At 39.1% G+C, this 72,089-nt stretch overlaps 2 protein-coding genes across 2 annotated transcripts in view; both read left to right on the top strand.

Moving 5' to 3' along the window:
• The window catches only part of LOC115902900 (interleukin-1 receptor-like 1), a 17,088-nt gene extending 72 nt beyond the window's left edge, over positions 1-17,016 (top strand). The window contains exons 1-11 of the mRNA XM_030946824.1: positions 1-3; positions 860-930; positions 3,130-3,331; positions 3,600-3,768; positions 3,849-4,011; positions 6,218-6,286; positions 8,153-8,285; positions 8,384-8,541; positions 12,573-12,716; positions 14,676-14,834; positions 16,670-17,016. The exon at positions 1-3 is cut by the window's left edge and continues 72 nt beyond it. Of these exons, the coding sequence (XP_030802684.1) occupies positions 864-930; positions 3,130-3,331; positions 3,600-3,768; positions 3,849-4,011; positions 6,218-6,286; positions 8,153-8,285; positions 8,384-8,541; positions 12,573-12,716; positions 14,676-14,834; positions 16,670-17,016 (1,611 nt within the window). The 5' untranslated portion in view covers positions 1-3; positions 860-863. The remainder of the gene's footprint in view (positions 4-859; positions 931-3,129; positions 3,332-3,599; positions 3,769-3,848; positions 4,012-6,217; positions 6,287-8,152; positions 8,286-8,383; positions 8,542-12,572; positions 12,717-14,675; positions 14,835-16,669) is intronic.
• A 21,911-nt stretch (positions 17,017-38,927) lies between these two features.
• Positions 38,928-69,457, top strand: LOC115904344 (interleukin-18 receptor accessory protein-like). Its single transcript, XM_030949680.1, has 13 exons — positions 38,928-39,034; positions 39,853-40,014; positions 41,512-41,670; positions 56,586-56,717; positions 57,733-58,000; positions 58,134-58,308; positions 59,551-59,725; positions 61,488-61,556; positions 61,715-61,835; positions 63,567-63,721; positions 64,593-64,730; positions 68,300-68,470; positions 69,090-69,457. Exons 1-13 carry the CDS (start codon positions 38,962-38,964, stop codon positions 69,455-69,457), a joined length of 2,166 nt encoding a protein of 721 aa, XP_030805540.1. The 5' UTR covers positions 38,928-38,961.
• Positions 69,458-72,089: the final 2,632 nt, after the last annotated feature.

The following is a 72,089-nucleotide window of genomic DNA, read 5'->3' as shown; positions in this document are numbered from 1 at the left end:
ATGGTAAGTAGAATGCTTATAATTACCTAGTATAGCTGGGTTGCATGCCTTCTGTCTCCTGAGATATTACTGAATTAGGTCAGGAATTAGGATTAGCTTAAAGCCCATGATCAAATGGTCAGTTTTTTTTAAATAAAGGGGTTTGCTGGAGAGTTCTTGAGACACACCATGAATTACAGCTGGTGTGTATCAGTTAGACAAATGCAAACATTAGTGAGATACAGGATCTGCCCTGCTGCTGTTAGCTAAGTACAATATTATGCTCCTTTACCTTCCTTTCCTGTCCATTTCCTCAGCTCCCCTTCAGGTTAGCATTGTTCATGACACTCACCTAGTTTTGATCTTACTGCTCAACACTTACCTAGAGAAGCTGTCACTGAAGATTACTCCCCTTTCATAACAAGACAAAAAAGTATTGTGCACCTAAGCAATTGGTTGGATGTAACCTTAATTCAAAACCAGGATATACATTTTCAAACCCAGGATCTGTCCTTTTCTAAGTTGGGGTACCTTTTTTTTCTCTGCACTTGACTGTGAAGAGAATGCAATGTACATTTATCTTCCTTTTAAAAAAAGCACGTAAGTTAAAAGAGGCTTCTGTCTGAGGAGCACCATGACAAAGCAATTCCCTGACTCCCGCTAAACTAAGTCATAACTGTAGTTTCAATGGTGATAGAACAAATAACATCACCTCAAAGCTGCAAAACTGCTGCACACACTGTACAGAGCAGCTCACATGATGCAGTTTATCACTGCATGATATCATTCTCTGTTCAGTTTTCTGATGTACATCGATACAGCATTACTGATACAGTCAGAGTATATTCTAATATATCAATGTTTTGTCTTCCTGGTTTAGAAATATGATGGGGCTTACAGATTTGGTCCTTGTATCTACCTTCCTCTCGGTTTCCATGACATCTGAAACATGTAAGTCACATTTTAAAAATACTTGCTGATAAGGTTTGTTCTGTACAAATGCGTAGGCTGTTTCCAAATTGGTGGTTTTATTTTTAAGCCTAGTGAGTTCACCTCAAGCCAGAAATCACAACTTAAAATCTAGCTTTTAATGTATAATAAAATGCAGCAAACACTGTCCATTTCTATGACAGCAAGTCTATTTTCAACTTCTGCCACTTAGCACCTCTGCAAGCAGAAAGAAAAGGGTCTGCTTGAAAGAATTTGGGAGTAGCTGGTGCTCCAGTTCCCAGCTGGGCACAAACTCCAAGAACATGCTTTAATTGCACTGAGCAGCATGTATGCATATTCATCCTGCTGAATCAGGGGTGGTGTAAATGGGCGCTGTTCTCCACAGAAATGCTCTTTAATGTCCTAAATTTGGGGGTGTTAATTGAAAAATGCAGTGTAAACATAATGTTTCCCTGCCCAGGGGGAATGTCCAGAGCAGTAAACTATTTATGATGGGCCAGCTCTACTGACTCAGCTATATAATGCTGACCAGGGACACAGTGTTGTACAGTGCTCATGTACTTCTATTCTTGAGCTGAGATGCTCATTTATCTGAAAAATTCTGTAAGATATGACCTCTAAATATTTCTCCATATTGTCAATTTTACGATAGGAATGCTAAGATTCAGGCAAAGTATATTTATTAAGGTGCCAAATTCTGCTGAAGAATTTGGCAAAATTATTTTCATGGATGTCATTGAGTTAAAATGAGGCCTTTCTTTTTCAATGTCTTCCCTCTCCACACTATTTTTCCTCAAAGAAATCTGTATTTCCAACGTGTTCTACCTTTGGTGGGGCAATGTTGCATTTTCTGACCCCCCCAATATGTCCCAGTGTCTTTGCAAGGCTTGCAGGTGGGAAAACTGTTAAAATTATGGAGTTGGGGTTCCTCATACTCATAGCTGGCTAATTTAGGAGCCCCAAATTAGTAAGTGAGATGACAATATCAGTGGAGATGGACCCCTTCTTTAGAAAGAACAAGAGCGGAAGTGTCCATCATGTTCAGACTCTCACCTCCTGATTTGTGCACCTACATGTCTAAAGCCACCATTGCAAAGTGTCATTTTTGATAGACACTGTCTGTTTTGGTTAGCTGTTTGGTTATCTACTCTCATTTTCATGCTCCTTTATCTACTGCAGCTCCTCTGCCAATCCCAATCTTTGTTCTGTCACCATCCTTGCTCATACTCCCATCTTTTCCTTCTTAGAATGCAATTTGACTTCCAGATTGTTTGTTTTCAGTGGCCAGTACACTATTCAGGTACCTGAGCCCTTAAGTATTTGTCAAAATTGCTTGATTCTAGTTTCTCTGGGCCAATTTCAGTATTCAAAAGTAGAAGTATACCCAGCTAAAAAAAACCAAATTAAAAATTTAGTGTCTTAATCCCAGATTTTCTTATGTATGAGCACATGTGGTTTATTTTTCTAAGCTTCTTTCTTCTTCTTATTTGTCTCAGTTACTTCTGTATCTTTTCATCTTCCTGCCTTTTCATTGGATTCTTCCTTTCAGGCTATCACATTGCTTTCATTTTTTTCCCCACCCCATTTTCATGAACTTCAGAGAGAAGCTGTTTTTTGTGGTTTTATTTTATTTCATTTTTCTGAAGTATCTAATATACAGACTTCCTTCTTCTATGATTTTTTTCTTCCAGGAAAAAAATCAACTTAATTTCTCTGTATTAAAAAGGAAGGAAAAAAGCACTCATCTATTGCATAAATAAATATTCATTATACTGAAGTAAGGAAAAGATAAATATAATAAAGCCAGTATTTTTCTTTCTTTTAATTATTTTTTAAAATAAAAACAGTATTTTAGGCAAAGATTTACATAATAAACTCATTGTAAGAAATCACTATTTTTTCAATTAAATCCTCTTGATTTTTACTGTGTCTCCACTTAGAACCTAGGGGATCTGTTTGTTTTTTTGTGCGTCCCACATTAGTTTCTGTTTTTGGAAACAAATGGCTCCATAACCCAAAGTAAACAGAATTTTTGATGAAAAACCATCTGGTGAAAATAAGCTTGCTGTGTATCATCTCCGGAAGCTCTAGGAGGGTAGAGGGACATGACTGGGCCGCTGATCCAAGAATGCCAAGTTCTCTGTCTCAGCAGACAAAGGTTTAATTTATCTGAGATTTTAATCTTTTGCTCAATTGCAGTTGATCCTATGGAAGGTGAGGCCTTAGTTATAAAAGGTCCCAAATGGAATTCATCAGTGAACGTCACCTGGTATCGCACGGATACTCACAAAAGAATTCCTGCGGAAGAGGAGGGATCACGAGTGTTTTCCGTAGAACGATTTCTTTGGTTTCTGCCAACTTCTAGAGAGGATTCTGGAAACTACACTTGTGTAACACATTTGTAAGTGCTACATGGAAAGTGGAAGGTGTAAGACTGGCAAGAATATATGTTTCGATAATATATTCTAATTAAATTTTTGGACATGATGACTTTTTTTTATAAGTTTTCACCCTGCAACTGCTATTTTAATGGCAGATCATTATAACCAAGCTGTGACTGAAGTACAATAATCATCCACATGTTTATAGCATGACACACATTTGTTATAAACATTGATATATTCCATGTAAAAATGCAGTCACTGACATACCTTATTCCATTTTTGAAGTTCAAGTAATCGCACAAAGTCATACAACGTGAGTGTGCAAGTGCATTCATACAAGCCAGGAGAATGTTTCCCAAGTCGGATTCGTTACCCAAATGACACTCGAAGAGGAAAAATTGTTTGTCCTACCATTGATAACTATAAGAATGCTACTATTGTCCAGTGGTATAAGGTAAATAAAACCCTGATAGTGCCGATGTAGGTCAAAATACTGAAAAACTCTTTGCAACCAAACACATTTTTCTTTTCCAGGACTGCAAACCTCTTCAGGGACAGAGATACTTCAAGAAAGAGAAATATATTTATATTGAGAATCCAAGAAGGGAGGATGATGGTTATTATACTTGTCAATTTATTTATACCCATAAAGGAAATGTGTTTAATGTATCAGCAACAAGAATTTTCATAAGTGGGGGTAAGACAATAATTCTGTAGCTTGCTAGAATTAAAAGACTAATGTCAACTTAGAGCAAAGGAAACTACTTTTGTACATTAAAAAGAGAAAGCATTTTGGTTGGTTTGTTTTATCATCTTATTTAAGATTTACATCAGCTTTGTTAGATGAATTTTGTGGATGGTCACCCACATAGAGAAAGATGGGATAAAGTCAGACCTGGTCTCATTCAAATTTTTGTTTAAAAGATTCTGATGACTCTGGTTAGATGCTGTGCTTGATAGCGTTCTCTGGTAGCACATTTCTGAAATGAAGGATCTCCTCAGTGGAATGCCACTATGCTCTGCTTTCTACTTATTGAGGGCAGCAGAATCTGTGGCTAGTGAGGACTGTCTGGTGATCACTAGATCAGTCGTGTTGATGGCCTACAGCTTAATGCCTCTTCGTCCGTCTCAACCATTTAACATTTATTAGATTGTAGGACTGAAAAAACTTTTAAATTTGTCTTTAATGAGACAAAATGAACAAGATATATATAGAAATAGAAAATGGATGATCTCAGTGATTAGTTTGTCTCTGTGATTTTGAACATAGCCAATATGACTGAGATGTGTGGACTTTGAGTTGCCTCTGGGATGCAGTCTCCTCAGGAAGGCTTTGTATTTGGATGGTGTTCAGCAAATGGCACACAGGAATTTATAGTTTCAGATTGAATCAACTTGCAAAAGTTCAAAATGCATCTTCAGTTCTGTAATCAGATCAGAAAAATAGTCAGAAAAACCTCTCCTTGGGGGGTGGTGGAGGGCTTGAGTTTGGCTCATGTAGTTGTTTTGTTGCTGTTTAGTTACTTTGTTTTTGTTTTTTGTTTTTTTTTTTTTTTAAGGTAAGGTTCATTTGCAGACTGAGCATCAGGCCTTTTTGCTCTGGGGAGGCACACAGCTTGTGGGCAGAGTGCAGAACTGGAGTGTGGGAGCCTTGGATGCAGTTTTTGCTGCTGTGCCCAGATCTCAGTAGCAGAGTTCATTCTGACTATTCTGAGCTGGACAGAAGACAGCTTGAGCACAGACCTAGTTCAGGAGCTGGGAAATGTTGTGCTATTCCTCCTTTTCTACCTGCTGCTCTACATGATCACAATCATGCTTTCCATGACACTTCTCTGCCTAACAATTTTTGTTAGAATGTACTTCCATCAAAACTTCTCTAACTGTTCTGGAATACTGTTCTTCTTGGGTTACAACAAAAATTTCTGGGTTTTATTTGGCTCAAAGGCATTCAAATTTATAAAAGCCTTTGTAACATCCAGACAGATCTTGAAGTTCATCTAACTTTCTTTTGAAATCATTGCAGAAAGAAGAGATCACAACATAACATGTGAAATCTATCTGGGTCTGGCATGTCTGCTCCAGGTTTTTCTAAACTCAAAGTACTTAATGACAACTTTGAGTTTTTATCAGACCTTAAAATAAGTATGCTGATGAGTGGAACTGTTCTGTTTTATTAATATTAGAGAGTTATGATGTACATTCCTGTTGCGTTGCAGATCCATGCTGATCCAGAGGTGTTTCTGCCTCTGAATGCTGGCAGCTAAGAACTTAGCATAGTCAGGCAGCTGGGAAGTTACTGGCTCTCTCCTGACTTCTATTTTATCATATCCAGTCAGTCTGGGAAGCAGGGACTGAAATGTGTTCCTACAGAATTTTTTGGGGAATACGTGTTTCACAGAGGAGCCTTGAGATGGAAAAGCTTAATGAGGAAAGGGTTAGAAAGCATTATATTTGGAGTTCAGATACTGCATAAAAGTATGTATTAGCTATTTCATATAATGGATATGAGTAATTTCTCAAATGTCTCTTAATAAGACTCCAAAACAGTTGAGAAACCCCAAAACAGCTGAGAAACATACAAGTCTGTAACAGCATTTGCTTTTTTCCCCCACTTAGCAGCTAATATAGTACTTCAAAACCTGATTTTTTTTCTTACTTTCTATGTACAAAGGTACATAGATGGGGAATAAATACTGAAAATATTAACATGTACATACTCCCCAGAGATATTTGGTTGTGGGAATAAAACCAGATGATCCCAACAGGTATGTGAAACACTGTTAGTTTGCAATTTTGTTTTGTGATCATAAAATATTAATTCTACAGATTACAAATCTTATCTTACAAAATGCATTTCCACAACTTGTTAATGCATACTTTCTTTTCCTCTTTAATTTCTAAAGTAAAATACTCACCTCTACCACCTCAAATCATATTTCCAAAGAATGAAGATGTAGTAGAAGCAGAGCTTGGTGAGTACAAATTTTAATTTGTTTTTAAATTAACATCTTGTAATGGTCTAGAAGATGTGTATCTTCAAGAAGATGTAATGATGGAACTTCTCATCGCAGTTTTGTACCATAATATTTACCATATTTAATTCCCTCCAGGCACAGAGGTGTGAAGTTAGATATAACTGATGTGTTATTTAGGCATTAAGTGAAGTTTAGGAAGATTTAATTAACTTGTTCTACTCTCACTGGGATACAGTTGGATTATTCACAGAGTGAATCATTACATCTCAGCTGAAAGGTGACAGCTTCCATCCACTTCAAAGAGGGCTGTGGTTAAATCCCTCAAAACTGCTTGATGGTACCCCTAAGAGGGAAGGATGGACTATTCTTGTGGCTAGAGTTGCTCCTTGCTACCTTCAGTCCCCACGTGGAGACAGTGCCTGTGTCTCTGTTGAGGGATGAAGGAGAGCAAGGAGCTGGTTGCTGGCTCTGAGGCTGAGGAGCACTGCCTGTCTCATACCCAAGTTGGCTAGCAGCGATCAGACCAGCCTGCTTGGAAGATCTGGGAGGGCTGAAGGACAGGACCCAGCAGTGGATTTAGGCAGAGCAGTTGGACAGCCCATAATGTAGGGCTTGCTCCTGGCTCCCTGCTGTCCTATTGATGTTCTCAGCGATTCACATTCATCCTGGTTAGCTTGCACCATCAGGACAAGGTGTTCCTGGTAGGAGTGAGACTTGTCCAGGGTTTGTCTGCAGTCAGTGAGAAAGGTGGAGCTCTCCAGCAGAGACTAAACCCATCAGAAATCTAAACAGGTAATCCAGGATCTGTATGCCAGGGCAAGTGGGGTGAAGCTGTGGGCCAGTGGGAGAAGGGATTGTACCTACCACTCCTCTGCTTCTGTCCTACAGCAAGATTGCTTAGGCAGCAGACACTGCAGGGGTCCTCAGCCCCCTCTGTGCCATGTGCTGGGCTCAGAGACTTGTCAGTTGATTCTCATTCCCATTATTTAATTCCTCTTTCCCCCATTTGTTTTGTTGCTCAGAAATTAGACGGTCTCTGCTCGACGATGAGCTTTCTCTAGTGAGATGGTCAGTGCCCAGTGCTCTGTGGGCTCTGCCTGTCACTCTGATAGTGCTTACACAGAGAAAATTCACTTTGCATTTGAAACACAATTGCTGTACTTTTGTTCTATTGTTCTTTTGTCTCCTGTTTGCAAAAATGAAGGGATTTCCCCGTGCTCCCTAATACCAATTCACGATCTAACCATAAGATTTAATATTCTTATCTAAGACCTGCTTAGATGCAGACTTAGATGGAAACAATTTAACATGCTTAAATTATACTTTGTTTTGGTGCAATGGTGACCCTTACTTTGGAATAAATATTTCCTAATGGGGAATATTTAATAAGTAATTTCCTGTTTTAGTTTTGCTTGGACTGGCTTACTTTACTTTTGTCCAGCTTGAATAAAATCCAAGATAAGGCTGCACACAAGTTGCAAAATAATATATACTGAAATTTAATTAGATTATTTATGTGTACATTTTTGTGTTAACATTCATATCTATTCTATGTTCCTCACTAGCTGATGATATGTGTCAAGCATCACAAGTTAAGGGTATATTGTCTTCATCATAGTAAATATAAATAATCCCTTTTGTAATCCTTGGTGTGCTATTAGATCATTTGCTGAAAAATTCCTGTTATTTCTTTTTGTCTCTTGTATGTATCATTTTGTCAGCAGTAGTTCAGAAAAATATGTCAAAAATGTTATGATAAAACTCACAAGTTGTATGGAGATTTGTAGGGAAAGATGTTGTGAGGAAAATATAATTTTCCTTGTTTCTCATCAAGGAATGTTTACATCTCTGTATCTTGATTAGGTGCTGCTTTGTCTCTGAAATGTCAGGCCCGCCTGGGGATTAAGAAACAGCCACTGGCTGCTGTCAGATGGGATGTGGATAACATCCCAGTGGAACGCCTTGTTTTTTCAAGATTTCATGAAGAAACTAATTTGTAAGTCCACATAACACAGAATAATCTTTCTTCTACACAAACTGTGCCTAGCCATTGAAACCAATGGTACCATCTCTTTCCCTTTCTCTTTCTATTAGTTTTGATGATCATGAGCAAGTATACTATGAAGAGACAACTTTGAATATTACTGAAGTACAAAAGGAGGATCTGCAGTCAAATTTCACATGTATAGCATTGAACACAATGTACAACACAAGAGTCACAGTGACATTACAACTCAAAGTGGAATCTAAGGGTAAGATTTTATTCATTTTGATTCTTTACAATTTGAACTTAGTTTGAAATATGCTGGTGAGTTTATTTTATTATTTGTTTCAGACAGTAAAAAATTTTCAGTTAATAAGAAACAAAACCAGCCTGCTTCTTCCCTACATGTTCCAGCCAGCTGCAAAATTCTCATGGCTGAGTCCTTGTCCTTGGGGTTGGGGAGAGAGGGGGACATTATTCAAACAGGGTCAGCAAGAGATGAAATACACAGACTGTGATTGTATCAGCTCTGTGATAAGAATATCCTGTTTCTAGGGTATTTCTCCACTGTGACAAATAAAACTATTGTCTCTAGTGTAAAAGTGGCAGAAAATAGGCAAACTTTAAATATAAGGGTTTCAGCTGCTGGTTTGCCAGTTTGTGTGCCTTCCTTACTATACTGCATCCACTGTAGTGCCCTTTTTGGACTGCATGTTGTGAGAATCACCTCTTCAAAATCACTCTTTATCTTCTCTGAGTGCCACTGTGTTCCCTCTGTGCCGCACAGAGGTGTGAGTAGCACTTCAAAGGCTATCCGTTGGTTTTGTTTTTAAATTCCTGGTTCTAGTAGAACCTGAAAGAGAAGGAAAATCCAGGGCAGTAAATGGTGGGGACAGAGATAATCCTTAGCTCATATGGGAATTTTCTTTTTTAATAGGGATAGCCAGATCCCTAAGCACTGTTGCCAACACCTCTGAATCTGATTCCTATGGCAGAAAATGCTATTTTCTCTGTGAAGGCTCAAGAAGCAGCCCTGATCAATTGTTTCCTTTCTCACCCCTTCAAATATGCTTAACCACCAAAAATCATGGAATCATAGAATGGTTTGGGTTGGAAGGAACCTTAAGGATCATTTAGTTCCAAACCCCCTGCCAAGGGCAGGGACACCTTTCACTAGACCAGGTTTCTCAGAGCTCCATGCAACCTGGCCTTGAACGCAGGGATGGAGCATCCACAGCTTCTCTGGGCAACCTGTTCCAGTGCCTCACCACCCTCACAGGAAAGAATTTCTTCCTAATAGGTAACCTAAAACTACTGTCTTTTCTCGAGGACTTTGAAAGTAAATGTCAAGAGCTTTAACAGTTTTCTATAAGAGAGTGTTGGAAAGAGTAAAATCCAGTGTGCTGTGATCACAGGGTGTGAATGAACCCATGTCCTGCTGTATCCTCAACTGCTCATGGCTTTCTACAGGATCATGGCTTCAAAGCCTGGACAAGTTTCCTTGCTAGCCTAGACTAGAAGAGATGTAGGTGGATTGTAACTGCAGAATAGCACCCAGCAGGAAGGTGGCAGGAGATGTTTTGGTTGGATAGGCGAGTTTGAGTGCAGCATTACTCAGGAAGCTGGAAGTACACCAGCTTTGCACTGAAGTACCCGAGTGTGGGAGTGGACTTGCAATGAGAGGGAAGGAAACTGAGTAACAGTTTTTGTTTATTAATACAAATCTCTTGTTGGCCCCATATTACAGACTAGGTGAAGGAGAACATATAGCATATCCTGTATTCATCCCATGAAATATTGAGTCTAATTTCTATCATAGACAAATCTTATTTTGTTTTTTATTCAGAGGTCTTCAGCAAATATTCATGAAAGCTCTTGGCTGTGACCGTGCTTTCACTGCTACTCTTTTTGTATGGATATCTGTGCCCTTGTCCTTACTGCTGCTGTTGACAAGGTGTCTGCCTGTGCTCCTCAGCACTGTTGGTGTCAGCAATGCTATGTCCAGAAGTGGCTGTGCTCTGCTTTAGTTTTCTTCACTCGGTTCTCTCACAGCTCAGCAATATTTATGCTAAAGCAATGTCTCTTGTTTCTGAGAATAATGAAAATGCTATAGGATTCACTTGTGCCTCCCGTCTTGTAAATGTGTAATAAGGATGTGCACACTCTTTTTATTTTTGTTTGTTTTGTTTGTATGTTTGTATTGATTAGGGAAAAAATTCCAAATATATGATTGTTCCTTAGTGCTTCTCCCAGCGCAACTTGTGTCTGCTAGCTACTACCCTGTTAATGCTTTTTTTTGCACAGTCATTCAAAGCAGAGATAAAGTTCAGCCCAAAGCATCATCTCCGTTCTTCCTCAAAGATGTTTAATGTCAAAGCTAACCTTTTGGCTCATGTTTTGTAGACTGATGGGGACAGGAACTCTAGACACAGATCTCTGCCTTCACTGTCTGGAAGCGTATCCACATTAGATGCCAGAGAGGATAGAAAAAACTGCTGCTCTTCTGGAGTTTGTCAGGAACTCCTTCAAAAGTTGCTTTCTGACATGTTTTTTCTGGCATTTCCAGTATTAGTCCTTCTGAGCTGATAGTTCTGTGTTCCCATTGCTCTTGAATATAAATAGAACATGGCTTACTCATGAGCTCAGCTGCTAAATGATGCAGTAAAGTCAAATGGAACAACAGGATCTATTCAGCCTTGTTCAGGGGCTAGTGGCACCTGCCCCCACTGTGCTGAATGTTCACTAGTGAATTAAATTAGTGAATGTTCATTAGTTAATTCCAGAGAAAGAAGAGTATAAGCCAGCATTACTGGGAATTGAATTTGCTCTTCCAGGAAGACACCTCTGTGGGGGTCTCTGACGCATTCCAAACTGCATGGGCACATCGCTTCTTTTCCAGCCTTGGTCTAATCAGTGCAAATATAAATAGCAATTTTTAGGTTCATAATTGCAAAAGTTGATGTTGGAACCTGTTTCTTCTCCAGATTATAGAGACTTAACGCAATGCACCAGTAATTGTAATGTGATGATGAGCATGCTGTCAACAATTGTATCAGTAAGAAACAACATCACACTCTGGTGCTTGGGTCAGACCCTCTGGGTAGTGAAAGGGGTTTCCTTACTTTGTCTGTGTGTGTATTGACCAGGAAAATGGATCCAATACTAAAATTTGAAGGGGTCAACAAGGATGAAGTTCCTTCATAGGCATCATGTGATACTGTTAAAAAAATGGTCAAATTTCACTGTAGAAGAAACTGATTGTTTTCTTACCCAATCTTATTGGAAGGTGTTTCCTCCTGATCTAGTTCTGGTGAGGTAAGCTTCCTCACAAGCCTAACATTTCTTTTTCCCTTTAAACTCCAAAGAAATAAATGTAAAGAGTGTGAAAATCTTGTTAAATTTGCCTCACAACCTACCAGAGGAAAGGGAAAATGTGTTTATAAACTCTTCATTTATATACCTTTTCAGCAGAATTTCTCAGGCACACTCTCCACTAGACCAAATCTCTCAACACCCCATCCAAGCTAGTCTGGAACACTTCCAGGGATGGGGCACCCACAGTTCTTCTGGGCAATCTGTTCCACTGTTTTACCACCTTCAATGTAAAGAATGTTTTCCATATATCTAGACTTAATCTGTCTTTGATAAGTCTTCATCTCTGAGGTAAATATGGACAGATTCTAGAGCTCTTCCATAAGGGAAATTGGAACTAAAGCGGGTGGCTCCTTTCTATCTCAATTTCTCTTACTCATCATTGCTATTACATGCTCCTTGACCCTCTTGAAAGGAAAAGGCAGGAGAGAGCATCATCTGACTTCAGCATTGTTTATTTTATTTCTGTGACCAGGACGTGGTCTGTTTTCCTGCTTGTCTAGTGCTATCTTAGTTCTTATCTTGCAGATTTCATTACTTGCACATGCTCTTTATATCCTATTTGTGCAATCATGCCACAAGCCTCCATTTGTCCTTTTGTGGATTTTCATGCGTAGGCTTAGATGTCTCACAAAATGGTTGTGTTATTACCAGTTTTTAAAAGTCACAAAGGACTTAAACATCATTGTCAGCTGTGGTTTTTAGCATAAGTAGGTCTGGATTCAACAAAGTGAATATTAATTATATACTGCATTATATGCTTCTAGTTCAGGGGTCTGTGTGTTGGCTATGCCAGCTGGGGAAGGAAGAAGATTTCTCATCTGTTTTGAGCTCCTGAAAGCTGTAACAGAAGTAAGGATAGAGGCTAAAGCTTCAGCACACTGGTTAACTTCTCTGTGGCTAACAATATATTCCTCTGCTTTGCAGAGATACTTCCTAATGTCCTCCTGATCACAGGATCTCTAGTTTTGCTAGGTGCAATAGCACTCTCAGTGATCCTTTACCAGTCCTTCCGAGTGGATATTGTCCTGCTGTATCGGGAGATATTCCAGCCCTACTCAGTCAAGGATGGTAAGTAAGATTTGAGAAAGAAAGTTTAAAAAGAGGAAATTAGCAAATCATAGAGAAAGTAATTTATTTGATAGTTGCTAACTCATGACATCTGAGCCTGATTCTTCTCTTTCTTTCTCTTTCACCTTTAGTAAAGAGAAGTCATACATAGTTCTGCAAGTGCTTTACATTCCCTTGTTTTCTGGGTTTTGTAGCACTGAATTACATAAAAGAGAGATTCAGTCTTGGTTTTGTAGTTTTATTAATGAAAGTATTTTCCATAAAATACTGAATGACATTGAAAATCTGATTTACAGTGCTATTAACTGCACTTGTTATGTGCTCTCTAATGCAAAGGAACAAACTTGATAACTAATGTGTTAAAAGCATATGTTAGAGCAACACAGTTTTTGTAGGCCAAAAAGTAAGATACCAATAGTCTGGAAGACATTTTTGGAAAAATACATCCCATCTAGCTTTATTGGTTGCTTTCAGCTCAGGATTCAGACATCTAAATTTAGTTGTATGAATGAAAGTGCACACATGCAAGTTTCCATCTTAGACATGAAACCTGTGGCTGGGTCCAGCTGTCTAATCGTGAGCAGTTGGTGCTGCTCGGGCTGCCTTAGGGCTTCAGTGAGACTGAACCCCTCTGCAGGGGGCAGCTGAAGGGCAGGCAGTGCCTAATGACATGATGAAGTACATGTTTTTAAGAGACCAAATCCAGCTAAATGGACAAATTTTAAATCTGAAGCTGACTCTTACCACAAATATCTGCATGGTAGATATCTTCAGCTGATCTAGTTACTTGTCATTAAAGAGGAAAGAAGTATGCTTTTTAGGACAGTTTGCATGTAAGTATATTTTATGATTAAATTAATCAGACTCTGGAAATAGACATTTCATTATTATTACAGAATCACAGATTCACAGAATCAATGGGGACCTCTGCGATCATCGAGTCCAATCTATGACCAAATACCATGTCAGCTAGACCGTGGCACTCAGTGCCATTCCCAGCTGTTCCTTAAACATCTCCAGGGATGGTGACTCAAACACCAGCCTGAACAGCCCATTCCAATGCCTAATCATCCTCTCTATGAAGAAATTCTTCCTAATGTCCAACCTAATCCTCCCCTGCTCCAGATTAGCACTGTGTCCTCTTGTCCTGTCACTGCTTGCCAGGGAGAAGAGGCTGACCCCCACACCTGGCTATAATCTCCTTTTGGGTCATTATGGAGAGCAATAGGGTCAAACCTGAAACCTTCTGTTCTCCAGACTAGATAACCCCAGCTCCCTCAGCTGCTTCTCCTAGGATCTGTTGTTAGAATGGTTTGAGCAAGAACCTCAGCAAAAAAAGAAAGGACACAGCCATTTCCACCAGAAAGAAAGAAACATTTGGGATTAGAATAAAAATGCTGTAATGGAAAACTTAATTTAGAGAAATGAATCAAGGAATGAAATAAATACTTGACTTTGTATTTGGTTCTCATTGTAAGACTGTTTCCTAAGAAATGTGATTTTCACTCAGGAGTATGATATGTTGTGGGAATGATGAATAAAGTCTTCAAGATGGAAGAATTTAAATGGAATATCTTGTGCTGAGAGACAAAGCCTGTTAATAGCAAATTGTATCACTGAAAAAACAAACGCTGAGCTTCATGGCTATATCATGCTAATATGCATTGATCAGTTGAAATCTTACTGCGTATACTTTGGAATGCAACCTTCACAATACAAAGGCCAGGTTCTCCAAAGCTACAAACACACAAGACAAAACAATTGAGCATGGAAAACACCAAATATGCACAGCCTTTAATTTCTGAACATGCACCAGATGATATACATTATTCAGATTGGCCAGAACTGCTTCTTAGATCTGTTTCAGTGACTGATATTTTTATTTCTCTCCTACTTTTTGCAATAGACAGCTCTAATTCATGTTAACACAATACTCCTTTCTCTTGTTTTGCCTTATAGATGGGAAGATATATGATGCATATGTTATCTACCCCAAAAACCACACCAGTGAAGCTAATTTTGTGGAATATTTTGTTTACCAAATCATGCCAGATATTCTGGAAAATAAATGTGGATATACATTGTGTATTTATGGGAGAGATATATATCCTGGAGAAGGTAAGTTTCAGATCTTGTAATGCACTGAAATACTTGTCAAGCTTGAGCAAATTGTAATTCTCGTCCCCTTTAGGTGTATAGGAGGTCACTGCATTCCAGACCTTGAAGCTCATCTCCTCAGCAGCCATCTGCCTGCTCTTTCAGGCCGGGTGTCACAGGGGCACTCTGTGCTTTCCAGTTCTTATCATCTTGGAATGCACAGGAAACATGACCCTGAGTGTGACTCTTTTAAAAATACACTTGCTCTTTGGAAAATCTAACTCTGTGCAGGCGTTATCTGGGCAAAGCCACAACCAAACTGTGCATGAGCTGGCTTGGCTGACTACAAGACTGGGAAGAGGAGAAACCCATAAACTCAGCCAAACCCACAAACTCACCTGAGGAAACACCTTTGCTATTATCACTCAGGGGTTTTCAACCTTTTATGAGGGTGTTAGAATCACAAGAAGTTCAGCTTCTTTTCACTGACGTGTTCTATTTTCCCTTCACACAATTCCCAGTATTAGTTCAGGAGAGAATTGGTATGCTTTATTTCTGCTTTCTTCTCTTTCAGGATGAAATCGTGTTAATTAATTGGCGCTAATTTCCATATAGACACCCTCCACACTATCACATATGATTGCTGCCACCTAGGTGCTATCTGCTCTCCTCCAGAGCTGACTTCCCTGTTTCTCTTGGGCCCTGGTTCTTCTGTAGACTGGATCTTCTCTCTCTGTCAGTGAGCAGGCATGAAGCCTAAGCTGGTGCATTTTCTGTTTCACATTTCTGAAATCATCTGCACTGGCCAGGTGTTATCCATCTGCCCTGAACTGAGGCTGAAATCTTTTATGTCCTTCTCTTCTGGAAAGTTGTGAAAGGGCTGCCTCGCCTTGGGAAAATGAAGGTAAAGAAAAGCTGCAAAAGTTGTTGAGCCAGACCATAACCAAATCCAGCACAAGGAGCTACAGTAGCTCACAAAACTGTCAATGCCAAAAACTTACACCTCTTGCAGTGGTGTGACAGCCCCCAGCAAAGGAGAAGAGGGTACACATGGGGCTGGCTGATGCATCTGCAAATCAGATGGTTTGTTAAATAATTGGTGTGTTGGATTTCCTCAGCTGCGCTCCCACTTCTTCTCTTTTGGCCCAGCATCACAGTGACCGTAGCACTGATCAGCTCTCCCTAACATGGCAGTGGGAAATTCAAATACCTTCAGTTGTGCTGACACACAGATGCCCTGAAAGTCTGAATCTACCCCTGCAGGGTGAAGCCAACACAATGCACAGATTAGTGTATTGCTTAGGACACAATGACTCAGGACAATTCACTATAATTAACTCCAACCCCACCTGGAAATAAGCCTCTTAGACACAAGTCACCCAAAAGTCTCCTAATAACTAGTTTTCATGGGTAAGTATTGCAGGATCACCTCTCAGGCATTAAACTTAGTACAACACAATTCCTTACATGAAGACTGTTGATCAAACACAATTTTGTTACAGTCAGATCTACTGAATTTGACCTTAGGTCACTGGAATAGAAATTCCTAACAATACTTAAAAGCAGTGAATATATTAATGTTTCAACTAAAAAAAAATTTGAAATGAGAGCTTTTTGTTTTGGGCTTCTTGCTTTTCTCTCCCCCTGCCTCACTGCCTTTGGTTGGTTGTTGTTTTTATGTCTTTTCAAGGGGTTTAGGGAATAAAGTCTTTCTCTAATAAATAAACAAACTGTATCAGACTGAAGTGAGATACAGAATTTTTTTCTGGTTACAAAGCAATGAAAATGGAGTTTCCAATCTCAAAAGAATTTTAAAAGTAATATCAGTGTCTCATCATTTTCTTGTACATTGCTAGATGCAGCCAGTGCGATTGAGACGAGGATGCAGAAGAGCAGGAGGCTGATCATGCTGCTGACACACCAGCTGGTTAATTCTAAAGAAGATGCTTATGATCAACACATTGCTTTATACAATGCCCTCATTCAAAATGACACAAAGGTGATCCTTCTGGAAATGGACACAATTGGGACTTATGGGAAGCTTCAGGAATCTCTTAGGTTTATTATTAAGCAGCAAGGCACCATCAAATGGAAAGAGGAGCACACGGTGCACCCACAGTCACCCAATTCTAAGTTCTGGAAACAGGTGAGGTACCATATGCCACTGGCACACAGGCCCTCACACTTGGCTGGCACCAGGTGAAGAACAGTGCTGCACCATCAGGATGGAGTGCAAGCCCACAGCTGTTTTTCCTTTCAGAAAGGAAAGGAAATGACTGTACAGTCTGGAAGTCTGGCTGTGCTTTCTGAACTTTTTTTCAGCCGTTCAACTGAGTAACGATGGGGTAAATTGATGGAAGATGTCTAGGAAACTGAGGGGATATTTTGCAGGTATGAGAGGTCTAAATAAATAATTCTAGATTTTGTGGAGAATTTTGCATGTCACAGAACACCAAATATACCTATATTCTTTCTATATATAGTTGTATGTATAACAGAAAGTTATGATTGTGAATAACTGAATGCCTTGCACGTTGAATTAATCTTTCTAATGCAGTTGATAAAATATAAATGCCTTCTATATTATTTGATTACAAAGTATAATGTGTATTTTGCAATTATAAAGTATAATGTTATGCTTTTGTTAACTTTTATTTTCTGACACTTACTCATTTTTGATTGAATAGTGATACTCACAAGATGAAATTTTATTTTTCCTTAGTATGGATGCCTCACTAAAGGGCCTTTTGAGACTGATGTCAATACAGCATTAAGGGAAAGAAATGCACTGATATATCTATATATAAAAATATAATATGCAGTGTTACAGGAAATAAATGCACTGATATATACATATATATGTATTACATGCCTTGTTAAGGGAAATGAATACACTGAGACATATAAAGGTATTTTATATACACTTTAAAATATTTTATATACCTATTAAAATGAATCTCACACAAATGGGAAGTTTAAGTCTTTCTGGTACAATAATCATGCTGTTACTATAATTATCTTCACACAGAAATAACATATTAAAATTTAGGATGTTCTTTTGATACACTGACAGCATTCCTTTAAGCTACCAAAAAAAATAGACTGCTTGTTTACAACAAGAATTATACACTTTTTCCCCGTGCTTTGGCCTCATGTGTAGTTACAGTTTTTTATATTTCTGATAGGAAATCAGATGTAGTGTAGTTATACTCATGTGTATATACTTTCTTATTTCTGATAGGAAATAACCTTAAATGCAAAGGTCAGAGCCAAATCTCCTTCTAGTTCAGGGGAACAGGAACAAGATGTATTCTAGTACAGGTATCCCTGAAAATTTTTATCTTTTTATATTTTCAACCCCAGGATGTTCTTACTGTCAGAGAAGGCTTAGTTTTCAGCTTTAGACTTGCTACAGAATAGACTTAAAAAGTGAAAATTAGATGCAGAAAACTAACTCAATGGTAACTCATTGTTACCAAATCCAGGATTAAAAGCAGGCAAATTCTTTCCTTTTACTCTAAGTTTTTATTGAATAGGGATCTTCAGACTTATAGATAGCTATTTGGAGTAGAAAAAATGTGCATAAAATATATGTATAGATATTTTTCAGCATTCAGTTAAAAGATCTATGGCACACTAGACAGTTTTTCACTAATGAGTTGTATTTTCAAGCGTTCATTCACTCATTGCTCACTTCACCAAACTATAAAGCATCAAATGTTGCATTTTGTAACTACCTCATTAGATTGTGTGCAGTGTTGAGTCCTGTTCCTAAAGATACCTCTAGATGAACCTTACTGCCTCTGTGCAGGCCCCACAAGATGGATTCATGCCAGTGTGAGACTTGGTTTATTCCTACAGTACCATTTCTTCCCACAGGGACCATGCCAACACTAAGGCATATGTAAAAGCAGGAAAGCCTGTTCCTATAAACTGTGAAGATTTTTACACATAAGTGACTGAGCAAGACAGAATATTCACTTCCAAGATTATCACAGGATAAGTTTTTAATACAGTTTGAGTCCTGGACTTGTAATGAACAAGAAAGGATGATAAGCAGGTATCTTTGAAGTGAAAAGTCTAGGATGACTTTTGAAGCTGGAAAGAGATGAGGAGAAGGTACAATGAGGAATTGCACAGGATGAGAAATGAACCAAATTACTCTGAAATATACTGATGTGTCATTGACTCCTGTTAGCCAGGCATGTAGTTATGGTGATGAAAAACAGACTCACTACGTGGCTCTTGTGGTGATGCTGCATTTTTTTCAAGTTTCATGGTCAGCACAGAAAAAAAAAAAGAGGAAAATAATTCTTGTAGTGGTTTGCCAGCAGTGAATAAAAGGAGCAAATTCAGAGTGTGGCAAAGAACATTTACAGTACCAGGGCATGAGTATGTGACCGTAATTATGACTAAATAATACTGCAGTTGTCACAGTTTTTTTGTTATTCCTTAGTGTTTAGTAAAGAAATATGAGATATGCATTAAAATGGGTATATTCTACAGATGTTATCATATTTGTAATGTTAGAAAGAAAGCACAAAAAGAACTGTGGAATACTTTTACAGCATCATTAAAATATCAGCACCACTGAGGGCGCATCAGGAGTCCTGTGTTCACTTCTGGCCTCCTCAGTAGGAGAGAGATAGGGACATTCTGGATTGAGTACAGCAAAGGGCCATGGGGTTGGTGAAAGGATTGGAGCATCTTTCCTATGAGGAGAAGCAGAGAGAGTTGGGACTCTTTAGCCTGGTGAGGTCCCTCACCTGAAGGGAGGGTACAAAGAAGAGGGGGTCAGGCTCATCTCCGTGATGCCCAGTGACAGGACCAGAGACAATGGGTGAAAACCCGAAAACAGGAGGTTCCCTCTGAACACCAGAAAGGGTTGTTTTTTTTTGTTCTTATGGTGAGAGTGACCCAGCACTGGCACAGTTTGACCAGGAAAGTTTTGAGTCTCCAGCCTTGGAGATACTAAAAACCTCCAGGGCCTGATTCTGGCCAATCTTAAGCGTGGGGGTTGACTAGATAACTTCCAGAGGTGTCTTCCATCCTCAATCATTCTATGATATGCAACTTACAAACAACCTAGATGTTCAAAAACTTTTTTTTTTTTTTAATTAAAAGTGGCTTTTTGCACACTAAGGAATCTGCCTTCATGGAATAACAGAATGACAGTCTGCCTTGTTCCACTCTCCCCACTCCCCCCCAAAAAAGTATTCTTTCAACATAGGAATAAATAAACATAGAAATAATAACATAGGAATAAACATAGAAAGCTTATAGAAGATTCAGTTTGGATGGTTTAAGCTTAAACTAAACAGTACCAAGGCAATTTTGTTGCTGAATTATATTGTCCACAAAGAGTTTTAATGTTCTTTAGTTTCTCCCCTGTGCTTCTGTGGTTTTGGCATCTCAAGGGACTCTGGAGAGCAGATTTACTTTCACTTCTTAATAGAGTCATCCTGCCCTCTCGTGGGTGAACAGGCACCCAGAGATTCTGACCAGCTGGAAATCCGATAGGGTTGAGATTTGATGTTCCTGCCGCTCACATGGTTGTGAAGCCCAAGAGACTTACCACTTAAAGGAAGGTTTTAGAAGCTTTCGAGAGTTTTTGTAGCAAGCCATTATTTGTTATGCAACATTAATATCTTAGAGCATTGGACAAAGCCTGTTTGGAAGATGATGTGTAAAATTGATAGCATATTAAATTGAATGCATGTTCCTTACTCTTTAAAGGGTTGAAAAACTACAGCTATTGTTATCATGCATATCCAGCTGTATTTCAGACACTGGGTACTGTATATCTTGTAGTGAGCAAGGTCCTTGACACGATTTCTGCTAGACAGACAGATCCACAAAAGTGATCAGAAAAACAGGGGGACCTGTGGGACTAACAGGTTGTGACCAGCATAAAACCTCAGCTCACAGCTAATCACTAGAGGCATCCCTCAGGGAGGGATATCAGTACCAGGGGTGTTTAGCATCCTTATTGATGACCTTGACAATGGGACAGAATGCGCAACCAATGAATTTCCAGACAGAAAATCAAACTGGGGAGAGATAGCTGACCCACTGGAGCACAGGGCTGCTGTTTTAGACAGCAACAGGCTGAAGAAATGGACTGATGGGAAACCACAAAGTTCAACCCAAGGCATGTGCAAAGTGCTGACATGGAACAAACCCATTCAGCAATGCAGCCTGGAGGTCAACCTAAAGGAAAATAGCTTTGCAGAAATAGACTGGATGTCCTGGTTGACACTAAAGTGAACACAATTCAGCAGTGTGTCCTTGTGGTGACCAACAGCACCCTGCACCTTACTAATGAGAATGTAGTTGTGGAAAGTGATTATTCCCCTGAATGCAGCATTTGTGAGATCATCTCTGGGGCACTATGTCAAGGTTTGGGCTCCTCAGCACAAGGGAGGTACTGACATATTGAAGTCCTGGGGAAAACCACTAAGAGCACAGATGACACAGGGAGAGGACAAGAGGCCCTGTTTCTACCTACAATAATCTAATGAAAAGACAGAGAGAATGGATGGAAACAGACTCTTCTCAAATGAGCCCAGAAATGGGACAAAAAAAGTAACTGTGACTAATTAGAACATAGGAAATTTATATTACATATTAGAAAAAAAATTTCACCATATGCATGTTCCAAAGCTGGAACATGTGTCCAGAGAAGCTGTGAAATCCCCATCCTTGTGAGTGTTCAGGTCTCCTTTGTGTGCACCCTGAAGAGGGCTTGGACCTGAGGACTGCCAGAGGTCCCTTCAAACCTGAATTATCCTGTGATGCTGTGATGCAGGGAACGTTGGAAAATGTCCAACTTCTGTATTTTAAAATTTCTGAGAAACATATGAGGCTCTAACATTATTAGTTTGTAACCTGCTTTTTTGACATCAGGGGAAGATAATGCTGAAAAACTATTGAACATGACTTAACATATGCTAAGAATTAATATCACTTGTATATAGAAATAATAGATGAAGTTTAAGAAGGACTATTGCCACCTAAGGGCAAACAGGTTTAAACTGTGGTTACAGGAGTTGGATGTATTGCAATTTATGATGGAAATAATTTCAGTTTTTTCAGTTAGCACCTCTATATAGCTTATGTTGGATGGAAAGGAAGATGTGAAAAACTGTATGAAATAACTTGTCTTCTCTAACTGATTCTCAACTGGTCAGGTCATCAGAGCTTCATTCAAAATCTGTTTTCCAATCTTAGTGCAAACTTTCATGTTCATCATGACATTTTCAAAATTAAAATCTAAGATGTAGCTATTTTTAGTGAAGTTACATATCTATTATCACACTATGACTTTTCCATTAAAATTGTATTAGTCAGAGAACTTTAAAGTGTAAAGTTTACTCTCCTTTCACATATGTTCCTGTATCACAGAGCTAGCTATGGCATTAGTTGAAAGGACCAATTGAACACAGCATTTTCTGCAATGCAGATTAAATCTCGAAACTTGAGAGTATTTCAAAAGAATATGAAAGCAAATAAATGTGAGAAAAGCTCATGGAAAATATTGCTGTGAAAGACTGAGTAAAAAAAAGAAATTTCCAAACTGTAACTATGAAGACAGTCTGTGAAAGTAAAAAGCTGATGACATTTTACTTTACCATTTTATTTGGTGGTTGCTAAATTGTTTCCAGACTATCATATAAAATCATTATCATCTTTATGATATATTCTTTCTTTTAGGTTTTAAAATCAGGTACTAAGTCATAAAACCAAAAGCACTGCAAAGTGTCTTCTACACGTTTTTAAAGCAGTTATAGTTAGCTAGATCCTTAGCTTACTTTCCTGGAATTGTGCTGATTTATATTATGAAAGGTCTAATTGTTATAGACATATGCTTCATTCTGTGATGAGGAAAACAAACAAGGTTAGACAGTAAAACACTCCAAGGTTTCTTCCCTTCACTTCTGCAATGAAAATATGCAAGAAAGCCAGCTCTGTGTAATCCCTCCCTCCTTTTAAGTGTTTTAACCTGCTTGTTTTACCTCCAAACTGTCTCGTCCCGTTGAAATTGGGAACTTTTGCATTAGCAGTTGTCCTGGGTAAAAAATTCAAAATGTAGCTGTTACCAAGCAAATTTCTGAAGATGAAAAGGGTGATATGCAAGTAAAAGGATTCCTGAGGGAATGATTTTTTTCCTGATGTTATCAAACTAACTTTATTTAGAAGTACAGTGAATCATTGCACAGTACTTAGCAGATAAAGCATTCATGGAACTAACAACAGCAAGCATTCATTTGCTTAGGAACAGGACTCAAACAAGAAATATGCCTGTCAGAAACCCCTGATGGAACCACAGTTCCAATATACCAACATTTGGCTAACAAGCAAACTCAACTAATGGCATGATGGAATTATTTAGATTATTTAGATTATTTAGAAGTGAATGCATACACTCACTTTGCAGCAATGGAGCTACAAAATGTTTCGTGTCTTCCAAATTTCCATTATTGTCCCCTTGAAAAGGATGGTAGCACAGAAAAAAATAGTACTGAAATGGGAACATTTCTCATAAAAACTTATGAAGAAGAACTACATAAGGACTTATCTAGAATCTTATCTTTTGCCTTATCTCTTTTCTTGCGCACTACAATTTGTAATTCTTTTTGGCGGGATTTTTTTTTTTAATTCCCTTTTTTTTTGGTGTGTGTGTCTTTTGAGCTCTTTGCAGAATACCAGCCTTTCAGTGTTAGCTCTTTGCACATCCTCATTTTCAAAGCAGGCAGAGAGATGGGGAGGAAGCTGAGGAAGCTGTAGCAGGGGCAAAACTTGGTATACTCAGCCTAAAATACTCGTTCCTAGCACTCTGTCCTACCTCCAGCACACCCCTACAATGTGCCTTCAGCGGAAAAGCGGAGGAAGAGGCGTTTCGGCCCAAGACAGCGGAAGGCATCACCTCCTTTCGCCTTTTCTTCCCCTGAAAGGTTGAGAGGGCAGAGGCGCACACACCCCACCCCTCTCCGCCTCCTGAAAAAGCCGAGCATCGCTGGCTGTGCCGGCGGGGCGCGCTCTGGGTGCGCGGGGCCCGGCTGGCACCGCTCCGCTCCGCTCCGCTGCGCCCGGCCACGCTGCAGCCAGGTAGGGCAGGGCGGCGGGGGAGGCCAAGGCTGGGCGCGGACACCTCCTTCCCCCCTCGCTCGGAGGAGCCGAGCGCCCGCCCCGCTCCCGGCATCCATCCCGGCGGCTGTGCGGGGAGCCGCTCTCGCTGGCCGGAGACCGCTCCGGGGCACCCTGCCCGTCCGCAGCCCTGCCCATCCCCATCCCTGCCGTCTCCAGCCCTGCCCGTCCCCAGCCCTGCCCTCTCCCAGCCCTGCCCATTCCCAACCCTGCCCGTCCCCATCATTGCCCGTCCCTATTCCTGCCCGTCCCCATCCCTGCCCGTCCCCAGCTCGCCCATTCCCATCCCTGCCCATTCCCATCCCTGCCCATTCCCAACCCTGCCCGTCCCTATCCCTGCCCGTCCCCAGCCCTGCCCGTCCCCAGCCCTGCCCGTCCCCTGCCTTCTCCCTCTCCCACCCAGCCGCGCTTCCCTGTCCATGGCACTGCCCGGCGCTCCCCAGAGTCATTTGTCTCAGACGCCTCTGTCTGGGGCCCACGCTGTATTTTTCCCTTATTACCCAGCTGTCATAAGCAGTTTAGCTCCTGAAAAAGGCTTATTTCAGCACACAACCCCTGCCACTGTCTCTGCGCTATCCGCAGCCCTTTTCCTCACACCTGGGTGGCTTTGGAAAGGATGGGCTCCCTCAGCGCTGTTGTAAGCAGTAGGAGCAAAAGATTATGCCTAAAACATTTGTGTATCATCTCTCAAATGCCTTATTAAAAATATTAATATTAAGGATTTGCTATTAACTTCTCATTAATGCTAGCAGAAATGAATTTCTCACATCTCCCTTTTCTGTTTTCCTTCTTGCAATCAACAGTTCTCTTTTTCTTTTTCAGAAGGTTTTTCAAACTGAAATATCTATGTATTGAATCACTTGCTGAGAGAGACAACTCTGTTTCAGTGATGAATGAGATTCAGAAGGGTTCTAAGTTGAAATTGCAACTCTCTGGAGTTTGGAAGACTCCCTCTCCATCCACTTTCCACCTGTCAAGACTTGCATAGTAAGTAAACAGCTTTGCTTATGTTCTTTGAAATGAAGACTGATTTTCATTTTTACCAAGAAACTGCAATCCTGGCAGAATGCTGCTTGAATCTAGTATGGTTAACACAACTGTTTGCTAAACATTCTTGTTTTCTTCATCAATGCTGCGTAAATTATGGTACTGTGTGGTAATACTTATATAAAATCATTATAATACTTACATAAAATCAGCTTAAATTCCATAAGAAGCTGTTCTTAAAGGGGAAAGACTAGTGCTTTCCTTTCTTGACCCCAAGATGATGTTTGGAACAGTCTCATGTTCAGAAGAACCTGTTGTGGATTTTTTTTTAAAAGGAAGCCACAACCCTTCAGGACCAAATTGAGTTTTCCAAAAGTGTTGATCAAAATTAGTTACTTGTCCAAAATTGAGGATCAATCATTTCTATATATTGGCCCAATTTCATTCAAAAATCTTCTGGAGATTCTTGAAAGGTGGGGAATAATTTTAATGGTTCATGATTTTCTAATTAATGAGACATTGGTAATCCACTTTACAGAATTTAAACTTTTGGTTTGTTTGAAATTTTTTTTGGTTTCACAGTGGCACAAGTATTTTTAAGAACCATATTTTATTATTAAAACTCCATCAGTGGTTTTAAACATGTATAAAACATAAAAAAACGCTTAAAGCTGTTGTCGCTTTGAGCCTTATAGACAACTTGTAATTTAATCAATTTTCATTTCAACTGTCATTTCAACTCTATTACCTTAGAATTTTGCCCATTAGTATTTCTGTAATCCTTTATTAGGTAGAGAATCTTTGCTTTTACTTTAAAATGTCTCAATTTTTTTCTGAAAATTAAAAATCTTATTCTGTTTCTCAAAGATTCTCTCTGAATTAGCTGACCTTCACTAAAAGCACTTTTCTTTTTTTTCACCTTTTTTGCCCCCTCCTAACTTTTCATTGCAGAGTATTCAAACTGTATGGCTCAAATTTTTTAGCCTAGAGCAGAATAATTTCAGACAAATTGATCAGATTCAACAGCAATGAGAGAGCAAGATTAAGGTCTTGTGTCTTTATTTTTAGTAGTCATGAATCTCAAACCTGGTCATTACTAAGTCACTTCCATTGTATTTTGTGCATTCAACCAACCTTCCACTGTGTGCTGATGTGATGTACCAAAAAAGAAGTGGATTTAGAATTAAAGATCTGGCATTAAATGATTCTATCTTTATGTAGTGAATCATAGTCTTGTAGTCACTAACAGCTGTATTTCTTCTGAATGTGATAGGATAGAAAAGGAAAACAAAATTCAAGAATTTAAAGAGAGAGGCCCTTATTTCCTTATGAAGTGTAGGAGATTGAATCTCCATGTGTAATAAGGAACTGAAATTGTGTGTTGCAGTATTCCCCATCCAGATTCTTTCAGCTTTCTAAATCTAGATCTGCCTACCAGGCTGTATAAAAAAGGGATGTGAAACACTTCCTTCATCTCCTTGCAGTGCTTTAAGGGATGATGGCACACTTGTAAAGAACAGAGAAGAAACGTAAGAGAGGGAGGGCAGCTACCCAGTTTGGTGTCCTCCAATACTGCTGGAAATGCTTCCTGCCTCCAGACTCCTCGTGTCACAGGAACTTTCTGACTCTAAATCTTAGGGTAGTCTCCTAAAGTTTTTGTTTTCTCAAATTGTAACAGGTTTAGCCAATAAAAAGGAAATGGATTGCTGATGAGAGTTTTTAGCAGATCTCTCAGATCTCTGAAATACATCTCATGTGTTTTTGTCTCATCTATCCATCCATGTTTGGGTCACACTAAGCAAGGTTATCTGTTTTGGATTCAGGGGTTGAACTGAGCTGATTGTGTATCCCACCTATCTGTTTTGTAAGCAAAACAGAGGCTGAGTCTCAGGAGCAGCTCTGTCTTTGGTTGTCAGTTAACCTACTGTTCTGAGGAACCTCAGAATATGCTCCAAGCCAGACTTAGTGGTGTTTTTCACTTGCCTTTGAAATCAGTTGACTACACATGAAGCAAGTGAATACAGGCTGCTTCTTCTCCTCCCCCGCAGTGGAAATCTTAGCACTCTCAGCTGGAGCTTATTGCCCCCAGAGACCAAATTGTGAAAGAAATTACATGTCCCATTGCTTTCCAACAGGCTCAAAGTTAGCCATCAACATATCCAATCTACAGCATTGTGCTGTGCTGTTCTCATTGAAGGCAAGGGAAATTTCCACTGGCTGTTTCAAGGTCCAGTCTTGCAAAGTTTATTCTCTTTGTGGAGAAAAAAAAAGCACTGTCCTATCCTGTGGTAGGTGTCTGCTGGCTCAGGATTTGAGTGCTCTTGTAATACTGCAAAATGCATCCATTAAATAAGAAAATGGAACAAGGAAATCCTGCAGTGCTTTCTGAATTTGAAATGAAATTGCAAAGAAAAATCTAGCTACGTTACCCGATGTATGAAAATAGCTGTTACGATAAAAATATGTAGCTTCCCATTTGGAAAGCCCTCTTCAGCAGCAGGCAATGGTTACACTGCTCACACGTTCAAAGGAATCTGTTTCACTGGTCTTGTGGTGAACTGTGAATCTTGTTTTTTTTTTTTTTTTTTAATAGGTTTCAGAACAAGCAGGAGCAATTCAGTTTCTTTTTTTTTGGAGAATAAGTGAGAAGCAACTCAAGAAAATGATTCTGACGATTTTTTTTGTAATGTTGGTCATGGAATCTGCCACTGGTAAGTAAGTCTTCAATTCAATAATGGAACATTCAAAATATGTGCCAGCTTCTTGACAGTTGCTTGGTGTAGGACAAGTTTTGTTTTTTGCAGCCAAACCTTGTAATTGCCAAGGTTTGGCAATTACAGCTCAGCTCCAGACTTGGGAAATTTGGTCCTAAACACCAAAATTATGAACTGAAGAAGCAAGGATGCTACCTGGAGAAACCTGATGATGTTGTATGTGGCCATAACTGTATGAAGAGATATGGCAAACAAGAGAAAGAGTCTGCTTCTTTTTGTGCCATTCAGAAGTGTGGTCACAATAGTTGCTAAACAACAATAATCTCTGAGAACCTCAGGAGAAAGAGAGACTGAAGTCTGATTTTATTTTTTGACTCTTAATCCTTGATCATGGTTCCTTTTCCTTACTTTTAATAACTTCTGTATGCAAAAGTAAATTTGGGAAATTTGTTTGGAAAGGCAGACTTGAAGACTATATTTTACACACATAATCTCATTCCAAGGCCTTTTTCCAAAGATATCTGAAGTTTTTCAGAAATATATCCACATAATTATTCAGTTTTAATTAAGAAGATAAGGAAATGCAAATGTTAATTTATAGGATCTGTGCTTTTATCTCAAACATATTTGTCAAGTCAAACCATATGTGAGGAATTTCTCCTCTCCTCTTCCATTTGTGGCAGCTGCTTTAATGTACAGTGGGGCCAGATTCTGCCCTTTGAGCCAATGTGATTCTGACACTGTGGAACTCATGTGAAAGAATCATAGAGATAGGGAAATGCCCTTCTATTTTCAGTCCTCTTCTCCTTCTGGTGTTGCTTTGGTAAGACAGAATAAAGGCTTGGAAAAAGCTGAGTTTTTTAGCAAATATTGCAGGAATAAATAAATAAATGCTGCCAAACCATTTTGCTGAAAGAAATCTTTTCATAAAATTCCATCAGCAAGCAAATCACTTTAAAGTCAGGCCAATGCAATTTTCTGAAATAATAAAATAATGGCTTCCTAATATATCTTTTTTCCCCTTTCTTTGAAGAGAAGCTGTGTCCCCTTCGTGCCTCCATTGATATTCTAGAAGGGGAATATTTTTTCCTTTGTTATCTTGAGTCAAGGCAAGAACATTGTCAGGAAGAATCATATACAATAAACTGGTACAAAGAAAGCGCTGGCAAGCAGCAAGTGATAAAGGAAACACACAGAATTGTTTCACAAATGAACTTTCTGGAATTTTGGCCAGCTGAACTCAGTGACTCTGGGAATTACTCTGTCATTCACAGGTGGGTACACAACACAGTGGGTAAATGTCTTGCCTGTGCACATGTATGATGAAGATAATTTCTTTGTCTTGTTTTCTATAGCTAGTGGCATCCATATAAAAGGGGCTTAGGGAACTGCTCTAACTGCAGTGTCATTTCCCACTTCATTTCACAATAACTATCAAAGTATACCTGAAATATTTACAAATATCTATAAGGAGTTTCAGCCTTTTAAATGTTCTGTAAACCTTTTGATAAGGCAGGTAACATTTTTGCTGGCTTGTGATTAATTACCTAAGAAAAATGACTGTCAGGCAACCCTTCTGTCCACTGCCAAGAAAAAGGAGATATTTGCTTGTCTTCTTCCCCAGACTTGTTCTTGCTTGCTGTGTCGAGTGGATCTCATGCTATGAGGCTTGCCAAATCATCTAACTGTATAGTAAAGATTAAACATAGCATAGCTGAATTCTGCTTTCTGTGCAAACCTTTGCCTGCATGGAGCCGTTCAAAGAACAAATGAAATAATTGGATTTGATTTCTTACTGCTATAGAACATCATGGGTTAAAAGGAGAAACGAGGATGGGCCTCCATTATTTGGTGGCAATCTTCATTGGAACACCTTGAAAGGGATTAAATCAAAGGTTTGCTGCACTGAGTTCTTATGACTGACCCATAATTCAGCATCTACAGTTGAAGCAATGATTAATTTGAAGATCACCTTGCATGTAATGATTTGTGGTGTTTTCCAAGTAACATTTTTAAGGTTCTAGGCAGGTTTATAAAGGGTATGGGACTGTGGATACTGAAAAATGCTCTCCACGTTTTTCCAGAAATATTGCAGACTCCAGTTTGCTAATTTACAGTTCTAAGATAGACTTCAATTGTTGACTTGGAAGTTAACTCGGAAGATGAAAACTTTATTATTTTTTTAAAATTCTTTCATGCATTACTGTTACAATTCCTCATTACTGTTATCTCCTTGTGATGTTATTTTAAAAAGTACTGACTCATGGTATATGAAATGCAAAATATTTTTAATTGTAGGGTAAATACTAAGAAAAATTCTATTCATCTACGTTAAACTCAAGAGGATTTTCTTTAGGATGATGAATATGGTAGTCTGTCTAGTTTGTTGTGCTCTTTTGTTGTGTTGATCAGTTTTCTGTATGGGCACTTCACAAAAAAGCTATTAAATCTAAAAACTCACTCCAATGCCACCTAATTAGTGTCACAAAATGCAGACTGACTAATTTTGGTAGGCGGAGGTCATACCTGAATTGCCAGGCTACTGAAGGAGACTGCCATAATGAGTCCTAAATACTCATTAAAGGGCAAAAGAGAAGAGAGCTGTGATAACCTCAGCCTTAATTCATGATCATTGTGGTTTTCTCATTACTTTAGGGATGTGGGGTAATGACAGTAAACCCACAGTAAGTCACAAGAATTATACAAAATTACTATGAAAAAGTGTAAACCTCAAAACCAAAGGAAGTAGCCTCACATACAGAATAAGGTGAAAAGAAAAGGACAGAATTAAAACGATTAGAATAAAGTTTTTGAAAATGAGTAATTGTTGGAAAACACAAAAATGCCAAAATCTTTTATGAAATTTCTTGATTTACTCATTAGCTTAAGAGAGAAGGTCAGAAAAAAGTTTTGATTACATCAAAGCATTCATTTGGAATTGAGAGTTTTGATTTTCTCCTTTTTTGTCTTGTCTTCTAGAACTGTTTCATGCTGCATTTTAAAAATCAGCTTCGAAAGAAAGTATTTTTGAGGAAAAAATTTCTTACTCCGAAACATTTTTTTTTTTTTTTTTTTTAATTTTTAAATTTTTCTGTTAAGCCCATATGAACACTCATTTTCTGTTAGGATAAGAATGATGCCAGAATCTGGCAATCCTCCTGTGGGAATGCTCCACAGGTCTCACTGCTGGAACAAGAGGCATTAGGGGATTTTTTCATGGGATTTAATGGGATCTTGGGCTTAGTTTATATGATGGTTCTCACTATTGGCAGGCATATTAAATGAGTTATATTTCAGTAAATACAGAAGGTTATTGCAAAAACTGTTTTCTGCAGAGACAGAGGACTTTTAGAAGTTTCTGTAAGGAAAAATGATGGCCTGTTGTGGGCTACTGAACTTGTTTAAGATTTAGTAAGAATGACAGTGGAATTACTTTAATATCAGCGTATTTCTAGTAGGTTAAAAGTTTTATTTTGAAAGAAGATATGCTAAGTATATTTTTATTTATATTTTTAATTTTTAGCTATTTAATTTAGAGTTAGGTGTTTGTAAGCTACATGGGAAATAATTTTCATAATACTTATGACTTTAGGCAGTTTCAGGGAACAATGTGATAATTACATATACTGCAGATTTTCAAGAAAAGTAAACAACATGTTGACATGTTGTTTTGATTAGTTTGCAAAATCAATCAAATGTAGCATTTTTTTGATGTGTTACAACTGTAAGAAGCAAGAGGTGAAAGTAATGTAACAATGGTTTTATGATGTTTTACCCACTTTTTTTTGCCTAAAGAGGAACCAGAAGTTTTACAGTTAAACCAGATGTGTCCTGCTGAGACATACACAGATAGCTGAAGTGTGCACATATGTGTGTTGACATGCTCACATGTGTTAGTGCACTAGACTTAGGATACAAATTCAGAAATCAATGGACATCACCTGTAGGCCTGAATGTGTCCATCTTCAGCAACATTCTTGAAAATAAAAATTGTACTTATAGTAAGTGTGGTAAACAGCAAAAACTGTATCACAGGTCTTTGGAAAGATTTGTAATTTTCTCTGGGGTTTTTTTATAGCCTGTATCCTGTGGCTGTCAAAGAGAAAAACAGAATACATAAAAGCAGGTCATCAGGTTGCTCTATTTTGGTAACCTTGAAGCTGAGAGAACTTAGAGGTTCCTGAAAAAACCAAAAAACTGCAGAGAACCATGATAAACACATGTTAAATTTTAAAATCCTAATATTGCTCAATTTTTCAATGTGTTTAGAACAACTGAAAGCCGTGGGAGCATACATATAAAGTTAATACTGCAATTTGGAGAGCAGAGTGACAGCTTCTGCAGATGATTGCAATATCGAGATAACACTGGCTTGTTGCAGTAAAATAGCTAAGGAATTACTTAGAATTGGCTGTGTATCCAGTAAGCTTGGTTTATGTTCTCTAAGGGCTTTCACTTCCCTGTATCATCTTCTGAGTCAAGCAAGATTTTGTTGTTCCTTCTTGGTGGGTGTGTTGGGGTGGGAGATTGAAAAGCTGTTAAACCAGCAACAGTTTTGTTCCCAACAAAATATCACTGGAGACTCTTAACAAGTCAAAACAATGATAAAAATATATAACAATTCAGACACTAGCAGTTTAAAAAATGCAACTAAATGTTTACAACTAAATGGGTTTTTGTGTGTGTGTGTTGAAAACCATGCTATATGGCAGACAACTAGAAATTATGTATGAAAAAAAATCATCTTTGTTTGCACTGGTATGGTTCTAATACTCTCTAGGGACATTCTCCTTGCCAGATTTTGGCTCATCAGGTAGAATATCTTGAACCACTTTGAGTGGTTTCCCCAGATAGGATCATAGAAGAAATCCTCTATGGAGTAACAGTGCTGGGGAGAACATGTGGCTTTATGGCCCCTTTCATCTGCTGAATCTAGAGAGTAAAATAATTTGCATTTCATGGTTAGATCTTCAATTAATTCTCTGACAGTATTCAGATTTGTAGAGTGATGCCTAAAGAAACACACAGACTCAGAGGAATTGATTGGAATTAATGTTTATGTCCACACCTAAACTTATCTTAGGTACCTTTACTGTCAGGGAGGGAGAGACTTTTCTCGGCCACAGGTGACCTTGTCCTAAACAAAATACGTAAAGTAGATTGTATAAACTGCACTGTAACAGGTTGACTTCTGACTGTGGTCCCACTTCTGACTGTAATTAGTAGCTCTGATTTAAATGTGTAAATAAGATGTTGAGGAATAGATGAGAAGAGCTCCACCCACTGTGAATACCCACATGAGCTCATCTCTGATGGGAAAGCTTTGGTAAGGCTTTTCCTGTTTGTGACAGCATAGTTAGCTCATTTACCAAAACCACTATGTTTTGGTTTAAAGAGTCAATTGCAATTAGGAATAATGAACATCTCAAGTGAGTAGAGAACCTGTGTAGGTTGAAAAAGGGCTACAATGCAAAGAGGGTGAGCAGAATACATAAATACATTTGTTTGGCGAGCTTAAAAAGCAGAAAAGAAACAACCCAAGACGTGGTCTAAATTCATCATAAAAATGATGTTGTAGCTCGTCTGAATTTTTACACTCAAAAGACATGTCAAGAATGGTATTTAAGCTGATGTGCTCACCAGAGATGATTTTCCATTCCAACTCCTTTGTCCTCTTGGACTTTCTCATTGAAACAATTCTTGACTAGTTGCAGTTCTGTGAGAAATTTATTTTTCTTTTCTTAGAGGCAGGGAGATTCAAACATATTTATGAAGACATGACTGACATTGGAGGGAAGTTCTCTGTGATTGCTGCTTTTCCTTTGTCAGGCCCTGCTTGCTCAGAAAACAAATGAGAGCTCTATGCACTAATTGCAAAATCTCACCCGTTAACTGATAGAATCTCACCCACTAACTGACAGCAGCATATGGCTTTCTCTTAAGCTCTAACTTTGCCAAATAAAAGTTCTTCAGATTCCTTTCCCTTGGTAGTCATATATTTGGATATATCCAACAGTGAAATTACAGCTATAATCTGATTCTTTCAAGGAATATATGGATAGAAGCTAGTAGATATCCAAATAACAATGACCTTTCTTATTTCTAATTTTACAAACATTTTTCTGTCACGGCTTTTAGTCTTAGCAACACATAGGAAATGAAACCTGCAAAATCTTCAGCTGATTCAAGGTCCAAAATTTTTTGATGCTCTCATGTAACTATGGATGATGTCACAGATTGTTGCATCCTTGTTCAGGTCAATGTAGCATATATTGTCATGTTCCATAGATAAAACTGTATTGTCAAATGCTTTGTGATAGCGCATTTAGTTTAGGTAACCTGTTGGTTAAAGGAAATTACACTAATTTGGGAGTGGGAAAGTGATAAAGGGAAATAAAAATAATTTGCTCACTGTAGAGGTACTTTTTACTTAACAGATGTATTTGAGAATTTATTTGTGTTTTGTAACTCACCAAGGTGCATTATTTTAGAAAGCTCCTAAAACTGATTTTGCTATATTTTTTTTCTTAGCAATGGACAACAAAATGTCACAATTCAAAAGTGGACACTGAATGTACTTGAAAGAAATAAAAGCAGCTGTTTCAATGAAAATCATTTAACTACAGAAATTAAAAGTGCTGGAACTGGTCATTCACTAAAATGCAGCGATTTGTCTGTCTATGAAAATGACAGCATAACATGGTATAAGGTAATTACTCAAACAGTGTCACTCAAATCATTGGCTGTAGAAACAAAACATCTGATTGCAGGAAATATTAATTGCAAACAAACTTTTAGAAGCATCTACAAACATTGTAAAGCCTTAATTTCTCATGGGATTAGGGGGAAAATCTTTAGACAGATACACAAAACAAAGCTTTTGTCTGCTTTCCAATTTGTTAAAAAAATACCTGTTTCAGAAGTTATTAAACTAGTAGTTTGGAATGATAAAAGATCTGATGTGCATGTCTGTTTGCTGATTTTGGCAGCAGCTGGTTTAGCCAGCTGCTACTTTGCTGATACAGGTATTGTACTGATGCTAAATGAGATGCCAAGATTTTTATTTTACAGTTGGCAAGTACTTGTAAAGTAATTGCAAACTTTTCAATTTTACTGTTTCTGAACAGTGTGTAACAGATCCACTTCTGTTCATTTTTGGCAAATCATCTCTTTGGGATGTGCTCCTTATTCCTCTCAGCTGTCCTGGCTGGAGTAACAGACCCTGTTCACCCCAAGGTCAATCAGACTCAGGAAGGGATTTTGACTGATCTAGTACAGGCATCTGGAGTAGCCTGGCAAGAATGAGCCACAGCCCTGTTCTCTTGTCTTTGTGGGCCTGGGAGGGTGGGACCATTGATGGATAGGGCCACAGGTTGTTATGCTTTCCTCAGTTGCAGTGTTCTCAACTTCTAATGGGTTAAATGTTCAAATGTTGCATTTAAGTGACCATGAATAAAATTTGGCCTGCACCTCTTTTGGGTCAGACACATGTAATTGAGATAGTGAAGAGGTGATGTTGACACTGTTTCAAAAAAAAATCTTAATTTCTTTAATATTTTGAATGCATATTTGCTGCAGAATAGTATTTTCTGGTTTTATTGATGCAGGACTGTAAGAATTATGAACATGAAACAGAGAGGGAACTACATTTTAGAGCCTTAACAGTACAGAACTCTGGGATATATACCTGTAAAATTTTAATCAGCCATGAAGGGACGATATACCACAGCACAAATACAATTAAACTTGTAGTAGAAGAAGGTAAGAAAGATTTCTAAAATTTTGAAGCATACTTTTTGGTTCACTTTACTAAGGAGATTTTAAATTGCAGTTCTCATTTGATAAATATATACCAGGGGATAAAGTCTGGTAATCTGAACTACTTCAGAATAATTTGAGAAGTAAAAAAATTGGAAGTTGAGATATTACCAGTTTTGGAAAATGTATTTAGTATGTTTTCCCTGCAGGTTTTTTTTTCCAAAATAGCTGCACTAAGTCATATAAGCTTACTAAGAATTTTGCCCAAGAGCCTTTCCAACCATTGTAAATTGTACTCTGTATATATATATATATATATATACATATGTATGTATGTGAAAAAAATTCAACAAGACATACTGGGTTTTAAGCTACTCAGTAACACCAGAACCCAGATATTGTTCTGTGAATTGAATGGAATGTTTGTGATTAATTTTACATGTAGAGCAATTATGTAACTTCTACTATGGAAGAACATAAGTGAGGTATTACTTCAATAACAATACTTCTATTTTAGATGCACCAGAGGCTTTCACTTTGGAGATAGTTGGACGTGATGAAGAAATTGAAACAGAAATAGGTATGAAATTAATACAAATATCTTTGAGGTAGCTACTTTACCTACATGCTTCTTTTCTGGTTTCTTTATGGTTGATGGTCTGGATAAGTGTAATCAAACTAATTGTGCATCGTCCTGTATGTGATCTAACTTCACATCTGGTAATGTTTTGCCTAGTGTATTCCATGATTGATACACAAGTACACTGAATGTATCCTTTCACAGAGGCAGAAGCTGAGGTTGCTGCTACAACCTGCAAGAGAGGGTGGTGGTGTTGATAAAACATCTCTCCGTGTCTTTATTTTGTAGATAGCAAACCCCATGAAGGAATGTGTAAAAGATGTATGGTTTACATACATACGGCTCAGTGAACAGCCGTAATGAGTAGTCCTGCTAATACCTGAGGTGGCTCAGAATGTTATCCTTCAGGGAAATGAGGGAAATGAGGAGTGTGAGGTGTGACAGTCTTGGCAATATGTGCATGTACATCTGTATTGTCAAGAGACCTTACCTGTGCTTCTAGCTGGAAGTAAGTTAGATAAAATGATCTGCAGGCTTCACACGGTCTTGGACAGGATCCAGTATTTTGTGACTGAGGCTGTAATTAATTTTTTAAAACAGAAATTTACCAGTCCCTCTCCTCTCCTCTCCTCTCCTCTCCTCTCCTCTCCTCTCCTCTCCTCTCCTCTCCTCTCCTCTCCTCTCCTCTCCTCTCCTCTCCTCTCCTCTCCTCTCCTCTCCTCTCCTCTCCTCTCCTCTCCCTCTCCTCTCCTCTCCTCTCCTCTCCCTCTCCTCCCTCTCCTCTCCTCTCCTCTCCTCTCCTCTCCTCTCCTCTCCTCTCCTCTCCTCTCCTCTCCTCTCCTCTCCTCTCCTCTCCTCTCTCTCTCCTCTCCTCTCCTCTCCTCTCCTCTCCTCTCCTCTCCTCTCCTCTCCTCTCCTCTCCTCTCCTCTCCTCACCTCACCTCCCTCACCTCACCTCACCTCACCTCACCTCACCTCACCTCACCTCACCTCACCTCACCTCACCTCACCTCACCTCACCTCACCTCATCCTTCCTTTCCAAGTCTTGCTCCCTCTGTGGCTCGTACCTGTATCTCGTTTACTCATCTAGGACCTCAGATGCTAATTTTCCTTCCTTCCTATCAGCACTGCTTGGTAACTCCATTTCCCAATGGTAGTACCAATCCTATGATGCCCCATGCCTTCCAGCCTCCCAGAATGCCCTTCCTGCACATTTCCTCCTCATTACTGTGCTTGTCCCAGCCCTTAGAAGTCAGCAGGGTTTGGCATCAAATGCTTATGAAGTACCTGTCTTCCATCCCTTATCTGCCTTGATAAGATCAGTTGATAAGGTCACTGAACTACCTGCTGAGTGATGAGACAGATGGCATGGTGGAGAGTGAAGGGAATTGAGGATGAACCAGGTCCATGATCTTTAAAATCTATCATTGCTTAGGATGGTGTTCTATGATATTTGCCTCCAAACAGCTGTTGTGTATGGTGGAAATGCTCGAGTTGCAAGATCAACAGACTAGGTTAGGTCTGTGGAACTGTAATTTGAATTTCTAAGGTCTGAATCTACGATGGCCAGTTTTTCAGCTGGCTCTTGCTTTGAAGGTTCTAGAAGTATCTGATAAGTCTTGAGAACCTTTGTGTGCTCTTAGAGAATTGCTGGGTAATTGCTTTCTGGAAAGTGTTTGTGCATGATGGTTTGAAGAAGGAATAACATGCATTTTTCCTGGCTTAATAAAGACCATTCTGGATGTGTTCCCTAGAAATGATGCTGCAATAGCCTAGAAGCTAGAAACTGTGGTTGCAGCTAGCTTCAGGTCAACGTTCCCTTGACAGGAGTTAAAAAATCTCACACTCTAGAGCTGCAGTCTTCTGCCCTTATTTTTTCCAAGTGTACAGTTGTCCTCTTAGTTTTGCAATTTCTTAAAACTATTGAAACTTTATGGGGTGGTTCCTGTCAGTTACACTTAGTGCTTTGAAAAGGGACGAGTAGCTGACTGAGTAAATGACTTGTTCATGTATTCAGGAATTTTCAGTGGTGATACTGAGATAAGAATTTGTTCTGTGCGTGTTCAGCAGGTGCTTTGGTTTTGTTCAGTAATCATATATAGTTTCCCTATTACAATTAGATGGCTATAATTCCCCTTACCAGTTATTTACTTTTACCTGGCCCTGGAGCACTGGTGGTAGGTTTTCCTCTTCTGTTCTCAGACTGCAGATCACAGTCTGGTCTATAGGAGCATGGAATATCTCAAGTAGAAGTGACTCATAAAGATCATCAAGTCCAATTCCCTTTAGGTCTCTAAAGCCTGAAATTCTCAGGTTTATTTAAACCCATCTGGCTTTGGTGATTTATCTCAAATAAAGCAATGGATGACTGTCACTCTGCAGCAGTGCATGATTGCTGAGGCCACCACCAGTGCAGGTGTAACACCTATAAAACATTGAGCAGGCGCTACAAAATTTAGAAAGGAGTACAGCTTATAGGATATGTTTCCTGGAAAGCTGACACTTTACTGCGCATACTGCTTCTCACTAAATCTTCCCATGTTATGCTGTTTTCTGTAGGTAAAGAAGAGATATTCAATTGCACAGGTTCCTTGGGTGATTATATGCAAGAAGATGCCAGCCTCTACTGGTTAATTAACCAAACGTTTCCAGAACAATGCACAGGTATCCCTGAGAATGAACCTTCAATATGTGAAGAAGAACTCAAAACACTACAGTAGGTTTCCTACAATGCTGCATTTAGTATGTGATAATGTATGTCCCTACACTTTGTGGAACTGCAAATTCAGTAAAAACCACACCCTGAGGGTTTTCTCTAGAAACTTTTCCTCAAAATCTGCCTCTCAGGTGGTTGTAGGATTTTGTACAGATAGTGTTGCTAACACCATTCCTTGTTTCAGGTTGGGAAACAAGTTCTATATCACAAGGCTACTACGGATTAAAAAAGTAAGAGATGAGGACATGCATCATAATTTCACCTGCATGTTGCAAGCTGACGAAACCACACAGATAAAAATAGTAAAACTGAAGAAAGGTATGGCATACTCTAGAAATAATTTGTTAATCAGCCTTCTCAATCCTGAGGGCATTTCAAAACACTGCTCCAAATACTGTCTGCTTATGAAGGCCCTCACCCATCTAGTGCTGGACCTAACAACCCCTGGGTGATTCCTCCTGCTCTCAGACAGGGACAGGAGGAGTGCAAAGCAAAAGAAATACAGACTACAATGAGCATGTCTTGAGAATGTCTTCATAAAAACTTCACAAAGATTTAAGTGTTAAAAATATGTATTTGGAACTAAAACCCTCAAAGAATAATAATAATAATAATAATAATAATAATAATAATAATAGTAGTAGTCGTAGTAGTGAAGAAAGGCCTGAAAGAGACTAGAGCAAAAAAAGCAGAAGTATCTTGGCCAAAGAGATGAAATGGGACATTATGGACTTACAGATGGGACTAAGTGAGGGGTAAAAGGTAGATAATAAGAAAAAATAATAAAAAACCTGAAGGAAACTCTTCACAAAAGTGAGTGACCATCATTTTGGGAGTTGTACATGTGTGAGGATCTGCAATGTCAGTCTTGATCTCACATACCCTGCACACACACAAATGAACTGTATGTGATTGTGTCCAAGATTGTCTCTCCTGTTTTTGCAGTAAAACATGTTTTCTAGTTTCTCTCTATCCTAGTGTGGCATGCATATGTGCTTGAAATATTAGCAGGAAAGGATTCCCTTCAACATGGTGTTATTTGAGGTGATATTTAGGTGCCATCAGTATTTGATACAGTAATCTTGTTAGATAATACTCTTTGTTAAGGCTGTAATTTGTTTTTTTCTCTCTTACAGGGAAGATCCAAGACTTGCCAGTGCATGTATTTACCACTGGAATGGTCCTTGCTCTGCTATTTCCATTTGTTGCCATAGCTGTGGTGTTTGTGTTTGTGATGTTTAGGGTCGACTTCGTTCTATTTTACAGAAATATTTGCAGGAGAGATGATACTGCTGGAGGTATGACTTTGCTAATGCTGACATTGAAATAACCATATTGATGAAAAATATTTTCTATCAGGTTCTATGAAGAAATCAGCTTTGAGGAAGATAAAAAAAATATCTTAAATCCAGGAGTGGTGTGAGAAGAAACAAAGAATATATAAAAGAGGACTTGATAGTCAGGTGCTAACGTGTGTTTGTTGTACATGTGTGGCAATGACAGCAGATAAACACAGTGAAGAAGCTGCTTCTGGAGCAGGCAGTGGAAGGGATGTGGTTGGACGCTGTTCAGATGAGCTCTGTTCGGCCATGTTCTTCATCACAAAAGTTGATGGGGTGGAGAGGTTTTCAGTTGTCCATGAAGTTTTCAGCAGTCCATGAAGGTTTTCAGTTATCCATGAAGAGGATAAACACTCTGGACTTTTCAGATGGACCGACTGACCCAAATTCGTTTTCACCTCACTGATGCCCTTCAGTGAGGTGAAGCTTAAAATGTTTCTTTGGCTGTAGAGGCCATTGCACATTTATAGGTTTGTCACTACATGCACTTAACGAGAGCAGGAGTGCACATTACTAGTATCTTACAGGCAGCAGCTCTGTGGCCTTCACAGCAAGCAAACCTGACAATTACTCAATTTCAGGAATAATTTTTCTGAAAATTGTGGTGATAAAACTTGCTGTATATATGGGTCTGATTTTCTTGGTCTTTCTTGGTCTCTAAATCAGCTTGAATATAACTTGAATAAACTGCAATGCTTGGAGATTTTTGGATAATGGGTGGATGTAATTTATGCCTGCCAGTGTTATTATCTACTTGTTGGTATCAGCTACCACAGTGACTTACACTCACTCAGGGAGGGTGTCTGAGAACCTGGACTGTGCTGCCCTGGAGGAGCTGCCTGTTGGGTACTAGGCAGTGGATTTCCTATTCCTAGAGCTCTTGAAGGTGTGGGGTTTCATGGTGCTCTCTCTTATGAACCACCTGCAGTAAAGTGTTCAGAAAGGGAAGAAAAAAAGTGCAGTTTCAGAAGCAAAGCCACATGTGCTGGTGTATCAATCCTGATAGTTGCTCTGTGGCAGTGTGGTGGACCTGGCCTCTGGACTGGTCTTTGATTTTCTGTTTGTAAATTAGTGCCCCGGCCAAGACCAGACATGGCATACTCTCATAACAAAAATAATTAACTGGTTTGTTCTCTCTTTTGCAGTACCCATTCCACTTGATACTGTTCAACACAGTGTACAATAAATGTTGAAATCTGCAACATCACTTAAACAGCAATTTTTTCAGTTTATAGATACCTTTTTTCCTTCCCTTCATATCTTGATTTTCACGGATGTGACGTTAATTGGTTAAATTAATCTGATTTTAGTTTTAGTTCAGAGTCTTCAGAAGAAAGATCAGGGATTTCTAGATGCTTTACCATGAAGACACTAAGTTTAAAAACCCGAATGGTGAATCAGATACTGGATTTCTAAAGGTTGATAACAAGGCAACAATTGTTAATTTATTTTCAGATGGAAAAGAATATGATGCATTTGTGTCTTACCTGAAAGACTGTGTTTCTCCTACTGAAGAAGAGAGAGAATTTGCTTTGAAGGTATTGCCCACGATATTAGAAGAAAACTTTGGGTACAAGTTATGCATATTTGAGAGGGATGTATTCCCTGGAGGAGGTAAGTGTATTGAATATTCTTGTCATTAAATAGGCTCATCGTTTTCACACAAAGGCATTTAATCTGGACTGTGTGTATACAACATTTGGTTGCAAACATTTTACATGTTTTATAGTTATATTTATGCATTCATATACCCTTACACATGCACTCATAAGTCACTAATTGCAAAGAATCCAGATGAAAAGTTCAAAGAGCAAGCATCAAGAAGGTTAAGGTGAGGACACAGAAGATATCACATATTTCCCAGTAATAGCGCTTTTGCTCTGCTTTTGCTGAGGGCCAATGAGTGAAGTCACATTTATTGCACAGAGCAGCTGATGACTCAGTACTATTAATTCTTAGGTAACTTGTATGTTTGCTGTATCTCCAGCGTGATGGTTGAAACCATTTTCTGAATTAAATGGGTGCCATAACAAAATAGAAATAAGAAATGGAATTTTGTTTGGCCTATGGATGTATCTGGCATCTGCCTTTTGCTTGGATAAAAGGTACTATGAGTTTCCATTTAGTCCAAAGATCCAGCTGAGGAATGAAATTTCGTTGTGCAAACCACAGAACAAGAAGATCAGTTACCCTCCTTCATTAACCAGAATCTTGTCCCTTTATATCCATTCCTGACAAATTTTTCTATCCTGAGAGAAGCCACAGCTCTTCCAAGCCCTTTCTTCTTACCTATTCTCATTCTTTAAGTATTAAAAAATTGTTTACTGAAGTGTGCAGTCTGATTCTTTCAATAGTTTTAGATTATTTCCTTTTCTCTGGTCTGATTCATTGTGAACATGTAAAATAGAATACTTCCTTCTTTGTACAGGAGCCTTTGGTGTTGTAAAACCCTTGGTCATACCTTCCTTTTACCCTCAGTTTTCTCTTGCTTAGGTTAGTTCTGCAGTTTGCTTTGCCTTTCTCTACAAGTCATGTTTTCTAGATCTCTGGTTTATGTAGACTTTGTCCCATGGTGTTAAAAGAAGCACTGGAAGCTGTTAATGAAAATTCAATTTGATATTTAAAGGGTATCACCATTCACTTTCATTCATCGCTTTTCATACCAAAAGTCATCAATCTAAAACACAGTTGGCACTCCTTTTGTCATCACATGCTGGTCTTCTCAGCCCTGGATTACTGGAAATAGATTTGGGTGTTTGGTGTCGTAAAGGAAGGTGTAACCCCAGGGTTACAAAATACTTGGAGAGAAGTTGATGTCTGTGCCTTTCTGCGGAATCACTCCAATGGTATCTATTGGGAAAGAGCAAAGAGATGTCTGGTTGGGGAAACCTAATTTTGCTGTTGCCTTCTGTCCATGTGACTACTGCCAGACAGCAGTCTAGGGTAGATTATAAGTAGGTTTATGTCTGCTCTAGAGAACAATCTTTCACCACACCTGAGTTAATTTTTGGAGACTCCTAATATTTAATACATATTAATGTCTTCACAAGGACAGGATGCTTACATGCTGTCACTTTATAAGAGGGACATTTTTGGTACATATAAGAGGGACATTTTTGGTGAATTTAAAAGATAAGTTGATTTGTTCCCTATCCTTTCAATTTAATATAACAATAAATTTATCTTTAATTTGCAGCATTTGTTGATGATATCCACTCATTCATTGATAAAAGCAGAAGATTAATCATTATACTGAGCCAGAACTACGTTTCTGACAGAGCCATATATGAACTTGAGAGTGGACTGCATAAAGCTCTAGTTGAAAGAAAAACTAAGATTATATTAATTGAATATATGCCTATAAGTAACTACAATTTCTTGCCAGAATCACTGTCACTTTTACCATCAAAGAGGGTGGTGAAATGGAAAAAAGATAAATCTCTTCCCGTGAATTCCAGATTTTGGAAGAACCTTCGGTACCTGATGCCAGCAAAGCCTATCAAGACAAAGACCAAAGGGCACTGTAGTAATGTTGACTTAGGCTCAGAAGCTGCTCAACTCTGGACTGAGGGTTGTGACTTTAATGCAATTGCATAACAGTTCTGGAGACTGAAGATGTAGCAGAAAACTGTGTGTTTTGCTAACTAATAGAACTAAATAAATTAATATTTTGGGAAATAGTTGATTAAGAGGCCATCTCTGAGATCTGAGAAGAATGCAGAAGTCACTGCAGTGGCCAGGATGTTAACCCAAATTGATAAATCCTATCTCAGAGAAGGTTTCCTCAGCAATCTGCACAAGGGGCAGAAGTTTCATTCTGCTTAGGACTTACCACATGGCATGAAGCACAATGAAAAACATTTTTATTTCATGATTTTCAGTGATGTAGAATGATACTATTTTTACTTGCATATACTTTTTAGGCCCTTCAATAAATAAATCAGTACTTGCAATCTCTTATTATTAAGATGCTCTTTGTTTTATATTTGGTATTTTCTAAGGATTGTAAGTAGACCCAAACAGCTCCTGCCTCAAAGAGCTTGGCATGCAGGCTTTGGGCAACATCAAGGAGAAAAAAACCCAAACCAACAGAGAAAAGGGAGGTTATAAAAAGTAGCGCAGTTTTGGATGGTTTAACTGTGTTTACTACTGAATTGTACATGGTCTACAAATGGGAATCATTTGCAGGAATGATAAAGACTGTTTACATCCTATTTCACTGAGAAGATTGCCAATGCTCGTTTTGACAGGGGAGAAGAGGGGGTTGGGATAGAAATAATGGTATTTTGTTAATGTATGCTGATACCACACTGGAACCAATTGCCCAGAGAGGTTGCGGAGTCTCCCACACTGGGGATATTCAAGAACTGTCTGGACACAATTCTGTGCCATGTGCTCTGGGATGACCCTGCTTGAGCAGGAGGTCGGACCAGATGTCCCACTGTGGTCCCTTCCAAACAGACCTGTTCCATGATTCTGTTACACCCTGAGCTGCCTTCAGCTGTTGCATGTATGGGATTTAGGTGAAAATGATGTCTTTGGTGTGTATATACACTCCTAATCCTTTGGAACTCTTGTCTTAATATTATTTTTTAAAACAATGTTAGAAGACCTATTCAAAACTATGCTAATCCTTCCTTATTATTAGCTGCCTGACAGAAGATACCAATCTCATAAATTCCTGGATAAAATGGAACCATATTTCCTCCTAGCATCAGTGGGGAGAAGTCAGGGAGAAAAATTTTGGAAGATCTTTTGGCAGATTTTTAGGAGATCATCAAGGCTCTGCCCACTCTTGTCATTGCTTTGCATGCCATTACTGCTGGTTTTGAGAAAGCATCTCTTTTACAGTGCCACTTAATTCACAGAGGTGGAGGAGCTCCATTACCTTCTCAGTGCACTTGGAGTGTTGGGTGTCTTGACAATGTCTCAAGTTTCATGGGAATGAAACATTGTTTGTCAAATATCCTTTAATCATGTATAGTTTCTGGAAGATGTTTAGGTAAAAGAAAAGGCTAAGTATATATTTCCAAAATGGAGACAACACTGTTGCCAGGTTAACAGGTAGATGGAAAAGGAGCAAAGAAATAAGGCAAACATCCATAGTGACCTTCAGATCAGCCCCAGGAGGTCTCCTTTCTGTCAGACAATTTAAGAGCTATGTAAATGTGGTTCATAGGCAAAAGCCATTCTCTGGTATAAGATTTCACTGAAGAAGAGGATTTCTCCTCTTCAGATATGTGCCTTTACATTTCCAAATCTCAAATCTTTCACAATGTTCAGTTCTTCTCTACTAGTGTTTCCCCTATTTTCTAGTCACAGAAAGTTTTAACATTCTCTGTCAGCACAGAAATGCCATCAGACATACCAGGCACATAAATTTTCTGGCCAAAGAACTGACAGAAGCGGTAGTAACTTTCCTAATACTTAATCGAAGTATTAAACTTTCTCCTCAGCCATGTAGTTTTTCATATACTGTCGTCAGTGTATTGCCTAACAAATTAAAGGTCAAATGTGTTTTTACTACACATGTGACTATGGATGCTGCCCATTTTTTGTTAAAATAGCTCTGGACCAAGCCTACCCTCTATGAGAATCAGTTACTATAAATTGAAATTGAATTTGCCATGGATGCCCCCTCACCTCAGCTTGGAGAGACAACATGACTGTATGTACCTGCTAGACCTCATGAAGATATCCCCAAAAGCCTGTGACACCATACAGAATTTGACTACCCTGAGATTTTACAGAATATCAGAGGATTATACATAAGGAAGGTTGAAAGCTAAATGGCATTAACTCCCAAGCTGTTTGAATGCCAGCAAAGTAGATGCACATTGAATGACTCAACATCTGTAAAAGGGGAAGTGTTTTTGCACAGAGAGGTATCATGGCACAGACACTTTATAGATGATCCTCACTGCCCATGATGCAGTGGTAAAGGAGGACGAGGGAAATTAAGGGTCAGTGATAAAGGAAGACAAGGGAAATTAAGGATATACATACTCATACTAATGCCAGATGTTGTTCTTATTGCTCTTATATCCTGAATTACTGACATTAATCACACCTTGGAAATCCCTGATTCTTGTTTGCCAGTCCATAGAGAAAAGGAACTGCTAATATTACCTTTATAGTCTGTAGTTGTAATGATTTGCCTCATCATGTATTAGTGAATTCACATGATAGTTGGTTTGAGGTAATGGGTCATTTGGTTTGAGGTAATGGGTCATTTCAGCGATTTCTACTGTGGCTTTTGTTCACTTTTGCACTTAATAAAACTATATTTCTCCTTCTCCACATCTGTGGCTTCCATTTTTGCTGCAGCTAGACAAGTAATATAATGAATGAGTGCTTTAAAGTTGCTTATAGAATCACTGACATATGTATTGGCAAAAGTAGATTTAATATAAAAGTGAAAGAGAAAAAATTCATTGGCAAGGTTCACTCTACTATTTACTGGGTAGCTAAAGCACACAGAAAAAAATCAGATTAAAACCTAAAATCAATTAATCTAACCCCAAAATCAACCCAAAAACTATCTATGAGGAGGCTGGAGGGGGAATGGGGGGGAAGAAAAGAGCTAGAGTAGGAAAAGTTAAGGATAAAAAGGAATTAGGAAGATGCTGCCATTTAAGTACAAGCTTCAGAGCCACAGCTATACTTATCCAGACTTGACCAACAGTTTAGGCCTAAAGGTTTAACAGCACTTAAAAGCACTTAATTGATAGCTTAAATTAAACAATTTAACAAAAGATTTATATAGAATTTACTGCAACAAAACAGTAACTCATTTACAAGCCTAGCTTACAAACGTAAGTCTTTTAGGAGGGCAACATTTATAGTACATTTGCTATAAAATATTCACACTTGCATGCACGCAGACCTGGAGAAGTGTATATCAGATTCCTCTGTGAAAAATGCACCTCAAATTCAGTGAAGTGCTCCCATCAGACAATTTTGGATCTTCTCAATGGACAAAGGGTTGAGCCTGGAGCAGTGGGGGTGTCAGCCCAGGATCTGTCACTGTCCGGTGATCCTCCAAGTATGGCAAAGCTGGGAGTTCACTGGCTCTGAGAGGGAGGGTGCTGGCTGCAGCCCACTGTGGTCCTGGAGAGCTCAAAGTGTCCCACTCAGGACTGCTGTTTGTGGGATTGCAAGAGAGTGAGCTTTAGTCACAGTAATTTCCCATCCTAGCCACAATTTGGGCTGGAAACTTTCCTCAAGAGAGCTCAATCCCGGAGCTGTTCAAGGCCGAGGCCAATTGAACATTTCTCAGCTCATAGTGTGACCTGAGGGGCTGGGGGGAGGGATGCACCATCACAAGCAAATGTCAGAAGTCAAGCTTAGGGTATGAAGAAAAAATGCAAGAAAAGCAAGTGTGGTTAGACCACAAGCAACGAATGTCTCATTTGTAATTTAGGAAGATTAAAACAAAGCCAGATCCAAAAAAGCTGTTGAAATAGGTATTTTCCTTGAGGAGAACACAGATGGGATCAGTCAGGAGACAGCTGTTGCAAGCCACCAGTCTTGCAATTTCTTGTCTCTCTTTCTATGTGCTATAACATAGTAACTGGCTGTGAGAACATGGTCTGTCCGTGCATTTTTTAATGTTGCTGGTTGACCGATTTCTACCAGACACAATACAGCCTGGAAGCAAAACAGTATCAAAGAACTCTTCTTGTCTATTGTGCATTATTGCTGTAGGGTAGTACTGTGTAAGGGCAATTACTGCAAAAGGTTTGGCAGTTCAAGGGTTTTTTTCCTACTATAAGTGCTTCTGCTCCTTCACGACCATCTGCATCCTTTAGAGACATTGGAGAGGTGGAACTTGTGAAACAGGAATAAATTCCCCCTCCTAATCAGCTGTGTCACTCTGAATCCAAGCATAAGGACAAATCCTATCAATTCCACCAGGTTGTAATGAAAGCAGGAGATTTGCAGATGGGCTGGACAGGGGAAACCTTAAGATTTGATGGTTCTGTTGCAGAGCAACTGATGATGCCTGCAGAAGGAAGTTGTTACTAGTGTGCTTACTGAATTTGAAGGTAAACACAGTGGTTGCAATCAACAGTCACAAAAAAAGGAGAGCACTAATAGGGATGCCCCAACAAATTCTGAGAACACAACTCCTGTGTGTACAGGGTGAGGTTAGTGTTCACTGGACATCTCAGACCTTGAGGGAATACATAGTACCCTATATAAGGGTACATAGTTGATTTATACAAAATGGTCCAGAATTTTATGTTTCACATCCAGAATTTGGTACATCAATTCCTCTGATAATTAAAAATTGATAGAAAATAGACATTAACAGTAATGAAGATAGATGTGTGTTTCTGGCCTGGAAGAACAATATATAACCTCTAGAACTGTGGTTATACATTGAAGTTATAATTTTCTATCTTGATTTCTCAGAGAAAGTAAAAAAAATGGCCTTCTTTTTAGAGAGGACTATGGTCTGGCTTGCAGACTTTAAGAATGTTTGAAACTGGCTGGCAGGCTTTAAGAATGTTTGTTGCCTTTTCTAATGAGATGCTTGTGATGTACTTAAAAAGCATTCAATATTTTGAAAAAGAAAATTTGATTGCATTTTTTGGGAAATAATTTTCTGAACTAGAATTAGATTGCATGTCTGGGTAAAGCAGCAGTTACCAAGCTTTCTGCAGTATCCACAACTTACTGCTTCCTGTGGTTCAGCAGTCCAAATTTTCTGAATTTCAGCAAAAGCAGCTGCAATTAGGCCACAATAGTATTTTTTTTGTTTGTTTTGTCAGCTAAATATATAAAGAAGTCATTACAGGGTTTTGTCTCTTATTGTTTGATCTCCCATCTGGCTTCTATGGGTGAGAAATAGTGTGTAATTCAGAAAGCCAGTCCAGTGTAATATATTTTTTGCTTGTAACCTATCAAATACAAAAATAATAGAGTTCAGTACATTGATGCCTTTAGGTATTTCTTAAAGACAATAAAATAGATTCATGGATTATTGCTGTATTGCTTTCAACCACTACCATAACTAAGCCAATTTCAGTGGTGTGCTGGAGACCTCATTCTACTATAAGTTTACAAAATTGTTGTCTATTCATTGCAGGAAAATTGTCACTGTTTTAGGGGTTTTGACTATGGTGAAGGAATTCTGTTCCATAAGAGGTTCCAAAGATACTTGGAATGCTATACAAATCCGACTTTTTAGAAACAGTTGGGGAAATTCAGAAGTAACTGTGTCTAGTCTTGAAGAGGAGGCAGTACATACTAGGAATTATCTGAAAATCACTAGCAAAAAGATCTCTTGAGGACTTCATTACAAGACCTCATTATAGACCTCCTATTTCAGAAGCCTTGAAAGTAAATATTTAGCTCTCAGCTGTGATAGCAACACCTATATTTGTGCATATTGGGTTGATAAGCCATACATGAAGAATATTTATTAATGTAATACAGAAGGACGATATTGCCTTTATGGACTAGCAACAAAAATTCATCTACAAGGAAGGAACTCATACACTGGAAATGAAAACTTGTGACAATCTCAGGAGTGTCTCCAGCTTCCAGCATGATGAAGGAAAGACAAATACCAATTAATTGCTTCCAGTGAAGAAATTTTGCTTGAGCAATTTTGCTCTTTTGCTCTATTGCTTGAGACCTGTGAAGAAGAGCCATTGAGGGTCAGCAGGGGAGCCATGAAGAGGGATCCTAGAAGAGTTTAATTGCCTAGGTTGGTAAAATGACCAGGGAAAGGAGTAGGAGCGCTGTTATCAAATGTATACAGGGAAAGAAAAGCACTAGAAAGAAGAGCTGTTCAAGCTAAGGAATAATATGCATACAACGATGTGTCCTTGAATGAATATATAATGGGCATTAAAGCCATTATAAGAATAAGGTCTCCTGTGAGAGTAAAGGAGAAACTACTCTGATCTACTTTTAAGATGGAGTACAGTAAGTTTCTGAAAGAAAACCAAAAATTTGGCAGTGGTCACCTCTGTCAGGTTTATGTTTCTTGGCTTGCAGTAAGCAGGCTGGGCTATCACGGAAGGCAAGCAGAAATTGTCATGGAATTTGAGGTGCTAGACAATCTTTTCTAATTAACTGCTAAGATTTGTGAGAGTTAAAACTTTTGAAAGGCTTGCATGGTGAGAATTTGCTTTGCTCTTTCTCTGTTGGCTGGCATGTGGTTATTCAGTTATTAGTATATTCATAGTACCTCTGTGGCTCTAGACATTAGTCCCTGATGCCCAAGGCAGAATTCACTGTAGTGCAGCAAATTGATGGTAAGTAACACCGCCTTTCTTTATTTCACAATCACCCACAAGTTCCAGAAACCACCTGTGACTGTATATAATTTCACAAGGGGCATAAACTAGTACATAATGGACAGAGGTTCATGTTTGGACATTGTTCAGACACCTCCTGCAGCAGCAGAACCAGCACCACTGACTCATTGTAGAAGATCATTGGAGTGGAAAATTTCTTACCCACTAGGTGCTAACCATAGCTGGGCAGAGGAGGAGGTGATGTGTAAATGTGTCAAGCCAGAATAGTGCCAGAGTAGTAAAAAACCCCTAATCTTCTCAGCACTATAAGACTACACTGCATACACACTGAGATGGTAGGTTTTCCCCACTCGAGCAGAAGTGAGATGGACAAGGTAAGGTAAAGCCCCCAAACTTGAATTTCCACAGGGGTGGGGAGGTAAAATTTTCTGGAGATATAGAATAAAATATGCTAATTTTTAGCAGAGTGGGAGGGTAAGCGAGTAAAAGGGAGGAGAGGGTGGGGAGGATATTCTGGAGTGGTCCTTTACCCTCTTCTTTATGCACCTTGCCTTGCAGTCAAAGATAAATGTGAACCTTGGAAGTGCAAGTGTGTGAGGCTGCTTTTGTAGTGTCTATATTATTTTTACAGAAGACAAAAGGGTGAATTGGAGAAGAGGCTTAGCCAAATATTTGCTACTATGTGTAAGATTTTCATCCGGTGTGGTAACCAGCATGACATACCACTCAGACTTCTGGTAGTGTGGCTTTCAAAACTCTGTGTGACTGGTGCTTCTGTTGTATTTCTAAAATGTATTTCTGATATAACGGTTGGACTGTTATGTTTAATTTTTTGATTGTGGTAATCCTTAACACTTGGACACTACAACAATTTATACTTAAAGTGAATTAAGTATATTTTACGTCTTTAAGTTGCATGTCTGTGAAAGAACCATTTTTTTCTGATAATCTGAGTTTGAAAGAAGAAGGGCATTGACTTCAGCTGTGTTATACTCTGTAATTCCTTTAAGTGAAGAGGGAACAGAAGTGCTTTTTTTCAGTCAGACAGGACACCCTCAAAAGCTTAATTCTTTATACTGAAATTTCCAGAGATAAATTGGAGCCTTTTTTAATTTGTAAATCAAACATGTATTTTGCAATGGAGCAAACATTGACTATAGTTTAGGAGACAATTACCAAGGTTGATCATCAGTGGGCTCAGGTCTGGAATAAGCAGAGAGGTAAAAATGCTCAGAACCCAACAGAATCAAGCATTAATATTGGTCATTGCATAAAGGAATGTGTGCATAAACAGAGGCAACATTGAAATCCCCACTTTGAGAAAAACAGCCTTTCTAACCTTCTTGTGAAAATAGAGTGATTGACCTAATGTGCAGTATAGATAGAGAACTTCACACAAGAAAAGAAAAACAAGTCCTACTATTCTTGAAATAAGTCTGTTGTAAACTGATGGACAAATATTTACCTATCCCCTATTTCAATAGGGATCATTGGGATCTGAATTGATGGCAAAGTGCTCTCACATGCTTTTGTGTAGTTTGGGTCACTGTGCAGTCAGTCTTTTATGGGTTTTACATGCTGGCAGGAAGCCTGAAAGAGGGGCAGGAATGTGTGGGACTGTGTATGCTGAAGTGCTCTGCCTTCCTAGCAGGTGCAAGGGACACAAGTCATAGATGGCACAGATTCAGCAGGGCTTCTCTTCCCTCTCTGCCAAGGCTGTGTTTGGCTGACTAGTGAGGCTGAACTAGGAGGACACAGATGGGAGGTAACAACTCCCACTTACAGTGGGTGGGGAAGGTAGCTGGGGACATTAATGGTAAGGAGAACTCGATTCTTACTGTGAATATTATTGTATATTGGAATAATCTTGTAGATCTCAGGTATTACAGATTTTTGTGAACTGTCTAAAAGCAGCATATGGAAGAAGAAAAAAAAGGAAACATTACCCTTCTTAAATGAAGCAAACTAAAAAAATCCAACACAATTTTGCACACAATGCAAATAGAAGATTTTAGAACCCAAAAATCTTTGATCTCTTACTAGGAGGTGTTTCACCTGTTCTTTTTTACAAGAAAATGACCCAGACATTTTCAACATAATGCAACTAAACTAAGAAAGGAAGGGATGATGACTGTGAGGTAGAGGAAATTCCTGTAAAGGAAACAGACTCAACACAGTGCACAGCTAGAGCTAACCACAATTCTTATCATGTTGGGTAGGATGTGCAAGTAAGATCTTGAGATTTTTTTTTTTAATTATATATCTTAGCTTCAGATTTTAGCCCTCCCTACCCTCTCTTCTTGAAGGTGAGTTCATTTTATTGCCTTTGAATGTGCAGTTTAATGTAAATTGGCTTTAACTGCTTGGTCAGGCAAAGAGTGGTGTCTTAGTAATTATCTTCAATAAATATCTTTTCCATTTTGTAGACAAGATAAGCTTTCTTCATCTCCTGTGTGGCTATTACTAATCTTAGTCCTAGAATCAGATTATGTTTGCCCTTCCACTGATATAAGTTGAATACAAGACATGAGGATTGGTAGTTTTGATGGTGAAGTGATTTTCATCAGAATCAGAATTGTATGATGGTAGGATTGTGGTATGACACTCTTTACTAGACTCTAGAGACATTGTGAAACTTGGCACAGCTCTCAAGAAACTGATTTTGGGTTTTTTTTTGCTTATATTTTATGTAAAAAGCTGAAGAAGAAGAGGGTGAAAGGAGACCTCATATTAGTGTATTACTGGTCTCTTCACTGTGGTGACCAGTGACAGGACCCGGGGGAATGGCCTGAAGTTGTGTCAGGGGAAGTTTGGGCTGGATCTTAAAAAAAGGTTCTTCACCCCAGAGGGTGCTGGGCACAGCACCAAGCCTGACAGAGTTAAAAAGGGCTGGGAGTTGGACTTGATGATTCTTATAGGTCCCTTCCAACTCAGCTTATTCTGTAATACTGTGAAAACTCTATGAAATAGAAATTTACTCTTTTCTTCTAACGGTCTTTTAGGAGTTGAAACATAGGCAATATAATACAATTCCTATTTTTCACTGGCAATTTTTAACACAAGAAATTATGTGAAGATCACATTGATTTCCTTTGCACATACAATACTTTCCAATTAAGTGGCACCCTAAATCCCTAGACAAAGGATATGATAATATGGATGTGTACATGGCAGGAGAAGGCGGAGAGACTTTTGATAACAAGTTGTCTGGAGCAGAGTCCTTTCTTTCTCTCGTAGATGCTGATAAAGAGAAATGAGTCCTTGAGTAGACCGAGTCACCGAATCACCTGAGTGCGCCTAAAGTGCAAATGCACCTGAATGGTGATTGCTGTCTGCTTCTGCTGTGACTTTCCCTCTTCCTGTCAAACACACTTGCAAGATGACAATTATTAATTTCACATTCTATCATACTTTTTAAACACTATAAAAATGCAAAGATTACAAGATTCTCTAATAAAAATGTTATCAGTTAGCAAAAAAAAACCAAACCAAAACCAAAACTGAAAAATCCCCCAAACGGCAGTGGTGTATTTTCCCATGCCTAACTTAAGACAACAGAAAAATTGAAAAGATTGCTAACCAAAGCTGTACCATTCATTAGCCAACCTTCCCTTTGGTACTTCTTTCCCATTTGTGGTGACCTTTTGGAGCTTAAAGAAGGCATCATTAGTATGGCAGCAAATTGCAGAACAAAGAGATTATACATCACATCAGCATTATTAAATGCTTTGTGAACAGTCACTTCATGTAGTTTCACTCCATGTGGCCTGTGTGTCCCCAGTTACGCACAAATGGGAAGCTGGGTAGTAAACACTGCCACTGCTTATCCTGTGCCAGGTCAAGCACTCTTCAAATAGATTCTGGTGGCTTAACAGAGTCACAGGTGGCTTAATGAGTCACCAGGAGGGACCAAAACTGTCACAGGGGAGAGATTGGATCATTTGCCTGGGGTCAAGTGGAGTGCAGAGGATAGAGAAACAGATAATAAAATCATAGAATAAGCTGAGTTGCAAGGGACCCATAAGGATCATCAAGTCCAACTCCTGGCCCTACACAGGAGATCCCAAGAATCACACCATGTGCCTGAGAGTGTTGTCTGAACACTTCTTGAACACCGTCAGGCTTGGGGCTGTGACCAGTTTCATGGGGAACCTGTTCCAGTGCCCAACCACCCCCTGGGTAAAGAACAATTTTCTGATATCCAACCTGAATTTCCCCTGACACAGCTTCATTCTGTCTCGAGTCATGTCATTGGTCATGAGAATGAAGAGATCAGTGCTTGCTCCTCTGCTTTTGACAACAGCAACATCTGCTCACCTGCTAAAGCACTGAACCACACAAAAGGCCCTTGGATCTTGATTGCTACTGGCACCAGCATACCTTGCCATGTGGGCTGTTGGATGACATAACTCAAAACCACTCTTGGTTTTATACAGAGTTAACATGGCTAGAGATGCAGCCTCAGTGAATGCCCTGAGCAAGGTCTTCAGAGGTTTCATAAACCCAGATTTGAGAGTCAGGATTCATTGATCTTTTTGCAGCAGATAAAAATGTTGGATAAACTTATGGAGGGCTTTTTCCAGTGCTGGTAGCAAACTCACTTTATTAAGGCATACATAGAGACTTGGAGTTTCAGGATGATTTTAAAAAATATGTGGGGTGATGACAGTTAGCGGCCAACCTGTAACAAAGCACCAGGATGAGGTCGGACGAATGAGTTAACTTACTTCCTGTGGTCTCTGAGCATAAAAATAGATCATTCACTTGAAAGGAATAGAGACATTCTGAAGAGAATGGTGACTAAAAGTTCTCCCCTCAGCACAAAACAGCTGCCTGGAAAAGTGCAGTGTGGGAGTTCTCATCAGCTCTCTCTGTAGCTCAGTATGCACTGGAGGCTCTGCTGATGCTAACCAGTATGAGTAGTGTCTGATTTGCATGAGCTGCCAACAGACAAGGGACTAGCCTTTCCCCAGCCTCTCTGCTTTTCCCCTGGGCTGACTCAGGGCCTGTCTGACAGCACTGCAAATGTAGAGTCACTCTATGGCCAAAGGAAAGGAAAAAACCCCTTGAGGACTCTGTTGCACAACGCAGAGCTGTACAAATTGAACAGCAGCAAAGTGCTTTGCTCCTGAACCAGGTACTGTCCCTTTACACCTGGAGCAAATGCTGCAGACATGTCAGTCATAGGTGTTGGGTATGCCCTTACTGAACACCCAGGTTAAGCCATGGCCGTGGAATATGCACACTGGGCATATTCAGTGTGGCTGAGAAGGCTATGGGATGCAGATCAGACTTAATAGAAGAGTGAAAACATAACAATATGGTTTGGGGTTTCACCTTGTACAGGGTACTGTCCTATAGGTGTCTGGATGCATCTGAGTGCTTTGTGGGCCTGCTCCAAATGCCCTGGGTGTTTCCAGTTCCAGAGGGCATCCCGCAGAGCTGGTCCCTTATGCTGGTGTGGGTGTTACCCTTCTCAGCCCTGCCACAGCTGTTCAAGCAGTGCAGCACAGCATTGTAGTGCAGAAGTGAGGCCTGAAGCTGCAGACCCAGGCACACCATGGAGGAGGAGAAGCGTTTTAGGTTGCTCTGCTGGCCCTAGTAGGCATCTTAAGTATGCCCATTTTGGCTGGTAACAAAGCCCACTAGGAGCACATCTCTTGGGACACGTGTCCATACAGGACATGCTTTGAGGGCTTTACTTCTGCATAGGTCTCCAGTCACATGACTCAATCCCATTTGCAGCTGCAGCACATCTTCAGATTTGGTTTAATCATAAAGGAGTCCAATCTGGGCCTGTTGACCTTCAAGCTACAACAGCGCTCCATGGACTTTTGGTGCCATTTCTGCTGTCTCAGTCTGTTGCTGATAGGCATCATTAGCTGAAGGCTGATGATATTTGGTATCTTAGCTCTCATCTTAGAGAACATGCTCCTATCAAAGGAGGAAGGATCTGCATGTCCACTCCAGAGGTGGAGTTCTGCATTGTTGGAGGTATGATTTGGAAATCCATCTGTAAGCAATTCTATGCAAAGTGTATTTAGAGATAATGTTGCATATTCTTGAGTATTATCCACCCTGTATTTCTGTGACATAATGTGAGCAGGAAAAGTGCTGCAAACCCCATTTTTAAAAAACACAATATGCAGGAAATAATGTTTGCAAAGTTTTACAGAGGTACACAATGAAATATGCTATTATCTATTTTATTGGACTCTTATTTACCAAAAAATCCCCTGTTTTCCTCTTTTACAGAAAGCAAGATGATTGTTAAAGAAAATGTCTCCAAATATCAGCCAAAATTGATAAAGAAAACAATGCTCACTTTGTGCTGGATACAAACACTATTTGTCAGTGGGGCAGAAGGCAGAGGGATTAACTTGCCAGGTAAGAATCTGCTCCAGTGATGTTTGGTGTTTGTGGTGCTTTCTGAAAACTTAGAAAAGGAGATCTTAACTTTTCCTTGCCTTTGTGAGTTTTTCCTGCACATATACATGCTTGTGTCAGACAAATAGCCTTTCTGCAAGCTTGTGAAGTCCCCAGTGAAAATAATAAATGTAAAGGAGAGTCTCTGAGGCCTAAATGAAACAAATGAATTGCATCTGTGACTTAGGTCTCCAGCATCTGGTCTAGCGAGGCAGGGACTGGGGAGAAGGAAGACAAAAGCAGAAAGAGAGTGATTTATCAAAGCCTTCCATACACAACATACCTAGAGGAGCTTGATCCAGTTTAATGCACAGAGAGAAAATGAAACTGTAAAGAATTTCTCAGGTGGGCAGGTGAGGAACAGATTTCATGACCTCCCTTCTGCTGGGGTGAAATCCTGCCACACTTTCAAAGGCCACAACACCCTGATTGGCAGGATGGGCACTAGGACAGCTGACCACACCTTTCAGAATTAAAAAAATTGTGTAATTTTAGAGACAGTTACTGAAACATAGGAGGATAAATATTTATAGATATCACTGACACAATAATGTTTGTCAATCTTACCTTAAATAGGGCATGTGGTGGGCAGGTTCTGCTTCCTCAGGCTTATGTCTGCCCCTTCTCCATTTAGAGGAGATTGAGAAGAGCTGAATCTGCTTTTCTACACAGTTGAGGTTTAACAGGTTAGCATGCATGCAAAAGTCTACACATCACAAAAACTCTTCACATTAAGCTTCTGAAAAAAGGCCTGATAAACCTTCGGAAACCTTTGGAATAAATTTTCAAGAACATTGGCAAATTACATATTTAAGAAAATCTATTTTTTATTAGTCCATGTTCTGATCACATAAGGAAATATTCAACACAAGAAACGTAAGGTTCTATTTTTGTTCCTAATTTTTATTTTTAATTTTTTCACCATGACTCTTCATTTTTTCAGATGGTACTGATATCTTACTGTCCTGCTTTTCAGGATGTTCCCATGTTGAACCTCAAATATGGTATCGTGCAATTAATGGCGAGGAGTTTGTTCTACAATGTGCTTTACCACATAGAGATGCTACCAACATTTATAACAACTCATTTCTAAATCAACATAAGGTGAAATGGTTCTGGCACCAGAAAGATAAAGAGACACCGAAGGCTATCAAGGAAAGCTCAAATCTGACTTTCCAAGGGGATGCACTTTGGTTTAAACCAATAAGGGAGAGTGCTTCTGGAGTGTACATCTGTAGGATATGGTAAGTAATGGATTAAAGGAGTAAAAGGTTTCTATTTCTATAGAAGAATTATTGTTTTGGTTTGGTTTATGTATTAAATGTTTAACTTTTTCTTTCCTTTTCCTTTTTGTTTTCTTTTTTATACATTACTCAGGGGAAAAATCCCATGTCTCAAAATTGTTTTGGATGTTCAAACAAAGAAGGCAGCAAAATGTTCAGGTTATGACTCAAATGTTCTATATCTGCTTGCTGGCAGTGGGAATTCAATAACCTGTCCTGGGACAAAATGTTACAGCCACACAAAAAAGCCAGATGTGAAATGGTACAAGGTAAGAGTCAGTCTCACTGAGTGGAGGTGGAGCTTCAGGTCTAGTTAATGTCCATGTGCCATAGTTCTTGAACCCTTCTTTGGCAGGCAATGCCCAAGAAATTTAACCCAAAAGTAGAATCTTGGACTGATATATATATCAAGTATTTAAGGAAGAGTTTTGAAGAAATTTGCCCCACCAAAAATATTATTATACAAAACAGAAGCCAAGAAATTCTTGCTCTTCAGCTAAGAAATAGAAGTAATTGAGAATTAAAATAGGTTTTTAACAAAACTGACATGATTGAAATGCAACATTTTAAGTTTTGTTTTGAAATTTCAAATTTTGAAAATATCCAATATATCAAGGAAAAACTGGCTTTGTTAGACACAAAATTATTTTAAGAATAATGTTTCAAATTGCTCTTTCCAAGACTCTTGTGTCAAATGAAACACTATTCTACTGAACCACCACTGACTCAGTATTTGTAAGGATAGTAATTTAGCACCCAAACCTATATAAATGAGCAATAGAAAATGACTAAAATTTGCAATTGTGCATTTTCCTGCCTGGTATTATTTACATTATTTTATTCTATCAAGTAGAATTATGATCTAGTGAAAGTTATTCTCCATTTGCTTTAAAATTTTAAATGATGTTTACCTACACCTTGATCTGAAGCCCACTGAAGTTGGGGAGCATCTTCAAATTTGTGTTAGTGGATTTTTTCAGGAACTTGATTTAAGGAAAATTCTTGCTGGTTTCAGTGGAATATGAATATATTATGGTGAAAAATAGGGGTGCTTCTCAAAAATAGACCATTTTCATATTTCTAAAAGTAGTGACAGTGTCCTCAACCTCAGACCATCCAAAATCATGGTTTATTTCTCATAGAATAAGTTGAAAATGCTTTCATAATGTTCTTTACCAAACAAAAAATACCTAGTCCATCAAAAAAGTGATCCTTTTTTTTGCTCTTTAGTAATAGGAGTTTAATTTAGATCAGCTTCATGATTTCATATTTTTCATGCATAAAATTTAAATATTTTTTTAGAAATCAAGGTTATTCACATATTTTTAGTAAAACTGAAAAATGGCCTCAGATGACTCCTAATACATCCCTTTTTGGGCTTCAGTGGAAAGACCTTGGTTCAGCCCTTCTGCCATGAAAATCCTGTCCAAATATATTAAAATATAGTTTAGTAACAGCAACAACAGCAAGAAGAAAAACCAACTTTAATTCTTAGGTATTATTTTCATTAGGATGGTCACCAGATAAAATACAGGAAAAGCAGACCAAGCCTAAAGCTTAAGCAGAATGAAATCTTCTTGAATCCAACGTATGACAAAGATGCTGGAATATATGTGTGTGATTACACTCTGTCTGACAACATTACCAAGTGGACAGTGAGGACAGCAGTAACAGTAGAAGTCATTGGTGAGTAATACAAAAACCCAGAATAAAATATCTGAAGTAAAGCATGGTTTCTTTATTATGTTTATTTCTGTCTTTTGTTCGGGCTCTTGTTCTGAAAACCCATAAACTGAATTAGCTACAGGATCATTCAAACCCTCTTCCAAGTATTCTGAGGACATCCTGGGACACCAACTAGAACATCCAATAGTAATAGAAGTAGATCCTGTAGGAGAGTATAAATCTATTCTATATCCTGAACTGTATGGATGCAGTACAGCTGTTTCTGTATGAAAACAGCACAGGACTATTCCTCAGCATCCTGGTGGAAGGCAGGCTACTCTGTGAAAGGGAGAACAGAATTTAGGGAGCAAAATAAATATGTCAAGTGAAGCAACCTGGTTCTATGGTCTAGTGAAGAAACACTACTTTGACATTTCATGGTCTAATGAGGATAGCACTTTTCTGAAATAGGTGATCCTTTTTCCCCCAGGTATTTTAAGCATTTGTTTCTAAGACTTCAAGGGAAAAACGTATCCATCCCATCAGAACAGGAAACCATGTCTTACCAACCTGTGAGATCTCTGTGCGGTGGCTTAAAATACCTCTTGCTCTTTCACTCTTCCTTCTGGCTTTATTCCCACATGATTCTTCAGGTAGGCTTGGACTAGTTCTGCTTTTATTCTGATCTGACTGTATTTGAGCTCACACATTGTCCTTCTCAGTTCTTTTTCCCTCACTTTGTAGAGCAGTCAGAAAAACACTTAAAAGGCACCATATGCATCTTACCCTAGAACCTTGCAGACTGGGGGGACACCCTCTTGCATTGGAAGTCTTCCATGTGGGGGGAAAAGAAGGGGCAGGCACTGATCTCTTCTCTGTGACCAGTGACAGGACCCGAGGGAATGGCCTGAAGTTGTGTCAGAGGAGGTTTAGGTCGGGTATTAGGAAAAGGTTTTTTACCCAGAGAGTGGTTGGGCACTGGAACAGGCTCCCCAGGAAAGTGGTCACAGCACCAAGCCTGACAGAGTTCAAGGAGTGTTTGAGCAACACTCTCAGGCACAGGGTGTGACTCTTGGGGATGGTTCTGTGCAGGGCTGGGTGCTGAAATCGATCCTGTGGGTCCCTTCCAACTCAGCTTGTTCTGTGATTCTGTGCTATATTTCTCTGCTGTGACCCGGTTAAAAAAAAAACCAAAAAAACCCAAAACCAAACCAAAAAACCCCCAAAAACCAAAACAAACAAAAAACCCCCACCCAGAACAAAAAGGTGTTATGTGTGGCACTATTTCCTGCAGTATGGGACTTTCCTAGAATATCAGAGCAGTGGGTTTTATTGTACAATCCGTGGGTGTCATTATCTGTGCCCTTTGGCAGCCTGAGTTTTGAAAACAACATGGCTATTTTGGTACAAGTGTCTGTGCTTGTGAATGGGGTGTGCATGTGCTCTGTTTGTGCTTACTGGCCATGAAAAAAGATTTGGCAGAGAACTGGTATGAGGATTGCACTCTTCAGGGGGTTTTGCAAGAGGGGTTCCTAATGTTTTAATCCTAAATAATTTAAAGTGCAGACTAGTTACTGAGCTTCTCAGCTCATGTAAGAGGACAATGCCTCAAAATAAAAGAGATGGCAGATGTTTGAGTAGCTACACAAGTTTTGTTGTTCTTCTCTTGGACTTAGGTGTCTAAATTCCCCCTAAATATTGAAAAATTAAATTTTAGGTTATTTTCTTTGGTTTTCTGCACTGACAATAACTTTATACTTAATGATATTCTTGTTAATTGCAGCAAAAAACACTATTCATCCACCAAACCTTTTGTATCCCAATGGTGTTGTGATCCTTGAAGTAGAAGTTGGTAAGTTTCAATTCCTCCTCTAGAAGCAAATGAAAATATTTAAATGAGGTATTGATAAATAAGGACAGATCTTGATAAAGCAAATCAGCTTTGCTTTCTAGGCTACTTAAGAGAATAATATTCTGCAGGCATTTGTATTCTGTGTTCATTTGTTCCAGGCAAGCCACTTGAGTTGGAATGTCGCGTACAGTTTGGATTTGAAACTGTTTCTCCAATGAGGGTAACATGGAAACGAAACAACGAAGAGAATGTAAATGAGAAATTGAATCAGGAAACAATGTGAGAACCTCCTACCCCATCCCTTCCAATATTCTGGTTACTACCACCACAAGCAGCTGTAAAAGTCCTTCTGTAACAGCTTTACTGAATACATTTTATTGAAAAACTTAAGAAGGGTCTTTTCTTTCACCTAGTAATGCATATGTCCACAAGCAAGTGACAGGCATGTGACCTTCACATACAGAAGTACAAACTGATGGCCATAAAATCAAGAACTCAAACTCTGCATAATCTTAGCTCTTAAAACTTTAGGTCACAGACAGCTTCAACATGAAGGGCTCCTGGTTGCCTGTCCCTGCATCAGTCGTTTTCTAGTGTTCTTGTTTTCAAGTGTTCTTGAAAACACATTCTCTGTCGTGCCTTGCTAGCAATTCACACAATCTGCCTTTGGAAGCTGCCTCTGAGTGGAGAATGAATCAGATCAGCAAAACAGTCCTGTGGACATGGAAGGGAGTTTGTGTCTCAGACATTGGGGTGTTACAGAGCAGGTCTGAGGGCTTGCGGCACTGAATTTCAGGACACTGAATTTTGGGACTCCTCCCTGGTGAGAATTAACCAGAAGCTGCAGAGAAGAAACATGTAGGGGAAAGGTTTCCCATGACCTGGGGACAGCCCCTGTAGTGATTACTCTTCCCTTTCCTTCCTGTTTTTATTCACTTACACAGTGTTCAACTTGGGCAAGCAACAGAGTAGAGACAATGCAGGCAGTCTGTTTTTTGCCAGACAGCCCTGAGTCAACTTATGGGTAAACTTTCTGTACACTGGGGGAAGCAAAAGCCCTGCTGTCACTGCTAAAACCAAGTTCATAATAGGGGTCATATGGGAAAAAAAAAAAATTATGATATCACACATACTCACAAGATAGACTGGAAATTTTCCTAACTTTAGAATGTTTAGATTTGGAATATTCTTGTTGAAAAGTTTTTAGCTGTTTTCATGGGTAGAGTTTCTGTTTATTTTTTAAAACAAACAAATGAAACATCCCCAACAGACTTTGGTTAAATCCTTGCCTATGCTCACTCCTACATATCTTGAGGTAGCAGAGGTAGAGAGCTAGAGCCATGGGACACTGTCATTTTGCAGTGGCATGATGTGAGATGACTTTTGGGATGACCCAGAGATGCTTATACTTGTGGCTTTCAAAGGGGAATGCTGAAACTCAGAAACCCTGGATATTCTGGAGTGATTGCAGATACAGATCTGTTTCCCATATCCTTCACTCAGCCCTGAAGGGATTCCTCAGTTACTAATTCATTTCCTATACTTCTGTCCCTTATTTCTGTTTGCCTATCCTGTCTTTGGGCTTTTTACCCCTGTGCAAGAGGCTGAGCTGCTCATTCTTTTGCCCAGCTAGTTCTCTCTTTTTGAAGTTTCATTTCTTTGCATTTCTGCCAGGTGAATATTTTACATCTTAGAAAACCACAAGTAATCTTATAGAAGTAAAGGGGACTATATATTGAAAACTAGGCAAGTGGTAAATATTTTGCTGAGTAGATGAATTAAGAATAAACTTTCGGTCTTCAGGTTTATCAAAGTGTTTTCTTACAATGTTAGTTATTTTTTCTTACAATGTATAGACCAAGTGAAGGTTCCAAACCAGAATATTCCATTTCTATTAAAAGTTCAAGATGAACAAGTTGCAAGCTCCTCTGTTTTTGTGTGTAAGACACTGGGAAATTGTGTGAATGAACAGCAAAGGTATCATTTAAATACACATTTTTTTCTCTCTAGTGTCTATCCAAAAGGTTTGAAGGGGCACACACTTCTTCACATTGCAACTTTGAAAGAAGTTACTGAAAATGACCTCAGAAGCAATTTCACATGCTTTGCTCAGAATTCAGTGGGGAATGCCACTGCTGTGATCCAGCTGAAAAGAAAGAAGAGAGGTAAAGCTATCAGTCGGTGGCTATTTACCCCTGAAGACACATTTTGATTTACTCTACTGCTACTAATTAATTCCCCATTGACACTAGCTTTTAGCCAGCAGCAGAAGTTTCTTGAATCTGAGTGGGAAAATCTGATTTGTCAGATGTCTTGAAAGCCAAGTATTTTGAGGATTACTCAGAAGAACAGGACTATATGGGGAATTACTCCAGGCAGGTGAGCCAAGTGGAAGTTAGAGAGTAACTGGAAGGAAGAAGAGGAGAGTGTAATATCTGAGCATTAATAGGCAATCTACCAAACTGAAGCAGAGAGGCTACTGAAAGCAACAGTATTCCCTGCTTTTCATGGGATATTTCTGTTTATTTTCCCAGTCATTAGCGTGCATATTTCTGAGAAGTTACCATAACTGTTATGATTGTGGCAGCCTTTCAAGTCTCAAACCTGAATCAGTGTGGAAATTGAAGTGTTAAACCATAGTTCACAGTGGAGGTTCATCACTGGAGTGCTACAGGAAGCTGTGAGAAGGGCACTGGGTGCAGCTGTGTCTGTTCTGATCTAGCTTTTCCATCTCAGGTGATGACTATTTTCAGCATTGCTGAGTGTACCACAGACTATTTCCTCTGCGCACTCTGTCATAGATTGGCTTTTCATATCACCAAAGAGATGTCATGCAAAAAAGGTCACTGATGGTAGACTGAAATTCTATGTTAAGGTTTGTGGCTACATGGAATCTTGACTTCCCTAAGCTTTATCAGAGGGATAAGAAAAAATATTTTGTAAGATGGTTTGTCCCCACTTCTGGACTGATTTTTTATCTAAGTGTCAATATTATTTTGGAAACTCAAGTTATGATAAACTCTTTTCTTTCTGCAGTGTTGTTCTTATATGTACTATGCAGCGCCATATCGACTCTATTTGCCTTTGTTTTGTGCACTGTCTTTATTTACCAGCACTGGATTGAAATAGTGCTGATGTATCGAAGTTATCTGGTCCATAACAAAAGTACAGAAGGTAAGAAACCTTGTCTAATACCAATTTGCTCCAGATTTTCTACTGCCTTTTGCCACGTGGGATAATCTGATATGAATTACTCATTTAATTATGTTCTTTTAATGACCCTGTTCTCTTTGAGCCAATAAAAAGTCTACTAATGCTTGCAAGATGCTCGGTGAATGTAGATGGAAAAAAAGTCATATAGTGTGAAAGAAATATGTGACACCAACAGAAATTTCAGTTAGACTTTTACCCTCATTTACCCATAGAAGATTAGAGTAGGAAGCTGAATTTTGGCAGTCCATATTCAGGGAATAACTTAGCATCTCCAACATTTCAGAATCATTCTCTGAAAAAGTTCAACAAAACCTTTGGACAAGAATTAAATGATCTTGCATAACAAGGTGAAGGACTCCAGGGTCTATTGAATCACTTGAAGCCAAAAAGTTTCTCATAAGAATAAACAAAAGAGAGAAATAAGATGATGAAGGGCACCAGCTGACAAATTAATGCTTGGGAAGTATTCGTATTTCCTTTCTAAAATCTTTGGAAACCACTTGACATTTGGATGTGAGCGATTAGCTTTTGATTTTTCAAGTCTCTGTAGTAGCATTGCCCCACCACCTCAGCTAAAACAGGCCCCTGAAATAGTAGACAGAGTAAAAATGTATCAGGAATCACTATGACTACTTCAAAGAACTTAAGATATGATTTTCTTAAATATGTTGAAAGAATTCTGATAGTTTGTGCCTGAGAAATTTTTTCTAAAAATTCTTGCATCTTGATGCACTTTGAGATAGGGGTGCCTGAGTCTGTTTTTGTGTTTGTACAAGCATCTTATACATGAGTGTGAAACAACTGTATCTAGATACCTTTAAGTACATGCACAATTGGAAAATTTGCTGCTCTTCTGGAAAATATTTTTACAAGCACTAAAGCATTTGGCAAAAGCAGTTTGGGAAATCACTCAAAATTTCCCCACTACCTGGTGACAAAGTGATTTAAGGACCTGTGGAAAGTCCCTTTAGAGCACACCCTGCATGTCAGCAGGACAGACACAGACCTGCCAAGGCCAGTGCACTAAGCTGAAGACACCTTTGGGTTTCACCATGACAGCTCCTGTCCCCTGCCTGTCCCCTGCTTCTCAGGTACCTCATGCACACAGCTCCATTTGCAGCATGGGGATACAGGGGGTGTGCAGACCAACCGCGCACACACACAGAGTTTTCTGTCCGAGGGAAATGTGTTCTCACCTGCAGGACTATGTCCTTCTCATTTCGTGGATGCATATCAAGTCACCTGAGGTCTGAAAGGACTTGCTCATAAAGCAGCAAAGCAGCAGTTATGACTTGATTTTGCTGTTTCTTCCTTTCTACAATTTCTACTCTCATGTCCTTCTCAGCCCAGAATCAGAAAATTGAAGGATCCTACAAGCTTGGAAGGTACCCTGGGCACCTGCTCAAAGCAGAGACAATGTATGTTGTGCAGGACCTTGGGGAGAGAGAATCCACAACCCCTCTGGGGTTCATTGGCCTCCTTAGCCAATTCAGATATATGTCAAAACTCCTGCCTTCTTCCACATGTAGAAAGAAATAATGCAGGAGATTTGATACTAACATTTATAGAACACGTATGCTATCACTGTGCTTAAGTGAGGGATTCTTCATTTCCTACACTTTTAGCATCTTAAATACAGCACCAAAAGTTCCTCAGCTTGTAATTTTCCTGTACAATTATGTGAAAAAATGGCCTAGTGGTGCTTATTTTGTATTTATTTTGAACTTGCTATTGTAATAGTAATGTTATAAAGGCATGTTTTTGTTAGTGGTTGTGGTCTAATAAGATTGCAGTGACCTCTGTGGGTGAAATGAGGAATATCTGGCTTGTAGTGCAATTTAATGTTGTTTAAAATCTGTTTTCAAGGGAGCTTCAATTTAGGATATAAATGAATTGAAGTTCAGCTAAACCAATCTAGTGAACCTCTGGCCCACCTTTAATTTCCACATAAGTCCTGTGTGCCTACTGCTGTTGATTCAGTCTTGTGGGCCTAAATTGACTCAGCTTGGCAGGAAAATAACACAGTAAAAGACAGTGTGTAGCCAGCAAAGTGAATAATCCTCCCCTATTATCACAAGAGCTTATCACAAGAATTATCACCAGTAGAAGGATGGGATTGAAAGTGTGTCTAGGAGCAGAGGGGAAGAGCAGAGATGTAACATTTGTTGTCTGATAACATTCTTGGCCTCCAGATTAAGTCTGCACACCTCTGTTTTCTTTTCATGACATACCTTCTGCTATGTGCTGGTTCTGAATTTAAGTGTTCAGCCCCAGCTCATCCATGTTAGTTTTCTGAATTTGCTTTACATACAGGCTCTTCGAGATCCTGTAGGAACTGGGTGACGCTAGCTTGTGTCTGTGGTCCTAATCTCACATCTAAGGATAGAAATAGGGAAGTTTACACCAAGGCACGTGGGTCATGACACTCAGCACTCAGGTGTCTGTGCTGGATGTGGGTGTCTCAGCTCCCAAGCCGTGAAGGTGAAGGTGCAGTCAGTATTGCGGAATCCAGAGAGCCTCTCAGCTCACCCTGCAGCAGCACCCTCCTCTACACAGGGGAATTTCTTTCTGGTTCCTATTCATTATATTGTCATATGACACAATTCAGCTAATTGAACATAGGTGCCTGAATGGGATTTGGGCTGCCTGACGAAGTCCGGCCATTCCAAAATGTCTGAGTCTCCAATACTTCCCCTGTCAAATCTGGCAGTCTTAGGATAACTTAAATGGCCTCAAGTAACAGGGAAACTAGACTGGGTCCACTGTGACTTTTGCTTCCACCAGAAATTATTTTATTTTATGTTTCTTCTCCCCCAAGTGTAGTTCAAAGATTATTCAGCAGATATAATTTGCTTTTGCCTTGTAGTTAAGAATGCACCTAACTCAGGACATTGGTACCAGGGTGATCAAAGCTAAAAAAAATTCTTTATCTATGTTTCATCTGCACTGTACAAACGTTCTTTCAAGGAGACTTAAGTTCAATAACTGGTCAATACTTGGTGTCTGAGCTGATATTTTGATCAGACTTAGGCTTTGCTCCTTAACAGAGAGACACAAGTCTCTATGCTTACAAACATAACAGTGTATGAAAACAGCGTATCTTTTGCAAGCAACTAATATTCAAGAACATTGTTCCTTTAAGCATTATTATATTTTAAAATAAGATTGGCCATTGACAAGTTTTTTAATCAGTATTCAGGCAAATGAGAGAAAAGATTGGGACTCATTCCCTACCACATGGTTTCTGCCTGGAAAGGACCAAATATCTCAACTACCTTGCACTAAACATCTCTAGCTTGCTTGTTTGCTTTGGTAGCATATGTCTCCAAATTTGCAAGACAGTGAGACAGCAAGGTTGTTTTTGGTGACTGGATAGCTGTAATTTGTGAACAGATCATAATTTTAGGTTTGTGTTGTGCCTACTTAAGCAGATATAAATGGAAACAGTGCATTAAGAAAGAAGCTGAATGCTTTAGCCAGACTTGTTAATGTATATAGTAATTTATTCATTATTTATTTATTTATTTCAGATGGTAAGGAATTTGATGCGTTTGTATCCTATGCAAAACTAAACTCTTCTGAAAGTGACTCTGCTTTAATTAGCGAGGAAAAATTTGCCCTGGAGCTTCTTCCAGATATGCTAGAAAATAAATATGGATACAAGTTATGTATTCTTGAAAGAGATATTCTTCCAGGAGGAGGTAAGTTCCCTGGGCATGGTACAAAATCTTCAGTTTTTATAAAATTGTGTTTCACTTTTAAAAAATTCCCTTTGTGCACCAGAGCAGCTCATTGTATAATTAGGTAGTGGAATTTATGTTCAAATCTCATAATGTTTTGATCTTTGTGTCTGGTCCCTGAGCCTGATGCACACACACTTTGGAGTCAGGTCACTGTGAGCTACTAGGCTGAGACAAAGCTTCTTGTGCAAGAATTTCTTTGCAATCAGACTCCTTTCCCTGGAAAGACTTCAAATATTCCAGTAGTTACTTTCTGAGCAACTTTAGCCAGTGCTACCTCAGTAATTAGAAAGCCCTGTGGGAGAGATGAAGGCAAGTCGAAGTGTCCCTTGAGACCCTGTTGAAATGTGCTGAGGTCTCAGCTGTGCCCTTCATGTCCTGAGCAGAAAGTTGTGTTCTTTGGTTGTATAAGAGCAGCCATGGTACCCTCTGATAGCAAACTCATTTCTAGGTGTTGTATGATTACTCAGCATTCCTAGTCTTGCCTTTCTTTATTTCTGGGTTTTAGCTGTTGATAAAGAAAGTGATAAGATAAATACTCCTTTGCAGAAGGCAGTAACTCTCACCATTTCCTCTCCAGCCTACACAGATGAAGTTGTAACTGCTATTAAACACAGCAGACGGGTAATAATTGTTTTGAGCCCAGCCTATGTCAGTGGACCAAGCATCTTTGAACTGCAGGCAGCAGTGAACTGTGCACTGGAAGATAAAGGGATCAAACTGGTATTAATAAAGTTCCAGGATTTCCAGGAGCCAGAGACTTTGCCTTTAGTAGTGAAGAAAGCACTTCGGATTTTACCAATCATTACCTGGAAGTCTTCAATTTCTGCTGCTCCCCACAAGAAGTTCTGGAAATACATGCATTACCACATGCCAATGAAAACTACCAAGAGGCTGGAAAATTTCAGCCTCAAGGGCTTCTCCCAAAGGTTATTCAGACTGGTATAGATAGGAGAAATTTCACAGGGGGATGACATCAGGCTCAGGAATGGTAACCCGATTGTCAAAGACCTCTTCTGTATTGTCTGACAGCTGCCAGCTGTCGCTGCAGCCAGCAAGAGCTCACTCTGAAACAGTCAGAAGGACTGAAGTGTGACAGTGCACAGCAAAACCGTGCCACTGCACATAACTGTAAATATGTAAATATTTAAAAACTGTAAATATCTTTCATAAATTAATATTATATTACTATTTTTATTATACCATTTTTTTACTATTTATGATACCATTTTGCTCTGATTTTGAGACATACAATGTTCTTTGCACTGCATTCCTTTCTGGAATACTTTAACACCTGTTTTCTAGAAAAATATTTTTAAAAGGGAACTTCAGAGGAAGCTTGCAGTTTAATTTTCTAATTTTCTGATGCAGTCCAGTGGGACATATCCAAATTCTTCAAGTGAGTTACCTCCTCCAGTGGGAACGTCAAGAAAATACCATGAGAGACTGCTGCAGCTGGGTATGCCAAAGGGATTCAGAAAAGAAGAACCACTGTGTAGGCTTATCCCAGGCATCTCCATCCTTCCTTCAATGAGGGGAAGAATTCAACCAGTTGTAAACCAGTTCACACTCAGGGACACCTGCACCTGATTATTGCTGATCCTGTCTGGTCGCTCAATGCCCACTGAACCTGTTGGCACTATGGGTGTGTTGCAGGTGTAAATCAAAGCCCTGATTGTTACAACTAGTAGACTTCCAGGGTCTCTAAATCTTTCCCTTGCAGTCCTCTGGCTGCCATCTCTCTAGAGCTCACACCACTTATTCTCAAACCATCTTGCAGTCTGTGTGTGTGTCTGTAGCTGAGTGAAATACAGTGGTCAGTATTAAGCAATCTGAGTGGTATGGCCTCTTCTCTGTTGTTCTGTTTACTCCATTTGGCCTTCAAAGTAACAAATCCTTGTTTTATAATACTAATTGAATATCTCATCTGCCAGATTTCTTGTTGTAAAAGGGATTCTAGGAAATACTACTGTTAACAGGATCAGTATGCTGGAAAAAAGAACTCCTGCAAGCAGGCTGAGCATTATCTTCCTAATGCTATATTGCGTTCAAAGCTTTCATGGGAGGACTGACGGTGCTGGGAGGCTGACAGAAAGTACTGCTTCATAGAAGTAGTAGAAGTAGAACATCAAAGGACATCACTGACTGTACTGTGGAGTTTTAACTTCTGTTCTGTTAGGGTTGGTATTAAATGTGTGAGATGGTGTTTTTGGTTTGGATTCAGATGTTTACTAGTTTTTGTTTATATTACAGTCTCATAAACTGTGAATTTTACAGTACTTTAACAAACTAAAAAATGGAGCTGTATCTTTCACTTTACAAGTTTTTTTTAAGGATAAACTGTCTAATTAAGAAATGATACTTAAATTATTTTTACTTTTAACTTAATAACTAACTACTCAAGGCTCATAATGTGGACTTTTTAATTTAATTACACAATACCACCCAAACCCATGAAGGAGAAGGATTAGCTTCTGCTCTAAAACTTTTATTTTGTTTTATATATATTACTTTATTCTAAAAGTCTAAACCCCTAAGTTTTCTATTATGTGATATTATACACTTCTATTCAAATTACACACTTATAATTTTAGTTCTATCATTTAATTTTGGAATCTTCCTCTACAGCTTCAGGTTAAATGTAGTGCTCTTTTGGGGATCAGTACCTGTCAGCACAGAAAGTCTAAAATTCTCAGTAACTAGGGTTCTAACACTGTACCACAGAGAATTTTGACATTGCCATTGCACCTGTATTGGAGATTTGGTTCAGATAATTATAATTTTGATGCAAACTTCCCACTTGTCTCCACATGCCACCTTTAGCTTTGCATTATAGACCATTGCAGTTGCACACACTGGATCCCTTCCATAGGAAGTCAAGAGGAAGATACTCTCTACCCATGAAGAGACATTCAGTCTGTAAGGCCAGTTGGTTTGAAGGAATCCCCTCCCAAGCACATGCAGTGTGGTTTCAGGGTCCTCAGAACTAGTTGTTTTGGGGTATCACGTCTGTTCTCACCATCTGCCCTATCTGCACTGTCTTCTAATAGTCAAATCATCAATGAATTTGAATAATTTGTCAGTAAATTAAATGCACTCAGTTCTAAGATAAGTAATATAGGTTTTAGAAGCTTCTAATTAACAGCACTATATTTGCACACCCTCTTATCTTTAGACTAAACGTGGTTGGTTTTGTGGAGGAGAAAATATGTGGGCATTTAAAAAACGTGATCCGTAAGGGCAGTTGGAGGAGGATAATGTATTTGCCCAGCAGGTGCCTTACTGGTATGAGTAAAACAAATGCCAAATACAAGACAACCCAAGATCCAATTTCAGGCAGGTGGTGTGACTCAGCCCTCCCTCCTTATGTTGATATTACCTGCTAATTACACACACGTGTTTAAGGGAGGGAGCCCCTTTCCAAGCCGGGCTGTAATTTGCACGGTCCCCCACCAGATGTCCTTCCTGGGAGCCCCGCACAGTCCCTTTATTTACACACTGGGTAGTTTTGTTACCAGAGGTGACAGGACCAGGGAGTCGTGCCAAGTGTGGTGCCCGGGGTGCCGCTTGCGCTGGGGAG

This window comes from Camarhynchus parvulus, chromosome 1 (assembly GCF_901933205.1).
Source record: "Camarhynchus parvulus chromosome 1, STF_HiC, whole genome shotgun sequence".
Lineage (NCBI taxonomy): Eukaryota > Metazoa > Chordata > Aves > Passeriformes > Thraupidae > Camarhynchus > Camarhynchus parvulus.
The sequence above is the reverse complement of the archived record's forward strand: the minus strand, read 5'-3'. Positions and strand labels throughout refer to the sequence as shown.

Coding starts and splice junctions, on each gene's coding strand:
- LOC115904344 (XM_030949680.1), top strand. CDS start 38,962: ATGCATCATAATTTCACCTGCATGTTGCAAGCTGACGAAACCACACAG. Junction 40,015..41,511: donor GAGAGATGATACTGCTGGAG/GTATGACTTTGC, acceptor ATTTATTTTCAG/ATGGAAAAGAATATGATGCA. Junction 58,309..59,550: donor CAGATGTGAAATGGTACAAG/GTAAGAGTCAGT, acceptor TATTTTCATTAG/GATGGTCACCAGATAAAATA.